General features: G+C 37.2%; 15 protein-coding genes and 1 long non-coding RNA gene across 19 annotated transcripts; 8 read left to right on the top strand and 8 right to left on the bottom strand.

The window, feature by feature from the left end:
• Positions 1-874: 874 nt before the first annotated feature.
• IFT57 (intraflagellar transport 57) lies at positions 875-2,605 on the bottom strand. Its single transcript, XM_036369341.2, has 5 exons — positions 2,210-2,605; positions 2,036-2,140; positions 1,569-1,946; positions 1,233-1,512; positions 875-1,152 (listed from the first exon to the last, which is right to left on the bottom strand). The coding sequence occupies exons 1-5, from the start codon at positions 2,504-2,506 to the stop codon at positions 980-982; spliced, it is 1,233 nt and encodes a 410-aa protein (XP_036225234.2). The 5' UTR covers positions 2,507-2,605; the 3' UTR covers positions 875-979.
• Positions 2,606-2,992: 387 nt separating this feature from the next.
• Positions 2,993-5,941, bottom strand: LOC118682161 (uncharacterized). 2 transcript variants are annotated; one of them, XR_004977834.2, is made up of 2 exons: positions 3,507-5,941; positions 2,993-3,298 (listed from the first exon to the last, which is right to left on the bottom strand). XR_004977834.2 is itself a non-coding variant. In XM_036369342.2 (2 exons), exon 1 carries the CDS (start codon positions 5,722-5,724, stop codon positions 3,751-3,753), a length of 1,974 nt encoding a protein of 657 aa, XP_036225235.2. In that variant the 5' UTR covers positions 5,725-5,938; the 3' UTR covers positions 2,993-3,298; positions 3,744-3,750. The 2 variants fall into 2 exon arrangements, 1 of the variants encoding a protein (XP_036225235.2); XM_036369342.2 differs by having other exon boundaries at positions 3,744-5,938.
• A 1,522-nt stretch (positions 5,942-7,463) lies between these two features.
• On the bottom strand, positions 7,464-9,815 carry LOC106622298 (myosin heavy chain, clone 203). Its single transcript, XM_014241436.3, has 2 exons — positions 9,707-9,815; positions 7,464-9,622 (listed from the first exon to the last, which is right to left on the bottom strand). The coding sequence occupies exon 2, from the start codon at positions 9,591-9,593 to the stop codon at positions 7,842-7,844; it is 1,752 nt and encodes a 583-aa protein (XP_014096911.2). The 5' UTR covers positions 9,594-9,622; positions 9,707-9,815; the 3' UTR covers positions 7,464-7,841.
• A 485-nt stretch (positions 9,816-10,300) lies between these two features.
• Positions 10,301-13,447, top strand: LOC106622301 (lamin-B1). Its single transcript, XM_036369343.2, has 2 exons — positions 10,301-11,536; positions 11,604-13,447. Exons 1-2 carry the CDS (start codon positions 10,434-10,436, stop codon positions 12,478-12,480), a joined length of 1,980 nt encoding a protein of 659 aa, XP_036225236.2. The 5' UTR covers positions 10,301-10,433; the 3' UTR covers positions 12,481-13,447.
• On the bottom strand, positions 12,520-14,440 carry LOC106622300 (PAT complex subunit CCDC47). The gene is made up of 5 exons (XM_036369344.2): positions 14,022-14,440; positions 13,791-13,948; positions 13,441-13,724; positions 13,000-13,347; positions 12,520-12,930 (listed from the first exon to the last, which is right to left on the bottom strand). The coding sequence occupies exons 1-5, from the start codon at positions 14,438-14,440 to the stop codon at positions 12,691-12,693; spliced, it is 1,449 nt and encodes a 482-aa protein (XP_036225237.2). The 3' UTR covers positions 12,520-12,690.
• Positions 14,441-15,035: 595 nt separating this feature from the next.
• Positions 15,036-15,898, top strand: Bka (FCF1 rRNA-processing protein Bka). Its single transcript, XM_014245707.3, has 2 exons — positions 15,036-15,117; positions 15,176-15,898. Exons 1-2 carry the CDS (start codon positions 15,115-15,117, stop codon positions 15,773-15,775), a joined length of 603 nt encoding a protein of 200 aa, XP_014101182.3. The 5' UTR covers positions 15,036-15,114; the 3' UTR covers positions 15,776-15,898.
• Positions 15,899-24,432: 8,534 nt separating this feature from the next.
• On the top strand, positions 24,433-26,710 carry LOC106622302 (uncharacterized). Its single transcript, XR_001330945.3, has 3 exons — positions 24,433-24,772; positions 26,238-26,320; positions 26,374-26,710. It is a non-coding gene; the product is annotated as an uncharacterized lncRNA (long non-coding RNA).
• A 350-nt stretch (positions 26,711-27,060) lies between these two features.
• chm (lysine acetyltransferase chameau) lies at positions 27,061-39,314 on the bottom strand. Its single transcript, XM_036369346.2, has 7 exons — positions 39,179-39,314; positions 37,453-39,125; positions 37,007-37,379; positions 33,667-33,754; positions 28,056-28,213; positions 27,857-27,952; positions 27,061-27,724 (listed from the first exon to the last, which is right to left on the bottom strand). The coding sequence occupies exons 1-7, from the start codon at positions 39,197-39,199 to the stop codon at positions 27,608-27,610; spliced, it is 2,526 nt and encodes an 841-aa protein (XP_036225239.2). The 5' UTR covers positions 39,200-39,314; the 3' UTR covers positions 27,061-27,607.
• Positions 39,315-39,620: 306 nt separating this feature from the next.
• On the top strand, positions 39,621-42,361 carry LOC106622308 (probable ATP-dependent RNA helicase DDX23). The gene is made up of 2 exons (XM_014241447.3): positions 39,621-41,496; positions 41,574-42,361. Exons 1-2 carry the CDS (start codon positions 39,728-39,730, stop codon positions 42,235-42,237), a joined length of 2,433 nt encoding a protein of 810 aa, XP_014096922.2. The 5' UTR covers positions 39,621-39,727; the 3' UTR covers positions 42,238-42,361.
• On the bottom strand, positions 42,347-45,552 carry Atac2 (Ada2a-containing complex component 2). Its single transcript, XM_014241449.3, has 10 exons — positions 45,064-45,552; positions 44,837-44,988; positions 44,621-44,777; positions 44,159-44,557; positions 43,666-44,100; positions 43,358-43,604; positions 43,124-43,276; positions 42,921-43,056; positions 42,669-42,850; positions 42,347-42,601 (listed from the first exon to the last, which is right to left on the bottom strand). Exons 1-10 carry the CDS (start codon positions 45,444-45,446, stop codon positions 42,425-42,427), a joined length of 2,421 nt encoding a protein of 806 aa, XP_014096924.2. The 5' UTR covers positions 45,447-45,552; the 3' UTR covers positions 42,347-42,424.
• A 219-nt stretch (positions 45,553-45,771) lies between these two features.
• Positions 45,772-46,577, top strand: LOC106622296 (cytidine deaminase). Its single transcript, XM_014241434.3, has 2 exons — positions 45,772-45,974; positions 46,043-46,577. The coding sequence occupies exons 1-2, from the start codon at positions 45,911-45,913 to the stop codon at positions 46,453-46,455; spliced, it is 477 nt and encodes a 158-aa protein (XP_014096909.1). The 5' UTR covers positions 45,772-45,910; the 3' UTR covers positions 46,456-46,577.
• A 581-nt stretch (positions 46,578-47,158) lies between these two features.
• LOC106622307 (cytidine deaminase) lies at positions 47,159-48,790 on the top strand. The gene is made up of 2 exons (XM_014241446.3): positions 47,159-47,388; positions 47,531-48,790. Exons 1-2 carry the CDS (start codon positions 47,316-47,318, stop codon positions 47,953-47,955), a joined length of 498 nt encoding a protein of 165 aa, XP_014096921.1. The 5' UTR covers positions 47,159-47,315; the 3' UTR covers positions 47,956-48,790.
• A 531-nt stretch (positions 48,791-49,321) lies between these two features.
• On the bottom strand, positions 49,322-50,652 carry LOC106622306 (uncharacterized). The gene is made up of 2 exons (XM_014241445.3): positions 50,142-50,652; positions 49,322-50,057 (listed from the first exon to the last, which is right to left on the bottom strand). Exons 1-2 carry the CDS (start codon positions 50,352-50,354, stop codon positions 49,404-49,406), a joined length of 867 nt encoding a protein of 288 aa, XP_014096920.2. The 5' UTR covers positions 50,355-50,652; the 3' UTR covers positions 49,322-49,403.
• A 113-nt stretch (positions 50,653-50,765) lies between these two features.
• Snx6 (sorting nexin 6) lies at positions 50,766-54,560 on the bottom strand. Of its 3 annotated transcripts, none has more exons than XM_014241444.3 (8): positions 54,341-54,560; positions 52,950-53,366; positions 52,773-52,894; positions 52,264-52,708; positions 51,999-52,181; positions 51,642-51,659; positions 51,255-51,364; positions 50,766-51,193 (listed from the first exon to the last, which is right to left on the bottom strand). In XM_014241444.3, exons 1-8 carry the CDS (start codon positions 54,485-54,487, stop codon positions 51,100-51,102), a joined length of 1,536 nt encoding a protein of 511 aa, XP_014096919.1. In that variant the 5' UTR covers positions 54,488-54,560; the 3' UTR covers positions 50,766-51,099. The 3 variants fall into 3 exon arrangements, with proteins under 3 accessions (XP_014096919.1, XP_014096917.1, XP_036225241.1); XM_014241442.3 differs by lacking the exon at positions 54,341-54,560 and adding an exon at positions 53,628-53,787; XM_036369348.2 differs by lacking the exon at positions 51,642-51,659 and having other exon boundaries at positions 54,341-54,559.
• Positions 54,561-55,221: 661 nt separating this feature from the next.
• Positions 55,222-58,904, top strand: Vha68-1 (Vacuolar H[+] ATPase 68kD subunit 1). The gene is made up of 5 exons (XM_014241440.3): positions 55,222-55,304; positions 55,924-56,011; positions 56,168-56,865; positions 56,926-57,903; positions 57,986-58,904. The coding sequence occupies exons 2-5, from the start codon at positions 55,936-55,938 to the stop codon at positions 58,076-58,078; spliced, it is 1,845 nt and encodes a 614-aa protein (XP_014096915.1). The 5' UTR covers positions 55,222-55,304; positions 55,924-55,935; the 3' UTR covers positions 58,079-58,904.
• A 468-nt stretch (positions 58,905-59,372) lies between these two features.
• Yip1d1 (Yip1 domain-containing 1) lies at positions 59,373-66,734 on the top strand. Its single transcript, XM_036369349.2, has 7 exons — positions 59,373-59,534; positions 59,654-59,757; positions 59,812-60,005; positions 60,062-60,096; positions 63,097-63,207; positions 63,719-63,903; positions 66,348-66,734. Exons 2-7 carry the CDS (start codon positions 59,660-59,662, stop codon positions 66,508-66,510), a joined length of 786 nt encoding a protein of 261 aa, XP_036225242.2. The 5' UTR covers positions 59,373-59,534; positions 59,654-59,659; the 3' UTR covers positions 66,511-66,734.
• The last annotated feature ends 469 nt before the right edge of the window (positions 66,735-67,203 follow it).

Raw genomic sequence — 67,203 nt, 5'->3', positions numbered from 1 at the left:
GCGACTTAATAGCCGCTGTCGCTTATCGCAATTACGCTGGTGGTCGCCAACGGTATCGGTGTTGGCTTGATTTGCGCGCCAGTGGCCTTTGTGTGAAACATGGGAAAATCAAACCTCAATACATACATATATAATATATATAAATGAGCGCAATCGTATACAGTTTTGTTGGCAACTTGCTCTGCAGGACATCGTTATTGCTTATCAATGAATGCCACTAAAAACAGTAAACAAACAAATACCTATTGGCCATGACTGCCATGGCCCAGAACACCAGCGATGCCAAACTAAGCGGTTAGAAGTAATTAAGGCGCAATGAGGCATAACACGAAGGCAGCAAAGACATATCTAACAACTCAAGATTTCCGTTGCCACACATTTCCATTGAAACACATATTTAGTTGGGGTTCAATGCTGAGATAAATAATTTTCACTTTTCCCAGAAGCAAGAAATTTGTCTTCTATCAATTAACTGTTTCACAGTGAACCCCGAACTAACTGTGTATTTATGCTTCGCTGGCCAAAATTTAAGAGTTTAATTTTGTTTTATTACACATTTTACGGAGACACGGAATTAAGCAGAACCGGCTGCCAGTAGCATTTATGTAGAAATAGCAGGGCAACGCTTTTGAAATCACGCTTTGAATATGTGACATCGAAGAAAACTTATGATTTTTAACCAATAGACGGGGTGTATATATTATATAATATGTATATGCTTCAACAACAACAACATACTTATGTAATCTAATGCCAATTTTGCTTGTAATAAAGCCCTAAAGCAGGCTTTCTCCGTGAAAAAAAAGTTGTCATAACATTTGCATTTGATCAAAATATACATATATTGATAATAACGTATTTGACTTTATATTAAATTCGTATTTAAACAGTACTTACATATGTATGTATATAAAAAATGTTTTCCAATATATCCAAAATCCAAAATATTGTATTAGTTAATTAATATTAAATATCTCCACTAAAAAGTCTTGACAGTTGCCGATTCATAGCCGGAATCCGTCTCAGTGAAACTCCCTGCCTGACGCATAATGTCCTGGTCGATGCCATGCACCAAAAGTGCCACCTCCAAATTTAAGTGCGCCGTATCCTCTTTAAGCTTATTTATCGCCTTCTTGATATTTACTACAGAACCTGTAAGAAATTTAATTTAAAAACAGATTTTTTTCATTCAATATAAGCATACTAAACGCTCATTATGAGCATGTACTCACTGCCATCGGACATGGATTGACCGCGTCGCTCCATTTCACTCTTCTTGATGTCATTCTCTTGTATAACGGTATTCAATTGCGTCATAAGCGCCTCGGTGTCAGTCTGCACTTGCGTTTGGGCATGCTGAACATTGGACAACTCAATGGAGATTTCCTTAAATTGCCGTATGAATGACTGCAGCTCATTATTCAAATGCTTCTCCCGACTTTCGATCTTCTCCAGACTGAAGGTGAATTCACTGTGCAGCTTTTTCAATTGCAATTGTGTGTCCTCAGAGCACTTGAAAGAAAAGCTGACTTTAGCGCACACACACATAATATGAATAAATATGTTACCTCATCTATGCCGGCTTTCAATGTCTCAATTTGACTGAAATGTGTGCGCCAATCGCGTGCATCAGCTTTCACGTAAACTTTTAATTGCGGCAGCACACGCTCGAACTCCTGCCGCCATTGCTGCTGATCAGTAAAACGTTCCGTGGCTGCATTATCGGCAGGCAAATCGATGTTGTGATTGCGATCTGCGCGCCGTGTGCGATTTATCCAGTTGAGATTTTTGAATCCACCACCACCATTCACTTCCATATCACTATCATCACTCAAAGCGGCATTTTGTTCATCTTCCAGCTTTTCCAATATGATTTCCGCATTATCCTCCAAGTAGTCTGTCGCAACCTCATCCTCCTGTGCTATGTGTGGCCGATTGTAGGCTATCTGTTTTAATTATTTAGCATTTGCAATTAAACGCTTCCACATATATATGTATGTATATATGTACTTATATACACCCACTCAAAACTAACCTGTGCCACTTTGTTGGCTTGAGTGGCGAGGATATCCAAGACGGTCAAGCAAATAGGGCCTGCACCGCGTATAAGCTTGTTGGGTGGGAAATCCACTTGTACATCCTACATGAGTTCAATAACGGTTGAAATAAAGTCAGAGACAGCACACTTTTATTGTAGCGTCAGCCTTACCATTTCGTCCAGTATTTGCACTATTTTGGCAATCACTGTGTTGGGGTCATCGAATTCCTGCGGCCGGTCCATTTCTTTGCCCAGCTTTCGGCATAGCCACCAGCAAATTAGCGTGAACATGAAAAACTGTTCACCAGGATTAAAAGATTTGACAAAGTAGAAACGCGAGAGGGGTTTCATTTTGTATTCATTCAATAGTTGCTTCTCGTAACTCAGCATTTTTAGCTTTTCCAACAGATCATCCGACTGGAATGTTGTCACTGGCAAATTACTTAACTCCTGAGAATCTCCTTGCATTTTTTTCGATTTTATTTTACTTGCTTTGACAAAGTGATGTATTTTTTTATAACCAAAAGGAAACCGAGCTAATTGTAAAAGAAGAAGAAGAATAGTAGGCGTTGTCAAAGTAACGGTTATGCCATAACAAAAGCTTTGCGAATGCAACTCATGTAGGGTGTATCTAGTGTTATAGATTAATATTTTAAAATAAAGTGGCAAATATAAAAATTCAAAATATTATAATTTTATATATATAATTAGTTTAACAAAAATTTGGCCAAATTACATATTACAAAAATATTTGTTTAAAGAAGAAAGCCAACAACTAGATGGCGCAGGTTATACTCGATTATATTCTTTTTATACCACCCTGTTCATCGCTGTTAATTTAACCCTAGTATGAATCATAGATGTCGCTGTTAACTCTTGTAATGAAAATGCAAAATAATTATTCGACCAGAGAATGTAAATGAATATTTTTTATCAATCATTTACATTCTCTGATTCGACTTCAATCAGTTTAATTTAATATATATTATATTTCCACAAATTGTTTAATTAGCACCATTTATTTACACTTTCATTACATAATTTTAGTTATACAAACTGCGTAAATATAATTGTCAAAAAAATATCAAAATAATACATCGACCAATAAGAACTACTATAAATATATAATATTATATATACATAAACATATACATGCGTAAGTACAAATCTCTGCTTCATACGTACAGAAGTGTGTCCGTTAATGGAAACGATGGGTAATCAGCTGTTGTATGTACATATGTACATATGTATGTATGTAATCTGTAAAAAAAAAATTTGATATGCAGAGGTATGTACAATATCCTTCAAATGAAAAAATAATATAATATAATAATAACGCACTGCAACAAATATGTTGTCGGATCAACGATTATGTATATAGTTTTCTTAAATTTATGTGTGCACACATGTGTTTTATGGTTTGATCGCAAAAAATATGAAATATAAAATAGTATATATGTGTACATACCTTGCTTCGTGCAGCCAGACACTCATAAATCTAATAATTATCTTTTTCGCCACATCAAGAATTTATAAAAATGTAGAATATTTCTTTGCTTCATAGTTTATTCCAACTGTTTGCATGCCAATAGTTTCTTCACAATACTAGCGCTACACAATCCACGGCTTTAACACGCTCAATCGCACATATGCACATACATACATACATATGTAAATATGTAAATATGTGTATTTACACATTTACCTCCGTTTCATGTGGAATCGGTGACATCGCTTTTGGTCGGATGCGTAAACGAAAGGTGATCGTAAAAAGGTTGCGCATACGTCTCGGTGTCTGTGTCATCGCCAATTATCTCCTCGTAGATTTTATAAGGCCGTTCCGTTGGTAATTCTTCGTAGGTGATGTGATGAGGTTTGTTGCATTTCTCATTGGCGTATGTTGCCACGCCAATATTATTGCAGTTGCACACAGAGCCGATGCCATTCAAAGGCGTCTCGTAGTCTTCGTTATTGTTAGTGTTGTCATTCAAGGCATTCGGGGTCGGCGGCAGCTGGCGCACCACATCGAAACGCTCCGCGCTCGTAAAACGCCTGCCGATATTGCGTTGCGGCCAACTAAAGGAACGATAGTACGACAAGTGAAACACCTTCTGACAATTGATCCACATATAGAGTAAAAGAAATAGTAGTGCCACGCCCACCGGCAGCATAAACACAATTATTAGCGCCTCGGCGCGTTGACTGCGTTTATATTCCCACGGACCGCCGTAGATTAGCTTGTAGGTGGAGGCGTTCACCACACCCATATTCCGTCCATGAATTTGAATACCTCTCACCATTGTCGGGGCTAGTGTTGTTGTTGTTTCATTCACAGGTGGCTCACTTTCCGTCACATTGTCCGCTAAAGCAGGCACTTCCACCGGCACGCATTGCAAACCGTTCACATTAATTTGCGAAATGTATTTGGCGTATTGGAAGGCACGGAACTTTTCGGGGTGTGTGTGCGCAAAGTCGAGCAACCACAGGCAAAGCCATGGATTACGGTCGATTTGTATACGCACTTGCTCCCAACTCAAGACGGTCACGGCTGCTGCATCGTGTAATGACGTCAGCTCATTGTCGCGCAAATCCAATGACTTTAGCGTCGGTGTGGCGGACATCAACTCCGTTAATGAGAGAATCTTCAGCTGATTTCCGCGTAGCAGTAAATGGCGCAGCTTTCTCAATTCACTCAGCCATAACAACGGCAATTGCGTCAAACGATTTTCGCTCAAATCAAGCGTTTCCACGGCCACAATCGATGTGTTGCTGCCATCGCTGAGAAAATCCACACGAAATTCATTCAAAGCATTGCCACTCAAGTTGATGTAACGCACGCTAGTTGTTTGCGCGGACTCGAGCAGCGTGAACGATTTCAAGGTGCAGCCGTTGATTGATATATTGCGCAGCAGCTGAGGGTTACTCACCACAACGGTGTCGTCATCGAAAGTGGTGCGTGTGACGACTAATTGACGCAGCGTCTCAGGCAGATGGCCAAATAGGTCGGACGTGATGTGTTTCAACTGTATCAGCTGTAGATCAGCAACGCCGGTGCGTTCAAACAAATCGCCGTCCTTCAGCGCCAACAAGGGCTCGTGCGCAATATAAATGCGCTCCACGACGCGTAGCGTATCAAACGCTGATCGCGCTATGTGGCGCAGCGTATTGCGTACGAAGTACAGTTCTCGCAAACGCGGCAGATTCGCGAACGCGCCTGTGCCTACTGTGGCCAATTCATTATTATGATAGCGCAGAATCTCCACCTCCAGAGCGCTGTTGTTCGCACCTGGACAACTGAATGGCTGCAGCGTATCTGCATGGAAGCGCTCCATATAGACTTGCGGCACTGTGCCGCAGTAGGGCAGATACTCCATGCCGTACGTTACCACGTCCAGCGGCGTGTGACAGCCATCGAGCAGCAAACTTTCCATTGGTCGAAATAGATAAGCGGGCGCGCGATTGTTTTCACCAGCTGTGTTTGTTTGGCAATCGATTTGCACCACCAAACCCGTGGATTGCGGTGGTTCGTCCACCCGATGCAGCGTTGCTTGTATGAGACATGCTTCACTGTCATTCCAACAGCTCTCAGCATCCACTATGGCGATAGCTGGTGAAATTCGCACCGCACACACAAGCAGCAGTGCCACGCTCCATCGGCTCACAGCTGCAACGACACGGCGACGCATACGAAGATTTAGACTTTATACTCAATTCCGCAAATCCGATCATCCGCTCCACGGCACGTCAAATGCAAATTCCGATATCGAACTGACTGAGCAACATGTCGAGCAAATTCACAAAAAACGCTCGCACTAAATTGTACTCCTTCAGCCGCCCGCTGCTGTGGCTCGCCAGTTGCGACGGTGGCTGCTGATTTTAATTTGAATTTTGAAACAAAACATTCAGTCAAAAGACAGCAGCGCAGCACCCCAACGTCCCCGACACCGCCAATGCCACAACCCACTACACATTTAATGAGCAAACGCTCCGTGTCGCCGCCAGCGACCGCCTGGCAAATACCGTGCACTCAAACACACTCGTCCATACATACATATGTATATACCAACGTCTAAGTGATTTTGTATATATTTGTGCGACGCACACACACACATATACACAGCTGCACTGGCTGCGTGGAGCGGCGCTACGTTTGCGGATTGTCTAATTTTAGCCGTTCCTCTGGCATATTCGTACTATTCGTGCTATATTCATCCAAGCGCGAGCATATGCTCTTCTCTGCGCGTTGACTTTGAGAAATCACCCCATTCGGAGCACTGAAATTGCGTCGATGGAAATCCGCCAGTCGAAACGCCAAGAGTCAAAGTCTATAAACACTCGGGAAGCATGGACACGTACCGATTAATGGCCAATATTTATTCGCATTTGCATTTGCAAATCAAAGCTAAACAGTGTGAACGAGTCTACAAGGCATCGGTACATATTTATATATGTATGTAAGTAGTGTGTACTTAATAATTATGTAGTAAAGTTTCAAATGTAATTCGTGAATACCTTTTGAGTGCTTGACTGTTTCGCTTTTACGTTTTTCGAATATAAATTTCGTGTGGTACTTTTTTTAACATTTGCGGTCGTCTATACGATGTGTAGAAATATTACGAAAAATTCTGAAAACATTACATATGTATGGTACAAATGTACATATGTGTGTGTATAGGTATATCCATAAAGAAATGTGTTGACAAACAATTTACGATTTTGTTTTGATTGCCCTCGTAAGTGTTCGCAACGCTCGGAACTGAAATGAAATAAGGTATGATATATACCTTATATGAGAAAAGCGAACGCGCTGCTTTATGATTTCATTTGGTGTCGATCAGGTACCAATATTATTTAGATATCTTCTTAAATGTGACGAAGTTTACTTAGATAAATTAGAGAAAAATAAAACTAACTTAAAGTAAGGGTCTAAACTTAGGTGCCCATATTTGCTCCGGCAACAACCGGAACGGTTTATTTAAGTCAAGGAACCTTTTGATATTATAATTCACTGAAAATCGCGACATATAATAGGTGAGAGAGCAATACAATTTTATTCAATTCACTCTTTGATTTAATTTCTAAGCCCGGGACGGCCGTGACGCTTAACTCGGAATCCGGTCAAACCGGGACGAATGGTCAGCTAAGTCTAAACTGCGTTGATAAGCTATTTTCGTGTCGACACATAGAAAAGTTTTTCTATTCAAAAATCTTAGAAGCGCATACATTTTCGAAATATTGAAGTCGGTTTGCAGTTGTCCGACGACTAAATATTTTTTAGCAACGAAAGGTAAAGGGTGTAAAAAGTAACAGTAACTGACTTTTATTTTATATAAGACTGAAGAGATTACGACTGACTCGTTCCATTACTTATTTTAAAGCGTATTTTACAAAATGTGCACGAAGCGAAAAATACAAATTTTGAACATTATTTTTTAAAAATTTATTAAAAATTTGCATACAAAAAAGAAAATTTCCCTTGCTATGTTCTGACTTTACTATAAATTTAAAACAGTATACCTACGTTATCAAACGAAGCAATTATTCGCGTTACCCCAAAGGTTTCTGTTCTCCAACGATTGCCGACAACAGGGTGAAGCACATAGTGAAAGACATTAGCGAAGCGCTGTCGGGCACTATATGTTCCAAAAAGCTTTGAGCGATCGTTATCAAAAGCTGCACTGCGCTTGTACGTACAAGGAACTCGTTGTAAGCCAAAGCAGCAATATTGATCGTTTAGATTTTGGTTAACGGATAGACGCGAAATATTGGAAATGTTGCACTGTTCACCTATACAGTTAACATCTTACATATTCTCACTCAACAAATTCGGACAACGCACATTGCCGCCGGACATGGAGTAGATATGCCGTCGCAGCACGCGAATGTGTTTCTGCGATACTTCGAAGTTGTGCACCAGCGTATTCAGCTGTGTTTGTAACTCGGCAATTAAACTGTCTCGCTCTTGAATTAAGCTCGTCGTTGAATTTTGACTACGACTCAGCTTCAATTCAAGCTCGAAGACACGTTTCTGCAAGTCACGTCGTTGCTTCTCCGTTTGCTCACGCTGGCGCGCCATGGTACGTTTGCTGGCATTCTGCACACTATCCAATTGCTCCTTCAGCTTCTGCATCTCCTCAGCCAATTTACGTTTCTCATGTTTCAAGGATGTGTTGTAATTCTTGAAGATTTTCAAATCACGTTCGGCCGCTTTGAGCCGATTAATGGTCATCACCTTACGACGTGCCAGCTCATCCATTTTCAATTTCAACTGATTCGCCTCGCTCTGCAGATTACGCACCCGCTCTGTGAGCATGTTGTTCTCTTTGTGCACCTTCTCGTATTTGGACTGCTCCTCGCGCACTATTTGTGGCAAGTGCGATACGTCGCGCAACTTGGAGTCGATCTTCTGACGCAGCTGATCGATGCCAGTGCTGATTTCGGTCTCGAGTTGGTGGTTGTTTGAGTTGAGCTTCTCTATTTCTATTTGCTGGGTTTGCATTATATGCTGCGCCTTGATACAACGCGTATGGTAGTCCTGTAAGCAGTTTTGCTGCTGTTGAATAATGTTACGGAATTGTGACTGCTCACACTGAAGGTTCGAAATAATCGACTGTAGCTCCTTTAGATCTGCAGTCTTACTCAGACCATGCGTTTTTTGATTGTTATCTAATACATTCTTAAGCACTTTATAGATGTCTTTTAGACCGGCCGCATGTCCGCGTGTATTGAATTTGTCCACATCGTGTGGCAGCTCGTTCTCTTTGTTCTCGGACTTGCGTTTACTGTGACGTTTCTGTGACATTTGGCCATTTTGTTGTCGTAAGTTTGAGTATTCGGATGTCGATGAGAGTTTGCGTTTCCTACGACCGACCGACACATCCTGTTCCGGCATATGATATTCAGTTTCCAAATTCTCATTTGAGGTGGTGCAACCAGGTGGCAGCATGGTCATAAAACTGCTACCGCGATGGAATATTTGTGTGTACTTGCGCTTCAATGAAAACTCGGATCCAGTGCTGCTGCTGCTGTCCGAATAAGCGTCCGTGCCTTTGGAGCACTTGCGATTGGCCACAAAACGATCGTGCTTCTGCTGCATTTCATTCAATTCAAAATTTATCTTCATATACTTCTCTTCCAAATCTTTGGTGGTGTTGTTGTACTCCTTTAGTTCCTTCTTGTACTTGGATAGTTCAGCTTTCAATTTCGAACCAACCTCACAATGTTTTGATTTACGCTTGACGGTGGCATGGTATGAGGGCCTCATATCTATGGAATTGCTCAAATCGCTAGGTGTTGCCTTAATAGCTTGCGCATCAACATTTTGTATGGCATCTTCGAATTGTTCCTCCGACTGATCACTTTTGAAACTTAAATTTTGGTAACTAGAATTCTTTGAATTGCAATGTAAGCCATCGGATGTGGTTAACATGTCACCGCCGGAGGCGCACGTTTGCCGTGATAATGTGAAATATGGATGGGAACGCCTCTCCAGACATTCTTCTGATTTCGCACTCAACTTTTGTGTAAACTCCAAATTTTGACTTTTTCGGTCCATTTGCGTCCTTTCTGAAAGGGGTTGGCTTTCTACAAAGAGGCGCACAAGATGGTTACTGTTACGCTTGTCTGTGCAAATTTCAATTTTTATTTTAAAATTGGGACTCTATTTACCAACAGAAAATTTTTCAAAACTCTTTTCATTCAAAATCCAAAAAATAATTTGATACGACAACAAACTTTGAAGGATGTGATCAAAATAAAGCGATTGCTTATACTTTGCGTTCAAGTATTTTTACACCAGGAGCAAATCTACAAATCGATGTAAGAATGTGTGCTCATATTAAGAGTTGATCGCAGAGTCGCTTCATGTATAAACACCCACCCTAATATGCCGTTTATAATGGTCAACTAACCCGTTAGCAGTTCACTCATTTTGTAAATAAATATTTCTCTAAATGCAAAATAAAGCAGTCCAGTTCCATTGCAGGCAATAGATTCGGTATAAAGAGAGGCAGACTCTTTGCAGAAAACTGGAAGCGTCTAAGGCACAAACAATCTTAAGATGTTAAAAAAATATTATCTAGGGTTAGTTATAATTGGCTCCTTTCATTGTTTGCTGTATTTATTAGATAGGTTATTCAATAGTCCGCAAAAGTCCATACTGAGTTAACAGTTTTTGGTTCCAACCCTGCTAGGCACCTGCCGAATCACTTAGATGAGCAGCATTTTCGAAAAACTATATTTAGGTAAGCAAAGTGTGAAACTTCATTATACGACATAAAGAAAAAAATTAGGAAAAATTAACTCAAAGAAAACACATATAATACAAATTAACATAATTCTTTCTAAATTCTAAGTATTTTCTATTGAAAAGCAGTTGTCAAATTCTAAATAAAAAATGACCAGTGAACAAGACCCCGAGAAAAATTTAGCTTCGGAAAATTTAGATGAAGGAGAGTATGAGTTTATTTATGGCACAGAAGATGGTGTCTACTCTCAGAGCGAGACCACCCATATGGGTGAAGAGGCCGAAGAGGCGACCGACGATATATTCTCTCATCTCGGTGAGTCATCGGATGATCCAGAGCAAAAACGTTGTTATATGGAATACTTGAGCCTAATCAAGGAAATCGAGTGCCAAAACCAAATGGTCGATGATATTAAAGCGCAAATTGTGGAACTTTGCGCCAAGCCTTGTAAGACCAAATGCGAACTGAAGGATATCAAAAGACTACGAGTATGCATGGAGCAGGAGATACTAAAGTTGGGTTGCTTGAAAAGCAAAGCTATGGAATTGCAGAACTTCGGTTCTAGACGACGTTACCATGAGATACCGCTTGCCACAACCATAGATGAAGATAACATGACACCATATGCGGGGTGTACTCAACAGCCGCAAACAACTTGGAAGGGTGGCGAGAGTAGTGAAACGGATAGATGTCCCTCTGCCGAGCCAAAGGAATGTAGAGATGAGAAGGCCTTGCGTTGTTTATGCAAAGCGCTGGGTAAAATGAAGATCTGTTGTCCAGAAGACAAAAAACTTATACAAGAAATCGCCGGTGTGCTGATGGGACACAAGAAGAAGAAAAGCGCACCGCCCTGTCCTCAACCATGCCCACCTTCGCTGCCACCTTGTCGGGGCCCATGTCCACCGTTCGCAAAGCCTTCGAAGAAAAGTAAAAAATGCAATCAACCCTGTTCGTCTGATTCCATGCCTGGAGCGGATTCTTTGGAGAGACTCAAGCAGAAAATCACATGTATGCAATCATCGGTTTGCCAGTTGAAGCAGGAAATATATCGACGCGAGCGCGAGAAACAGCAAGTGTGTGAGGCGGAAGAAGAGAAGGAAGATGTGTGTTCGGAGGAACCCGATCCCATACAATTTTGCTTAAGCAAACGAACCACAAAAGCCGATGAAATGGCTAAATTGAGAGAAAACTACTTGCACTTATTGGCAGAATTTTCGAAAAAAGATTGCCAACTAAAAGAAATGGAGAAGCGGTAGGTATCCTTCTAAAATATTTACTTAATATGTAATAATGCTACTATTTGATAATGTCTGTTGTAGCCTCAAAGGATTTTGCGGCAGCTGCAACCACAATAATGGTCAAGGCGAAGGTCAAAATACTGACCAGTCCGAATTAATTGTTCTCAGGCAACGTGTTGCTGACTTGAAGGAAGAGCAAACAGAATTCAAGTGTCTAATGAAGGAGCAGTCACAGCAACTGGAGGATTATCGCAATAAATACTTAGTGGCGCAACAGAAAGTTGAAGAACAAAGTGTGACGCTTGACAAATTGAACATGAACAATAAAAGAATAGAGAAACAAATCAATACGGAAGTAAAAGAAATACGTGCCAAATTTCAGGAGAAACTCAACGAATTACTCCACTTCCCTAAGCTGCTGGAAAACGAGCAATTGAAGTTGGCGCAAGCCTGCAAGGAAAAGGAAGATTTACAGGGAAAGTTGATGCTTATTTGCAAAGAATTAAAGGCACTAAAGGCGCAGACAGAGTCTCCGAAGGACGAGACGGATTGTCGACCACAATTGATGAAATGTCAACTAGAATTGGAGCAATGTAAGGCGCGTCTGGAGGAAATGGAAAGACAACGGGATCTCTTCTGTGAAAAACTCAAAGCCACACAAGACGACCTCGACACATTACGTTCGGAATCGGCCAAAATCATCGCACGCACAAAGGAACGAGCCGAGGCAATGAAGTGTCAAATGCAGGAACAAATAGATCGCCTGGAAAAGGAACTGGCGCAGTGTCGTGCCACCGCCTGTCTATCTGTTAGTGATCGTGAAGCTGTTATACGCGAGATGCAAGGGCAACTCAACACACTTTCCTACAGCTTTGATGCCGCACAGAAGCAAATCAAAACTCTACGCAATCACATCGCTTATGTCTCCAATGAAAATTGTTTTCCTGTTAAATGCTGATCACTTAATTTAACATAATTATGCGTAAATGAAATCACGTTGTTGGTATAGCTATGGCTTTATAGACATGCTCAATTACATGTTTATTGCTATATCTTATATATTTTGGGAGAACATCTCCAGGATACAACGGAAGCCGTAATCAAAATAACACCAAATACTGTCAGATGGAGCGGCCAACGCGATTAGACTATTGCTAGCATATTAATCTTATAAAGATTTTACAGCCAAACGCTTCATTTTGGGAGCCTTTTTCTTTGCTTGGCGCTTCTGCTCCTTGAGTTCCCAGCGGCGCTGCTTCTCGGGGTCGTCCTCGGCAAGCACGCGTTCTTTCTCTTGTTTGCGCTTGTCTTCACGACGCTGAGCAGCAGCCTCTGCGCGTGCTGCGTGTGTACTCTTCAAGAATTCTTCCTCCACACGCAAGCGATTCTTTTCCGCTTTGTTTTTGCCCTGCAAAAGCATGAAGACATGCATTTTTGAATACATTATTTTTTCCACAATGATTCTAGTTCATGTTACCTCTTTAGACATGCGATACACTTTTAAACGTTCCATTAAATAGAAAATAAGTATGAGCAATGGCTTGATAGATTCCATATCCACACCTTTGGGCATGTTAAATCCTGCCATCAGCATACACTTTGTTTCTGGTTGTTTCAAATTATTGGCATCTTCTTGTTGAATGGGACCACTAAATTGATCAGAAATATGAATATAGTCGATGTAACGCTGATATTTGTTCAGTGCAGTAATGACGCGAGCCTCCAATATTGCTGACGTAGCTTCAGGTATTTCGGAGAGCACACTAAATCCTGCAGGTACTTTGTAGCGATCCTCTGGCTTACTGACTAGACTGCAATATTTGTTCTGCATAGAAACGTGGAAAGTGCAATTATTACATATAATTTGTAAAATATATAAATATGCATGTATATATTTATATTTAATAAAAAGACTCACCAAATCAGCGAACTCTTTGAAAACTTTGGTTATAGTTTTCCGCAGACCCACGCAAAATACAAATGCATCCATTACGCCTCGCGTCATTTCTACTTTTATGTGTACTTGGTCCTGTTGAGGCCGTATCAATCCGGATATTAACGCTACCAAATCTTGGCGTTTAATCATTTTAAGTTCAACAAGCATCCCTTCACAGCAAGTGCGACCGGAACACCACAATGTGTATAAACTTTCACTTTCCTTCATTAATCCAGGATTTTCGTTTTCTTGCTTGCCATCATCACCTTAAAGAATAAAATATCGCAGTGTTAAAGGAAACATAAATAAGTTTCTCGACTTTTTTCACCTACCGACTAGCACAAAATTGTCATCTAATAGGCCCTTATGTGTACTATACCATAACTGTGCCAATCTCGCATTCTTCGTTTTTCCGGCAAAGAAATTAGCGAAATAGGCTAACAAACCAGCCAGCATAAGCATTTCCATCCAATATGAGTCCCAGTGAGTACTACAAAACATTAGGAATATACACGTATGTAGATATATTTCCAAGAAAAGATATTTAATCAAGAAACTCTTACCGGAAGTGCATTGGAATCTTAGCTACCGTCAGTTTCGGCTCAGCGGTCTTTGAATCTACGGGTAAGTCTTTGCTTTCACCTGCATCAAAACCTTCAAACTCTTCTTCGTCTTGAAAATGCTCAAATTCGTTGTCATCATCTTCAACGATTCCGTCATCGTCGTCTGTTTTAAAGTCATCTGACTTGCCAGTTACTGTCTCTACAATTTTCGGTTTCTCGGGTATTTGTGCTTGTTGTGCAGATTTGTCATCTCCAGTTTGCGGTGCCAATGTAGACACAGGCTCAACAAAATCATCGTCCGTGTCGAAGTCATCGAAATCAGCAAAGTCACTATCTTCGACATGAGCAAATACCGAGGTCATACCAGTTAGCACCAGGCACCCTAGTGCCAAAAGTGTCACCACCTGTCTTACCTGCATATCTCTTCTTTCACTACTCTAATAAATAAATTTTACTAATTATTAAACAACATAACCATTGGTATTGATAAAAGCATTGAGGTTAAATGCAAGTTAAATGGGTTATAAAGTAAAGAAAATGGAAACAGACTCACTCAAATTAATACTCATTTCAGTGAAAGGGATAGGGTTAAACTACCATTCACCATAGTGTGTGTAGTGATGATATTTTTATGAACTTATGTTAGTTTTTATGTTTATTTTGTAATCTAGTTCTGTAAAGCTTTTGCGACTGAATTTCGAAAAGTAAATGTACATTAATAGAAAAATTCACTGTTTTATTGTCAAATTTTTATGTTTTGAGTAATACACAGAACACAATACAAAAAAATCCCCCTCAAAAAATATAATAATCATATAACCTGCGTTTCATCTATACGGTCTAAAAGTATTTAATACTGCAAAAGTTGAGATTAAATAAAAGAGTGCGTAAAATCTTCTCAAGGATTTAAGTATTTATCAGATTTATTTTCTAATTACGCGAACAGAGCTTTTACCATCTATGATAAAATAAAATCTTTTTCAAAAATACGGCAACTATAAAAATGTAAATAATAACAATTTTACTGTCAGCCAAGTGTCAAATGTACATGTGGGATCCTTTTAACTTTGGATTTATTATTTGTTAAAAAAAAATGGTAAATAAATATAATGAATTAAAAAACGTACAATTATAATAGTTTATGCAATTTGCAGGGCAAACAAAAGAAAACACGCAAAATACAAAAACAACGTACATCAAAACTGAAACGTTTATTAAAGCCTACTGATCAACGGATCAAAGAAGGGATACGCAAGACACGTAAAAAGCCTATAGATCCACACGCTTTGAAAGTACACAATGTCCAACAACAAAGTTCCGCACTGTTCTTCCAATATAATACGCAACTGGGACCACCATATCACATTATACTCGATACAAATTTCATCAACTTCAGCATCAAAAACAAACTGGATATCATTCAAGGCATGATGGATTGCTTATACGCCAAATGTATCCCCTATATATCTGATTGTGTTCGTGCCGAGTTAGAAAAGCTAGGAAGTCGTTATAAATTAGCGTTACGCATAATTTCGGATCCACGCTTTGAACGTTTACCATGTCTACATAAGGGCACATATGCGGATGACTGTTTAGTAGAGCGAGTTCGCCAACATAAATGCTATATAGTAGCAACCAATGACAAGGATTTGAAAAATCGTATACGCAAAATTCCAGGTGTACCTATTATGTATGTAGCAGCGCACAAATACGCCATAGAACGTATGCCGGAAGCGTATGGCGTGAAAGCGTAATATTTATTAATTTTTAAGTAGTAATTAGTTAGGTTAAATTGCAGTTTTATATGAAAACTATATGCTGTATGTAATTATCTAAATCTAATAAATAATATAAGAAAGAAACACAAAAAACACACTTATCAACGTTTATATTTATTGTGTAATATTATGTATGTATGCAGATATATCCTACACAATTATGGACAAATTTTGATATACTTTGTCCAATACTAACCGGCATTTTTTCCTGTTATGTACTTTAAAATGCATAAAAGATTTTGTTTCTCATAATATTTTTCCATGAAATCGGCTGGCCAACTCTTGGTTATGAATAAACTGGTGTGTGGGAAACCCTTCCATATAATTTATAAAATAAATAAACAAGATTCTTTATTTTATATTTATATTTTTCATCCAGAATTATCTTACAATACTACTAAAATTGACTCATCTAATAGTGTTTTCTGAAAATTAGATATTATTTTGTACATATGTATGTATATCATACTGATGTATGAGTACTGTTATGCCATCTTATCAGTACTAATCCGATGAGTCTTTTTAAAAAAGTTACAAATAGATTTTTTCCGTACTTTTCGTCTCATTTAGTTTTATTTAAGACAGTATATTAAACACATAAAAAGTAAAAATCTTGAGTAGTATTTTAATTTTTAATTATTAAAAGAGACAATTAATTTTTTTATTATCCATTTATTACAATATACACAAAACATATGTAAACTTATATAATAAGTAAACAAAACATAAAAAATCACATACAATAAGCTTATAGGTTATACACATATGAGAGTTTTGCGCCTTTTTGTAGGCAATAAATAAAAATTTTCAATTGGCACACTTCCGTTATATTAGTATTTGATGTTGATCGAAAGGTCACTTCGTTTTTAAAACGGTCTGCTTTTGTAACTTTTTACTTTTAAACAAAGTCCTTGATTTCTTAGTCAACTGCCAATTAAAAGCAAAACTAATTTACTTTACCGGGTGCCCTTTTGTATCATAAGCCGTTGTCCTTTGCAGGGAAATATCAGATCCTTATGGCCAATTCACATAGAACTTTTGCAGCGCTTTGCGTCAGGCATTTGTTTTGACAAAAAAGTGCGATGTACGCTTTTGTATGAGTGCATTCACATAAAAAGTTTTCGACGCGAAACCAAGCAAAATGTTGGCAACTCTCATCTTTTTACGCTTTGCCAAGCAACCGTCGCCCATTTTTTTACTAGAGAAAAATACAGAAAGCAATTGCGGCATACCCTTTGTTTTCTTCACTTTGTTGTTTCAGCATGAACTGTCACGCAAAGCGTGGAATGTTGTGTGCGAATAGGTCTTTACAGATCTGAAGATGAAGACTTCTCTCTCATTAGGTCGATGAAAATATGCTGTAAATGATATTCAAATATAATAACGCCAAAAGCTTTGCACTTTATTATTTAACATTGCTGAAAAACCTATTATTTGAAACTGTTTTGCACTCTTTTTAAGCCTACGATGTCCTATCTTTAACGCTGATATTCTACTTACCTTATTTTCCTTATTCATTCAAATTAATATCGATAAGTATTGCATATACAAATATGTAATGACTATCTATTAGAGAAATTAAAGTTTTATAGAAGTATTGATTATCTCTCAATTTTCCAGTTAAGTTAAATTGCTTAGTCAAATACTATAAATAAGTGCTAATACCTTCCATTTTAAGGTGTAAGTTTCTTCTATTGATGTAATACATTGCCTTTTTTATTTATTTGCTTAAAGTGATTAATTACCCATGTATGTATGTATGTTTGTATGTATACGCTTACCTCACATCTTTTATGCTGTGCTAATGAAGTCATTGCCATTTATACAAAAATTAAGTGAAATACACCTATATATGTATGTATATATGTAAGTTGTCCAAATTTACTGCGTCCACGCTTTGTTTTACATTTTCAAGATTTTCAACTACTTTTAGTTAATTATACAGTAGGACTTAGTCGCATATTGAATGTACTTCAACATGTGCCGGGTAACCCGAACACCAGAGCACCTGATGAAGTACAATAGACATGGGACATTCGTTGAATTATGACGAATTAAATCACTTAGTCACTTTAGTTATCAGGTGTGTGAAAATCGTTCCTGCAACTTCATAGTATTTTAAATGTTGAGTTTGACAGGCACTTCGCGCGCTACTTCAGGTACCTGACTGCCTTTGATTGCAACCCAGCCCCGGTCACTGATTAGCGCGCAAAGTACTTGACTTCACAGTTGAAAGCGTCGATTGCCAAAATGTTAATTACCAAAACAAAAAAAATAATAAATGGAATATGAATAAAAAAAATATGCACGGAAGTCTCCATAGCATTAAACATGCGATCTCACTCACTTGCGCTGCAGCTGCAATTGCAGTTAGCAACAGCAGTTGCACTTGGCTGCACGATTACTCAGCGTGACTCCGAATGACTACATGTACATACATACATATTGATCATATGTACGTGCTTCTGCTCGTTTATTCGTACCTACCCACTCATCTGCCCAACGCGTAACCGTGGCACAACCTGGTGTCGGCTCGACCGCAGTTGATCATCCAAAGGAAACGACCTTGTGGTCTCTCCATGAGAAACTTTAAGGTTAACGATCTGTTGTTCAACTTCGTTAGCGCCCCATGAATGGTCTCTGGATGACTTCATACACATGTACACACCATAATGCCCAAATGTGTGCATATATTCTCTTTTCCCAGCACATACCTTTCGTCGAGGCATGCTCTCTTTGCTGTCTCACATCAGTTCGCGAATTGTGTGCAAAAACTCAGCAAACAACTACTCACCAGTCGACCGACCAGTGCTCATCACATCCGGCAAAACTACCAGCTGACAGACTGGCAAGTTAATTGGGTATCACTAACTCACGTCCACTGATCGCTCTTTATTTATAACCTTGTTCCAAGCTCTCACATTCAAAGAGCTTAGCACACAGCATTTAACTTTTGCGTTTGTGTGCGGGTCTCTTTGTGTGCCAGTTATCGTCATCTGCTCTCCCCTTGTCATTTTTATGATTGTGTGCGAGAGTTTCTACAAATTTCGTTAACTTATTTCTGCACATAATCAACGAAGCTTGGATTTGGAATTCGCTTCGTTATCAAGATGACTTGCTTCGTGTTGAACCTGATCGACGAATTGAAAAGAAAAACGACAAAAAATTGTAGGTACCAAACTTCATTTGGAATTTTAAATTAGTCATGCCATTATTTTCACCTAAGAGCGCACTGCACTCACACATAAACAAACATTTGCAGCATTGCTTTGCGAAAGTACACAGCCATATTATCACCTCCCCAGCAGCTGTCAGCTGTGGTAAGTTGTACTGCTCGCCTCTCTTCAGCAATTCGTGTTTGTAAAAATTGATGTATGTATGTGTATACGTTTTGCTTCCCTCAACACCTGACTACTAAGTATTGGCTTGCGTTTGCTGCCCACTATGCCTCTGTCTCCGAGTGCAGAGCACGAAATTATGCAAATGGCCTTTCTTGACTAGCTGGCACGATAAATTACTTGTTGAATGGTTTCGCACGCACACACACACACACGTATAAATATATATATCAAGTACGATGATGTATGCACGCAGACTTCACATTTTCAAACATACACACAACCTATGTACATACATACATACCAAAGTACGAAGATATTGGCAAAACGTTCACACAGCCACTGTCTCATGACATCATCTGGTTGGCATTTCCGTGAACCAGCTACTCGTTCGCTCACTTAACACTGAATTCAACTTCCGCTAATTAAGTAACGAAGTTTATCCTGCAGAGTTACCGTGTGTATTTCCCATGCTGGCTGTTCGTCTCCAATACACTTGCACTGCCAGAAGACATAGCGGCCCTGATATTCTAAATTTGAATTGCTCTCATCTGTCGCAGATGCCGATCTCGCAGTTGCTGGCCACATAGTTTCCCACTTTTTCAACGACCAGCTGTTCGACCGTACGCCCAACCGAAGGCACCACAACAATGACGATGTTCGGAGGAGGTATTGGCCGTCCGGGCTCAAAGCTGTTACTAAGCAATCGATGTCGTTGGTCGTGCTCGCGCACAAATTCGCACATTGTCGCTACGAATCGGTGTGAGTGACAAAAAACCAGAAAAAAAGCTGAAAAAGAACAAAATTAAAACAATTTTTTATTTTACTCACAAATACACGGACATAAATGCGATCGCTGTATGCTACGACGTTGCTAGCCGACTGCTATTGGTGTTGTCTGTTCCGATGAGAGTAGCTTTTTGATTTCAAGCACAGTGTGCTGCAACTATTCATTTATAACCGAGCGCACACACATATTCATACAGATGAGGTCTTGCTCGTTCTCCAGAGTGCACAAAGGCAAGAATCAAATAAAAAATTTTAATGAGTATCTACGAACGACACGTGCCCCACTACAAACGCACCTTCGGGATTTATATGTATGTGTATGTAAGTATGTTTGTTGGTTAAATTTTTTCGGTGGTTATGATGCGGATGTAGATACATAGGTAATTGCCGACGCACACATTACAGTAGCGCTTGAGCTTCAATTTCAGCTTTTCGCTCACGTATCTATTTATGTTTGCATTCTCTTCGTTCAGCTGAACTACTTCGTATTCAATTTTGTCTTCGTATTCATCTTCATTTTGCTTCGGTAAATCGCCTATGTATGTATAAGTGTTCGTGTTCAGCTGTTTCCGCCGCCACGAAGACGGCACACACTTCATCAACTGCTGGCAGACATTTTTGCACTGTGCCGACTTCACCGGCTGCCATATTGCTATTACTTGAAAATTTTGCAAAGTTTCAGATCACGCTTCACGAGTTGTGTGCTCACTACGATCCGCGTGCTTTGCGAATTCCGAATTGCAAATTTTTATTACCCCCCTTTACGCTGCTTACAACTACAAGCACATACACGTACTTGTATACAGGCATGCAAATATGTACATATATTAAGTTTTTGTGTATTGTATAAATTTCGCATTTTTCATTTTGCCAAAAATTTGTTTTACGCTTGAAAGCGCTCGGCAGATCGGCGACAGCTGTTGGTTGGCTACACACTGCCAACCGATCAGCAGCGTCACGATACTCTTGTTGGAGCCCGAACGATACCAGTCGAAGCCTGGCCACCTCTCCACTTGGCAATCGTCTGTTGAGCAGCTGAAAGCAAGACGGTGAGGCGAGTGCTGCTAGCGACCACTAACATGTGAACACGTTCGAAGCTTCACGACATAAAGGCAAATATGTACATATGTATGTAAGAAGCAGATTTGTATGGATGTGTTTGCTGTTTGAAGCCTTGAATTTCGACAAATTCTTGGTGGAACGTGTGAATATTTCAAAGTTTCAATGGCATTGTAAAGAAGTCGTGGTTGCAAATTAAATCGTTGCTTGATTGTGGTGGCCGCCACGCTTCATTTTACCTCCAACACCAACCGTGAATACGTAAGCAGCGTTTAGTTAGACACAAAGCCAGGCAAGCATTGCCGAAAATTCTTGGCTGCTAGGAAGCGAGATATTGCCACACACATTGTATGTTGTTCATATTTTATTTTCAATTTGATTTGCACTTTTTTTCACAAAGACATTAGTCGGCTGAATTTTGGCTTACGTATTTACATATGCAAGTATGTATGTGTGTATATATGTATTGGCGCAGTCGGTGACCTAAGTGAAAACCGAGCCACTTGGTTCGGACATCGGCTGTATGGTTGGAATGGCGACAGTTCGCGATTGCGCTGAGTACTCTAATGAGTAATTGCCAATATTTTGAATGTCGCGCAAACGTATACCCACAAGTAGATACATACATACAATGTATATATATAGTTTACCCCACAATGCTGACTACAATACATCCAAGGTTCTTTGGCTTAAGCCGAATATGCTTTGGTGAAATGTTTCGAGTTTCGGAAATGTTTGGCAAACAACAGACGAGCGGAGGTTATTTCATGCAAATGTGAATATCTCAAATATACGTATATAAATAAATTTATATTCGTACTAACGAAAGGATAAATATGTATGTATGTATGTATGTATGCACGTTTTTTCATTTACTTGGGTGGGGCACAAGCGCAATAATCTTTTTAGCTGGAGTTTGCACGACTGCCGGCAGGGCGTAGCAAGCGCACATACACATTTATATATGCATGTCTACCACTACGGGTATGTAGAATTGTAAGAAGTCGTTTCATGCCGGCAACAATAACGAAGTCATTTATAATGGCGATGATGATGATGATGTTGCAGACGATGATGCATCGGGATGTTCATGGTCTGCATGCAATGGACCCACCATAATTTACAACAAAAACATTACAAATTGCACACATACACACGAAATCAATGTGACACTCTCTGTCTCTCTTATTCTCAGCTTTTCTCTCTCAGCCCAACGCGGTTTGTCGCTCGCATGAGCTTTTTAAACACGCTGGCTCTTATTCATGTCCACTGTATATTGTATGCGAAATGTATTTTAATGTATAAATAAATGTAAATATATGTAAATCATACCAGTGCATATACACATTTACAACAAATGAAGGGAGTTAGTGTAGAAAAATTATAAGTCATATTAAACGAACTTACCGGTAAAGTGACGAATCAGCAGTGAATGCCACGCATAAGCGCACAAGCACAAGTACGTACATATACATAAGTATATATATATATGTATATATGTACATATATGTAAATATATCCAAATATATACCTATAAATGGTATATAAGTGAATTTGTTTGTATGTATGTGTGCGTATGCGCCATGCACACTCCGACACAGCTACAGCTGTTCGCAGTCAACTTCGCCGAAACTTTCAGACCGGTCACTGTGCCGTTGTCTGCCTCCATTGTCTTCCATCTGGTTCGGTCTTCGGTCTCTTTGGGTTTGTATTTGCGTTTGCGTGCATATTTAATGCGTACAAGTATGGGTGGCACTTTGCGCCGCATGGTGAAGAATCAGAGGTAGCAGCAAAAGAACAAAAGACTGTTTCTAACGTCAATTTTAAGTACACGGACAGACATGCGGATATACGAATATATATATAATATATATTCGTATACACATATACACAATATATATAGTACATATATTTGAACCTACACTTGAGCGGATAAACTGTGTAATCTTTCTATGCGCACGAACTTCTCTTCAATAAGTTAAATCTATAATGACGAGATTTCTCAGTGCAATTTACGTTTTTAGCAACGAAAAGCAGACATTCATTCACTCCGTTTACTACTTTGCATATACATATACGTTTATGTGGCACTAACTATTCTAACATTGAGCAAAAAAGTTGAAATTAAAGTTCCACTCCTTCGACAGTATTTCGCACTTTAACTCACATATTCGCATGCTCCATTACTCAAGAATTTTGCATTTCGCTCTGTATTTTCGTCACTTATGCCATTCTCTATGGTTCGGTTTCTGCTTTTGTTTTTTGGTTTTGGTGCTGTCTTTACCTCGAACGACCGCATTCCTACAAGTATTTCGCATATGCCACCACTTTTCGTATGAAATCACGATCTGTGCACGACTTTTCAAACTTTTTACTGTCTCTTCTAGCAATCTACAATCTAAAATTAATTTTTCAGATACATGTCGTTCAAACATGTGAGTTGCGCTGTCCTCCTCCTGGCCATTTTCTACATAATACTCGTATGATATCGCTCAGCCGGCACCTCGTCCATCCCTCTGCAATATTCTTCTGGCAAAATATGAGCAATAAGACGTCGCTGCACATATGTTCTACATTCCTCTGCATATCTCTATTTTGTCGCACACACGCACAACTTATGCATATAAATAAATTATTTATTGCTCGTATCTCACGTATGTATGTATGTATGTTTATTTATTTATCGACTATTTAGCTGCTTAATCGGATGCGTGTTTATCACCGAAACTTTGCTATTTTACTCTTGAATATGCCGGTGCTGCGGCGTTTGTCATTGTGCCACCAGTTTTCACTTATTCACTGGTATATTTTGTGCCAGCTTAGCGTGTGTGTGGCACCCGGCACCCTCCGGCACCTTATACACTCGCGTCAGCGTCGTTGTAGTCACCACTGGGTCCAATACAAAGTACCAAAGCAAAGCTGATATCATATAGATCGACTAATAATAATCAGCTACCAGGATTTTCTAGACAAATACGTGGTGGAGTGTTTGCTTACTGATCGGGAAATTTCCATCGTCACAAGCAACAAAATTCGAACCGATTTTCCACCGCTTATGTCCCACAGCGTGCACGTCCGATGTGTGTCGCACTGTGAAGTGCATTACCACGGCCGAAGCTGGGGGCCATGCTCGTTGAATTTCACAATTCCTTTGCTTTTTCCGGTCGAAGTGCACTTCCGATTGAATTGTCTTCACTTTTCTATCTTGTTGGCCGTTCCTTCATTGGCTCACGTATACGCGCACCAACACAAGTGTATTTAGCGAGAATACGAACACATTCAGACTGACGTCGCCGCCTATATACACATAAGTCCATACAAAATACATACTACGCACTACATATGTACATACATGCAGACGAATATATAATACATGTGCACAAACACTGAACCGCAGTGCACAATGCCCATTTTTCGTTTGCCGCAATGCCGCCCGTCATATGACGATGACGATAATAACAGTGCAAACAAGTACACACGGCAACAATAGAAATACTGTCAATATTTAAATAATGCCAAAAAATATCCGATAAGTCTGCGTTTTTTTTCTTTTTTTTCAAACTCATTTACGAAACGTGTAAACAACGCCCACAGCACTTCCAACTGATCCTTAGCAAATGTGCAGTTCTTACTATAGCGTTACTCCCCTCCATGTCTACTAGTTGGAAAATCAGCTGTCTGCCATCGGCGTTTGCATTCGGCGATGACCTTAAATAACTGCTTGGCCATCTGGTGTACTGTTGTGACTGACTAACTCTTGATGTCTGCTTCCAGTTTGAATGCTTTGGTAAGTCAATTTCTTTCTATGTGTGTGAATACCACTGCGTGCTAATTGACATCGAGCGACTAGTTTTAAGACGAACCGTTCAGACCGGCTGTGTCTGATCAAATGAGTGTTACTCGGTGCCGCTGTTCAATCAAAAGCAACCAGAGCCAGCTATTTGCCATAAAATTTCTTTCGGTTCGCGTTTACAAGTAAGCTTCGTGGTGTCTCTACTTGCACACTGAATGTAAATATGTATAGTGAATATATGTGTATATATGTATACATGTTTGTGTTGTTGCTTCGTCTGTGTTTGCGTCCAGAGAGCTAGCTACCCAATTCTAAATCAAGTGTGTAGATACTGTCAGTGCCAGAGTGTCGGAGACCGAGCGAGTATTTCTCCCACCGTCGTTTGCCAATGCCGGTAATCGCGTACGAATGCGCCGTTTTTTTTTCATATTTTCTATATACCTTTTGTATGTACCCCTGCACATACATACAAACATGGACACACACACATATTTTTACTCATTTAGTTGCCGCTTGTAGCGAGAATGTTGGAGAAACCCGTCGTACGTCTCCTGTCTGGCAGATACTTCTTGTTGAACAACAAATGCCATCGGCATTGCCACTGCCACTGGTAACGCCGCTGCGTCTGTCTACTTCTGCGACAGCGACTCCATTGCAGCCACTAAGTCATCGTCATCGCCACCATAACCATAACCATCACGACCGGTGTTATGACCATATTCTTGGGGTATTTAAGTTTACTCTTTCTGATTCTGTTGCTCTTGCTCCTGCTCTTGCTGCCGCTTTGTTTGACAATGGTAGTGAGTAAGCGCCGAAACCCGATTATGCACGAATGTTTACATGCGTACGGCGTATGCGAGGTTTTCTCACTTGCAACGGTTGCACATGCACGTCTGTGCTTTAAGTGCAATACTAGTGAGGGGGAGTCACAAAGTTTCGACAACACAAGGAAGTTGACGTTGAAGCCAGCACTATGGCATGGAAGGATCCCAACCAAAATCAACAGCTGATCTTAATGAGCACAGCTTAAAAATCTGTTCAGTGTAAAAAGATATTACAATACATTATAATTATTAATTAATTAAATACATAATTGTTAATTATGTATACATTGAAGTACAGTATTTACTGAAAGTTTTTTTTCCCCAAATTTAGCATAAGAATGTGAAAAGTACGTAATATAGACACAATGAAAATTATAAGTAATAATAATAAAACAGTCGAACTTGCGAACTTTTATCATTCCCCAACTGGTTAATCATTTGTCTGTTGTGAATCATTGCTTAATCCTTTCTTAATTTTTTAAAAAACAAAAAAATTCTACACAAACCGTTATTAAAGTATCAAAATATCTATTTTTTTTTATATATAGATATCTTACCTGCATATACATATATATAATTCGATATAATTTTGAGCTTTCAAATATTTAAAAATTATTGCAACTGTTTCTATACAGTACTTATAGGTGTACAAGTTTGGGTCAGTTTTGAAGCAGATCATTAATGGAATCAGCAGGCTAACGCAGCATGCTGTAACTGGGTATATAGACGTTGACCAATTCAAATACCACTATATGACTTGCACTATTTCAGGAGCGGCCGTGGGCGCATCTCGTTAATAAATTACAATCGAAAACTATTTAAGGCTTCTACGAACTTAATCAGATTACGAATACCGCGAAAACTACAGGATTTTCCGAGCAAAATTAGTGAATGTTAGAAGCTGATAGTTTTGCTAACAAATAGAAATTTTGATCACATCAAACATGCCAAAATTAAGTATTTTACAAAGTATAAATTGAAATTATGGTATAATAAACAAATATTTATGGAAGATCAACATCTGTTCGGGAGTCTTTGATCAGATGATGAAGAAATATATTATTATGCGTAGAGTATAAATAAATGGTAATAGTACTGCATTGTGAAACACCCTTCATGGGTAGCGTCATTTAATATTCGGAAAATATTACGTTATTTATAGCTTACTTGCAGACAGCTGCAAGTGCTTCGTTCTAATGTTTCAATATCTTCAATTCGATAGCTAAAAATCTAAATGTATACCAATCCGAGCGAGCTAAACACGTTTTTTAATCAAAATTAAGTCCGCCTAAGAAATTTACGAGTCTGAATAAATACCTATGATATATTCACACAAATACACGTATTTATTCAAATATACGTATATTTAATAATCTGATAAATTTTTTATAAAGAAATATAAAAATAAAAATGCAATTCGTTTATTTATTTTGTAAAAAGATCTATTATTATACTTTAAACTAACTTTCCATTATATCTACATATTTCAATATTTACACATTATATATGTTTACTATTAATATTTTAAATTTAACAATATCAATTTTGTTTGTTGAAAATTGTGAATGAATTGGTGAGTGGAGCAGCTCCCAACAATAATTATCTAAATATTTGGTTTAATAATATACTATATACAATGTTTGTGCAATTGTTTTGAACGCCAGTCATATTTGATATAAGCAATAAATTTAAAGAGAGTTCAGAGCTTATAAGGAAAACAAAAAAAAAAAAACAAAAAACAACAGTGATTGTGGAGATCACCATTTCCACTTGAGTGGGTTGCACTATGACTCTCTATGAGAGTGAGTTGACACGATAAATATTGGTGCAATATTTAAAAGCCGCAGCTTAATATATTCACTGTTGCCAAATCACGGTGTAATTATAAAATTATATTCATTAACTATGTACACTGTGTCTAAGCACATCACTTATTGGCTATATATTATAATCAATGCACGTAGATGATGACTATCGCCTCCGTACGGGAAGTTAGAACCTACTATTATGGGGAGTTATTAGTTTGGGTTGGCACAAACGGACTCCAGCGTAGACAACTGTCGTCGATTTTTGGAAAATTGCCCCGTTGCTTAACACGTTTCTCATATTCGTCGAGTACATCCTAAGATTACAAGAAAAAATATTTTAAGAAAATTAGTGTTAATTTTTTTAAAGGCTCATTAAGCTAATTTAGTAAATTTTGAAAGATAAAAAGAGTAACTTTTTTTTTTCATTTATGTAGGTTTGTACTCACTTGCTTTTTAAGTACGATATGCTTGCCTTTCCAATACTTCATCATGCCTAAGGCTTGCAATGTGCTCACGATATCGTATGAATATATTGCCGTTTCCTGCACGATATAAAAGAAATAAAGCAGAATAAATGATTCGTGAGCAGAGGACAATTCGTATGGACCACACTTTTGTAAGGAATTTTCACGCTTCGAATATTACCTGCGATACATCTTTAATGCTCAAGGTGTTTCCGGTTCGCGTGCACAGATAATCCAGCAACACATCTTTCCAATAAGACCGATAGGATATCAAACCCAAGTCCGACAGTGGTTTTTCCGGCGATCCAATTTTGCCCTCCACTCTAGTCAGTAGGTAACCTATGTAGGTGTGAATAAATAAGAAGTGATAAAAATTTGTTCAAATACAATTTCGTACATTCCTTGTCATTTGTATAACTAGTGAGAGTACAGGGTCATCGTGTGAACGCCTTCAAGTTCTTTGGCATCACGTGTCTACCCTCAAACTCAATGAATAATCTTTTTTGCCTGTCTGCTGCACTGCTCAACCCCACGTTTTGACCAACTTTGTCATTCCCCGTAATAAAACGCCATCCACATGCGTCTAGACAGACCAAACTTAAGGATGAGTACTTCAAATGTCGATATACAAATACTTTTATTTATATACTACACCGCTTTAACGGGCAAAACCCTGGACGAGCGGACGAATGTTGCAGGAACAGTACAATTCTATTCCGTCATTCAACTTTTGCAAAAGCTTTTGCGACAGCGCCAGCAAGCGTCCATTCAACCCACGCACCTTATATACCGTCAGTGTGTTTGTATGTATGCTCAGTTGTGCAGCTCAGCTTATAATATTGCACCCTTTGTGACATACACATACATACATACAAAGAGTTGTACATTGTCAGCAGAATTACATTTGCCACCGCAGCATATGGGGTAGTGCTTAGTAGGGTTTGTGTTGTAGCAATTTATGCTTTTGGCGGTTGGCGTCTGAAGTTCTACGGAACCCCAACTCACCTTAACACGAAACTTGCTGTGGCAGTCTCAAACGGTAAACGGGGTTGAATTCTTTCTGTGCGTTGCACCGCACAACAACACAAGCCATGTCTACTGCAGCACCACGGCTGCAGCGCTTGCTCTGCTCTGCCACACCCTGTCCTGCATTTTGCGGCAGACGTACGCTCACCCACATACCCCAAAGGCGGTAGCACACCCGCATGGCACACCCCGAGTGCGAGTAATACTACGTAAGGCAACGAAACCAAGGCTGCTTTGATTTTTCTTTCCAGCACAAGCACAGCAGTCTGTACATACACACGCACGTGCATGCATACATACAAACAAAACAGCACTTGCACGCGTACAGGCGCGGTATGGGCATGGTGAATGACGAGACGACTTTATCGATCCATGTGCAAGCGTAGCCAAAAGTGTTATTGTGCCGAAGTCAAGAACCGACTACTTAGATAAACCGACTGATAGGTGACTGCAGAAGAAACAGCTAACATGTACACTGCGTATTAAACGCCTGGAATTATGCTTCAAAAACTCGTGTTAGCAAATTGACGCCAAGAAATATGCAAAAAATGCCTTTGAAGGTACTAAAGCGCGAGTAATCGTGCTCGCTACCGATTGTGCCGTTCACAGTTTCTATGCTAATCTTTCAAATTTTGCCAATTTAACGTTTGCTATGCACTATGTGTGCGTGAAATGCCACTACGCAGCTAAGTTCACAAGTAACCGGTACTCAGCGAATCATTTGCTGCCTGTACCATAACAAGGACGACGCCCTTTCATTGTGACCTGTCCTGACCTTTGTTGTCTGCTCAACACTATGTACTTCGCCGTCATCAGCAACGTCGCCACCATCGCCGCCGCCGCTGTTGTCGCCGCCACTGTCAACACAAACAAAATGACAATTACGCAAATCAATAAAATAAGAACGCAATAACGCATTGTAGATTTATTAATAAACGCGAGTTTTGCCAAATTTGCATTGCTCCGCTACAACAAAGAAATAACTTTTCGTCAATGAGTATACACACTTCAACAAACATGAAAAAATGCAATTTTGTACGCACTTAGCCGTTTGGTTCGCCTGAATGTAAAATAAAACTCTATTTAGCTCGAAAGAACAACATTCGTTCGGAGAGTAGCGGATTCAAACCCTGATCATGACAACGGCTGCTAATAAAGCAAACTTTTTAAGAGGCTTTCGTCTTTCGCGGAAGATTATCGAACGCGGTGGAGCATTTTCGACAGGCAAAACAAGTAGCGCTTTCAGATAGTCATACAACATACATACATACATACATACATACATACATACATATGTATTTATATACGTCCATTGAAACTTTGCTGGTCGAAAATATGTATTAATTTTTTTTGTGGCTCGGCTTAGATAGAGCTTAAACACAAAATCTTAACGTTCGTTCAGCACAAACGAGAATTTAAGCCAAAAAACGTTTTAAACTTTGCCGGACCATAAATATCTTAAAGATCTTGAAATCTGCTGATCTTGAATTTCATGAAATATTGCTGACTCACGCACGGGACACAGAAACAAAAATGTGTGTACAGTACAGTAATTATTTTTTTTTTATGTTCTCGCTCACTCTTAGATTCACTTTTCCTGTGTTTTTTTTTGTTTATTTGAAACTCCTGACAACCTAACAACAACTATTTAACGCATTTTTTCAAAAAAATTCTTTTACTTTTACTGGTAGATATTTGGAGAAATACTTTCGGATAACCCTTTTTAATTAATGACCCTTTTTTCCATTAAGCGAACGGTTTGAAGCCAAGTCCATGATTTTAAAATGTTTTTTTGAAATTTGATTGGTGACCACTTTAGCCAAGCGCGCCGGGAAGCAGTTTTTCGAACGTGAGAAAACAATTCTTCGGACCAAATCAAAAGTGGTGCGACGAATTGTATGCTGAAAAATTGAAATAAAGCAAGTGTATAAAAAGAAAAAAGGCTAAGTAAACACATTTCGACACTTTCTCCATTGAAACACTTTTAATGTCATATCAACAGTTAACTGGGTGAATTGACTGGAATCGAAATTAGGCGCCTCAGCGCTTTGACAATACATGAGGGTGTCTTGCTGCATTCCTAGAAGTTATTGGCATCCTTAATAACGGGTGTTTCAATTGTCCAAGTAGTAGTCACATGATCTTGAAATCTCTTCCGAAGCCTAATACACCAAGCTAACTTAAGTACAATGGACATACAAATATGTATGGTATATCAATAACTACGTGTGCTTAACTGCATTGGTTTTTTTCCAGAGTTTTTTAGCGAATTTTCATGAAACCCGAACATTCAGCGTTTTACCGTTATGCAAATAAATATTTTCACCAGCTACAAATTTTGAGTAAAATAAACGGCGCTTGGCAGACCAGTGGCAGTATCACTTTGTACTAGGTGCGTATACGCACATATCAATCAGTGTACGAGTATGTGTGAATATGTGTATGTGTGTATCAAATACTTTTCTGCAATTTATGAAGACTTTTTTTAAGGATTCTCCTTCCGCATTTGAGAATTTAAAAAGACCCTGCCTGGGCCCGGGAAATGATTGAATTTGTATGTATCGGCTGTCTGAGCTGGCGCATAACAACAACAAAAGGCCAGTAAGTGCAGACCACACGACAGAGTGAATCTAAACGCCACGAACGGCCAGATATGGCGCTACAACTGATATCTGACTTTTTCTGCATGCTTATCTACACATATGTACATATATATTAGTATATATATGTGTGTGTGTATAAATATATATATATTACCTTTGCATGCATACATATGTATGTACACATATTCGTGCAGTGCATATATTAAATTAGTATCTCGCAATGGCACATAAGCCCAAACACGAGAATATCAGCAATGTGAAGTGGTGTAAGGTCAATGTCGCTTGAAACGAAACGAAACTCTGTACGTCTCTGCCGCAGACGTATGCCCAGTCTGTGTGTGGCGAGGCAACAACAAGCGCCAACAAACGGCCGCCACCATATACATGCATATGTATGTATGTATGTGCATAGCTACTGTGTACATACATATGTACATGCAAGGCAAGCACGTTACACCCAGTCGGCGGCTCACGGTAACAAGGAAAAGCGACGAGGCGACAAGTCGGCAAATTGGCAAGCCGGCAAGGCAAGGTATGCCGGTGCTTTCGCCTTTGTTCTTGTTGTTACAGCTGGTGATTGTCAGGCGTTGCATTGACGGTGCACTGTGATTCACATGCATTCAATAAGAGGGAATGGGCAACGGTTAAAGACCGACTATATATGCGGCGATACAGCAATATGTAAGATTATACACGTATGTACGTCGGCGTTGGTTTGCCCTGCTGGAAAAACAAGCACTCAGGCGTGAAGGAAGTTGTTATATTTTATCAAAAATCCCACATAGTTTTAAAAATATTGGATATGTGGTTGCTGAAGTAAGAAACATTCAGGAATAGGTTTGAGAAATACTCGTCGTGCTCATAAATAGTTTCGGTTGCGTGGGCTCGATTACCAAAGGATATCGATATCGATTGCTGTAAAAATCAAACAAAATATCTGAGAAACTATTATTTGAGCTGTAGTTTTCTAACATGCAAATTCAATTTAATTACAAAAAGTTACGTTTTAGTTTGATTATATTGAAGGGATTTGTCTAGAGGCTCTACAAAATTTTCTTTTGAGGCATTACAGCGGACGTGTATATAGACTAGAATTTTACTCATAATATAATATATAGGTAGCTATGTATGTATGTATGCATGAGTGCTTGTATTATACTGCATTTCTATCTTTGATGGTGTTCTTGCAGACACTTTGTGTGAATAGTCGAACAAGATCTCCATCAAAGAGCCAAAAACCGAAGCAGTTGCAATGACAGCAGTAGGTGTGGCATAGCAATGAATTTTCAAAGCATAAAACCAAAATTTTATTAATAATGAATAAAAAATATATGTATATGTACGTACCTATGTTGGTAGCAATAATTTACGAAAATGTCTGCAAACGAATAGCTGAGCATCACGCTTTTTATTGAATTGCATTACTGACTCATCAACTTATTTATTGGTTTTTTTTTTTTTAATGTAATGAATGAAGTGACTAATCACAGTACATAATATCGTGTATTTAGCGTGGAGAAAACAATTTTTGGAGTTTGTAATGCTATATTCCTTGCAATACAGTATTTGTAAAACTATAGGATGCTTGAACCAATAGCAGCCAACTGGTGCAAGGTACAATGCATCGGTTCCCACAAAAGTCGAGTTTACGAAACCGGACGAAGCCGATTTAATATCTGATGAAGCATTGGCAGCACGGCCGTATTACTCAATATTAATTAACATACAAAAAAACAAGAGGCTTATAGTATGGGTCTCAAGCGAAGACATTTTGGCTGTTGTGATTGAAGTTTAGTGAAAGATCGTAATAACGCAAACTACTAATCCTATATAAGAAGACACATATGTATTTCAGTCTTACTCTTGTGAGGCTATAAAAAAATATAACGGAACTGGTAGAAATTTAAAACTAAAATATAAAATACTTATATTAAATTATATAACTAATTTGGTGGTTTTAAAACCTAAAATATATACACTAAATTTATATTGTATTTAAATATCTCGCGAGCCGTACAGACATATGTAGGTAATTCGTCAAATAAAGTGGAATTAAGCCGCCACCACAACAACATTTAATATACATTTAAATTAAAATTGATACACATAATTCATAATCAACATTTATGTACGTAGATATGTATGTACATATATTATACTCACTAAAGTCAATCAGTAGGCGTCCGTAGCCCTTCCGTTGATATGGTGGGAGAGTTAAAATGCACGAAACGTTGTAAAATGAATTCTTTTCCTGAAAAAATACAAACAATTATTTAATCAAAAATGTGCAGCCATTAATGCAAATTCAAATTAGTTTGAAAAAAATTGAAAATGTCAAAAGTTACTAACAGCTTGTTTGCTAACATGAAAAATTCAGATTAAACAAAAACAAAAAAAGAACACAGAAAGGAATTTAAAAAAATTAATAAGCTAACAATTTTTTTTTGAATATTTCCGTTTTGTGTATGGAGTAACAGCTCGAGCTGTTTATACTGCCGCTCGATATATATTCTGTTTACTTAATACCTTAAATTTAATTTAGAAATTCTGTAACCTCTTGAAAAACGCCTTTACTGCCTTTATTAAAGTGCTATTTATTAAAGTTCTATTTGTACATATGTATGTAAAACAAGACAAAAATAGCATATATTTTTTTACAACAAATTTAAACAAGGAACAGCATTTTGAATAGTCACACAAAAGTTTGCATTTTCGGGGTTCATTGACCACAACATATCGATAGTAGACACTTAAGTGGTGTGTAAAGTGAAGGGCGCCGCCGTTGCGGCTAGAGCGCGCTATCTATGTGTGTATGTGCCATGAACGTATGTATGTACATAAATTTAGGTTGTGTCTGGGCGTATACGTACCCTGGCCCATACCAGCACTCAAACGCGGTTGCGAAAAAAAGCAACCACCATGTTGTTCAGACTGTCGGCGGAGACAATGTCAGCATCCTTTAAGTGGGGCGAATGAAGTCTCACACCGTTCGACATGCCGGTATCCATGCCATTGCACTCGAAAACTCCAAAGCCAGACAGAAATATCCATGCAACAACAAAACAAACAAACAAATAGAAAAATACACACGCTCCAAAAATAACCGAAAAAAAAACAAACCGAAAATTTGACGCGTATGTAGTAATAGCAAGAAATGGAGTAAGTTGCAGCTGCTACATTTGCTGCATCCTTTGTGATGCTGCCCAAACGTCCAGGGCAGCGCAACCGTTTTCCCCGGCTTATAAACTCCAGCTTGCCAATAGATATGGCGATTTGCCATTGTTCGTTACGTATGCACATACATACATATGTACATAGGTGCTCCCTCAAAAGTACGAAAAGGTTCACGACCTCATTACGTTGCACCCAGTCGCAGAGAGCAACTGTGCGCGCACAACCCCTGCTCCCCACTCAGGTTGCATGCCGCTCGTCGTTCATTGGCTGCAAACCGAAGCTTCCGATTTCGCGTCTGCGCTGGCAACGACGACGTAAATTACTTACTTACATATTGCATATGCATGTGTGTATGTGCATAAACATAGACTTGCATGTCGAACGGGCCATAGGGAGAGGCAGTGGTTGAGACCGAATTCGAGACTATTATTGTCGATACTGACTACGACGCGTTCACTTGTCTGCTCTCTTCCCAATCGTCTGCGATTTGTCTACCGTTTGTTGTTATTTTCATTGTTATTATTGTTGTCGTTACTGTTGGCATAGCAAACGAGTGCCGTCTGCCTTTAATGTCTGCCAGCTATGGCTTAACAGCGTGGAGCGGGTGCTTCTGGTTTGAGTGGTTCGCTTGCTGAATGAGAATTTTGTTGTTTGTAACAGTGGAGTCTCATTCCTAGGGGAATACCCACTGAAAAACGTCCATATGTATGTGTGGGAATGTTGCTACTTATATATATATATATATATATATATATATAATGAATGTGCATAAATATGTATTTATATAAATGCTTTCAACTCCAACTCATATTCATGCATTTGGCTGCTACTCAACCTCTGTATTCAAGCGAATTTCGTCAACGATTCGGCAACCAATAGAATGCAAAGCTTTGAACCTACCACAAAAGCATAGCCGAAACAGTAACACTCCGAAACCCTCTTTTGCATTGTGCACACGCATCCTTACAACTACACCAAATCACACATTCATCACAGCTCACATCCCGACCTACTCTACTCGCCAACCTGCTCTTAGTTCGTAAACCAATACGAACAAATCTAGTGGATGTGAGTATCCATAAACGTTTGAAAATACTGCATAGTAGAAAACTACGCTGTTTTCTTTTATTCGAAAGGAGGTAATCAGACATATGCAGATGCGCGTAGACCTGAATGCACTATGTACTGTGTATGTAAGACCCTATGCACCCATAACTCAAATAGAAGAGATGGATTTCATTTTTTAAGTAGTAACTCGATAGAATTTGACAGACTCTTCCAAACTTTGATCACCCGGTACAAAATTCCCACGACAGTTCGGTCTATATAACCGATACGGGCCCGGGTATTTATCCTGTCGAGGACTGTCAACTCCACAGCATTCCACAAAATTATTTGGAGAATATTCCCTATCGCTACAACAACAACACAGTGGTGCCTCAATAGTCACTGTCAACCACAGTAAGACCGCGACATGCGCAATTTGTAACACAAACCCAGTCTGCTGTTGTTCTCTCGAGTCGTTATATGCATTCCCGGCTACTACTGCACCACTGCAATACAAAAAAAATCAATGATATTTTGTCGTGCCGGTCAGCACCTCCTCCTGCCACATGCCAGTCGCTGTTCATGCAATTTGTTCTCACACCAATGGCATGACCCAGACATGCGCGTACATCAGAAGCTCCGGCAAACAGCCACGAATTGTAGTCGGGGCAGGTCGAGGAACTGAGGAGCAAATTGTGTGCATATTTTACGATTACAGTTACAATATTTTTGGGTATGGTCAAGAACAAAGTGCATACTACTATGGTTGTATAGTATTATGGGTGTGAAAAAATCCACATACATTTACAGTTACTATTTTTGTAACCAAAATGAAAATTAATTGTATGTGCATATGTATGCATGTATGTATACAAAGTATCTTATGATTTGAAACTTAAAAACCACTTTTTGAAGCAACAAAATCAGCTGTATTCAAAGTAATTTTGTCCAATTGGACTTCTTATTGGAATTTTGATTAACGTAATGAATATTCATTTACGTTCTCTGGTAAAATTACAAAAACTACAGTATTCCTGCACTTAAATTTAATTTATATAAGCATATACATATTTACATATATAAAAAATCAGTCTATAAGTGTTAACAGAATAAAAGTAAGGTGTTAGTATTTTTTAATAATCATATACATACTATGTATGTACATATATACCATACAAATGTATATATGAAATATCATTATATCAAGTTTTCTTATGAAATGTAATTCGAAATCGAAAAGTTACATTTCATGATAATTCTATTTAGCTTGAACTTAACTTACCTTACTGAAGTATCCAACCGTGTGACAGCCATCGACATCTGCCAAGGTCATTATGTAAAAAAGGAATGGCTCCACATCATAGTACAGGGTTTTATGGTCCAAAAAGAATTTCGCCAGGAGGCACAAATGTTGACAGTATTGCTTGTGTCGTTTACCGTCTACTTGCCACACTTGCAGCTTGCCTTTTCGATATATTTCATCACCTGGCGGATGGCGCCATACACATTTCTCGGCATGCCGCTTAATACCAGTTTCAGATTTTTGATATCTTAAACAAAACTCACATATATACATCTGAGGTAGACGCGCAGCATCGTCGGGGTAGGGAGATTGATACCAAACTTTCATCTTGTATTTGCCCATTGTTATATATCTGAAAATGAATTTGCATAAATTTACTTTTTATAGTAATTTTTTTATTATTTTATTATTATTTATTGACTTACTTAATGCCTTTTCCCACAGGCAGATCTTTCAATTCATCTTCAACTCTTTCGGATGCGATTGCCTGGGCATCGCGAAACAATTGTAGATCGTAGTCGGGTACTAAGCCGATTAGGCTAGGTTCCCGATCTTCATCAGTGCAATCCTTTTCAAGTTTGACCTTCTCTGTATTTATGGCTGCAGCTATTGGACGAAATCTGGTTCGTGACTCACGAATCTTCGTCAAAAAGTCGGTTTGTTCAGGAGTGCGCTGTTTCTGATTGCTTCCATCAGCATTAGTTGCATTGCAATCATTAGTAAGTATGCGCCGTTCATTTCGTAATTTTCTCTCATTAGCACGTTCCTTACATTCGGATGCCGACATGTTATGGTAAATTGGACAGGCTTCTGGTAAAAAATGTCTGTCTAAATTTCCGCTCAAATGTCCCGAAGAATCACATCCTTCTATGGGACACTTTTTTTCTAAATGTTGTGGCGGTGACAGTGAACATGGTTTGGCCGAGTTTGTACCAAACACTCCAGTCTCTTTCTTTACCTTGCATTTACTACCGCCACTAGAGGAAACACAACGTTTTGCGGGGCTTTTGGATAGAGAATGCTTTTCCATATCTAAGTCGGCATCAGATTCACTCTCTGTCCCGCCCCCGACGCCAGCAGACGATTTTTGTTGTTGCCTGGAACGCCGAGTGCTAAGCGAACGAGTAAGTTTACGAGGAGCCTCATCATCCGAATCAGAATTCGTAACTTTTACCGCGGTAGGCGCTCGTTTTCCTTTAACTGATTTCACTGGTTGAGTATCGTAGGAGTTACTGCTCTCAGTTGCTTCTGACTCACTTGAAGTAGTGGATTTTCCACTTTCTGACTCAGAATCTTCTTCATCGTCTTCTTCCGAACTTTTATTCTTACTTTTTGCAACCACATTACGCTTAGGCTGCACTTTAGATTTCGATTGTTTTGGTCGATTGTCCGAGTTATTACCAACTGCCGCAGTACCAGCCTGTGCAGAGAGTTTTACTTGGCCTTTACGTTCAGACTTGTTGCGACTAGATGGAAATACTTCTCGATCTGATTCATCTGATCGTTGCGGTGATTTAGCAGTCGAATTTTTCTTCCCATCTAAGCCCGTATCGGCATTGGCAGGAACGTTTTGTGACTTCGGGTTATTGCCAGAGTTTTTAGTTGCCTGCGTATTTAATCTTCCAGAATTGATTTGTGGCGCTTTACCACCCGTCGCACGTTGATTACCTTGACTTTGAGTTGCAGATACACTTGATGCCGAAAGTTTACGCTTTTGTGTGGTATTGTTTGTTCCAGATGGTCTTGTCGACTTTTTACTGAGTGGAAGTTCTTCATCACTTGATGGGTTGCTTACACGAGTTTGTCGCAAAGTTGTTGTGTTACTGTTATTTGGTCGTGTTTTAGAAGAGACTGGTTGATTAGAAGAAACTTTATCGGAATTGTCTGTTTTCGCAGTGGTTTTTAATTCCGAACTCTTACGACGAGTATTTGCTTGGCTTTTAGTTGTAGAAGGTACTTCTTCACCGCCACTTTTCTCATCAACGGAACTACTTGATTCAGTGTCGGAAGAACTACTGCCAGAATTAGAGCAGCTAGTACTGCCACTGGAAGAACTGCCGGATGAAGAACTCGAACTGCTTTCTGTTGTGCTAGTGCTCTAAATGAAATTTATTACCAATTTAGTTGTACTAAAGAATATATTTTTAGTACCTTTTTCCGGAAAGACGACATTTTGTTATGTTCTTTACGCTACACAATGGTGAAGGAACAAATTAAATAAGTTCAACTTTTAGTAAAAATTTATTTTGTTTATATGAACCATTGAGATGTGAAAATTGTAAACGAATGCTACTTCTTACATTACTAGCATTCACAATACAATATGAACAGATTAAGCTATGTAAAAATTCTTACACAAGCTTTGTCAAAATACGTATTTCAAGATTTTCTAGTGTCTGTATGAATACCACCCTTTATAGGAAAATATAAATTGAGAAGCATAAAAGTTTTTTAAATATTTCAACGCAATGTAGGAAATTGAAAAAAAGCTTGTCAATGATTCTTGATATACACATTAGGAAGCTAGCGTGTCAAAATATTACGATTTTGTTTTATTGTGAATCACAGAGGTAAAGGAAGATGAATTCAAATGTCAAATATTTGTCAGCGAAACAGCAGTGTAGTTTAATAAACGTTTTCATTCATTTTCATATTATCAACTCCGTGTTTTTATAGGAAATAAGATTTGGGCAGGAAAATATGGTTAACGATAAAAGACGCCGTTCACATTCAAGGGAACGTCGAGATAGAGACCGAGAGAGAGAACGTGAACGTGACCGTGATAGGGATTATGAGCGGGAGCGTGACCGAGATCGAGGCCGCGACCGGGAACGGGAAAAGGAACGTAATAGACCCCGTTCAAGGTCTCGAGGAAGAGATCGAGATAAGGTCGCCGACAAACGTCGTTTGGAAGAAAAGATGAAAGATGAAAAAGAGGAGAAAAAGCTTAACATCAAGGAAGATTTGGAAATGGAAGATGTCAAATTGCATGACGAGAAAAACAAATCGACTAAAAAGGAACCGCTTTCACTAGAGGAACTACTTGAAAAGAAGAAAAAAGAAGAGGAAACAAGAAGCAAGCCTGTGTTCTTGACCAAAGAACAAAGAGCAGCGGAGGCCTTGAAACGGCGTCAGGAAGAAGTGGCTGCCATGCGTAGTGCTCAAAGTGCTGCAACGGCTGCTGCAATCGCTGGCACTGATACTGCCAATAATGGGATGTCATTCACACAACTTAAAAATGAAAGAATAGATCGGAAAGACCGCGAACGAGATTATGATCGTCGTGATCGTGAAAAAGGAAGAGACCGGGACAGGGATCGAGACAGGGAACGTGAGAGAGATAGAGACAAGGATAGGGATAGAGATAGTAAACGCGCAGAAGACCTTTCTCACAAGGATAAAGAAAAGGAGTTGGAAGCGATACGTGAACGCTATTTGGGTATTATAAAGAAAAAGCGACGTGTACGTAGACTTAATGATCGGAAATTTGTGTTCGATTGGGATGCTGGAGAAGACACCTCTATAGATTATAACAACTTATATAAAGAACGACATCACGTACAATTTTTCGGTCGTGGTAATGTTGCAGGAATCGATATCAAAGAACAAAAGCGTACACAGAGTAAGTTTTATGGAGATCTATTGGAGAAACGACGTACAGAAGCCGAGAAGGAGCAAGAAAAGGTGAGGCTAAAGAAGGTAAAACGTAAAGAAGACAAGCAGAAATGGGATGATCGACATTGGTCTGAAAAAGCTCATGATGAGATGACTGAACGCGATTGGCGTATTTTCAGAGAAGATTACAATATTACTATTAAAGGTGGTAAGATTCCGAATCCAATACGTAGTTGGGCGGAATCAGGTTTTCCAAAGGAAATAATAGAAATTATTGATAAAGTGGGTTATAAAGAACCTACACCTATTCAAAGGCAAGCAATACCAATTGGTTTGCAAAATCGCGACATCATTGGTGTTGCAGAAACTGGTTCGGGTAAAACTCTAGCATTTCTTATACCTCTGTTATCATGGATTCAATCACTACCAAAAATAGAACGACTTGAAGATGCGGATCAAGGACCGTACGCTATCATAATGGCACCAACACGCGAATTGGCACAACAAATAGAAGAAGAAACTATTAAATTTGGCCAACCACTGGGTATCCGAACGGTGGTTGTGGTAGGTGGTTTATCACGAGAAGAGCAAGGCTTCCGCCTCCGATTGGGCTGTGAAATTGTTATTGCAACACCCGGTCGATTAATCGATGTTTTGGAGAACCGATACCTAGTTTTGAGCCAATGTACATATATAGTATTGGACGAAGCAGATCGTATGATTGATATGGGTTTTGAACCCGATGTTCAAAAGATTCTTGAATACATGCCGGTAACAAACTTAAAACCCGATAGTGAGGAAGCTGAAGATGCGAGTAAATTGATGGAAAACTTCTACTCTAAAAAGAAGTATAGGTTAGTGTTTGACATTATTTAACGTTATTCTTAATTATTAAAATCATTTTTTTTGTTTGTTTATTTTTTATTTTTAGACAAACTGTAATGTTTACCGCTACTATGCCTCCAGCTGTGGAACGATTGGCAAGATCGTATTTGCGGCGACCAGCGACTGTGTACATTGGTTCAGTAGGCAAGCCAACTGAACGTACAGAGCAAATCGTATTCATGATGGGCGAACACGACAAGCGTAAGAAATTGATGGAAATACTTTCCAAGGGAATCGAACCACCCGTCATTATTTTCGTCAATCAAAAGAAGGGCGCCGATGTTTTGGCCAAAGGTTTGGAAAAATTGGGCTACAATTCATGTACGCTTCACGGTGGAAAAGGGCAAGAACAACGTGAATATGCACTTGCAGCACTTAAGTCCGGTGCCAAAGACATGCTCGTCGCGACAGATGTCGCTGGTCGTGGTATTGATATCAAAGATGTTTCTCTAGTCATCAATTATGATATGGCGAAAACAATTGAAGATTACACACATCGTATCGGTCGTACGGGACGTGCAGGCAAGAATGGTGTAGCGATATCATTTGTTACCAAAGATGACAGTGCTCTATTCTATGACCTTAAACAATGTGTAATGGCTAGCCCGGTTTCGATTTGTCCACCAGAGCTCATGAATCATCCAGATGCACAGCATAAGCCGGGCACAGTGGTCACTAAGAAGAGACGAGAGGAGAAAATATTTGCTTAAGTTAAGACAACTCCTGTAAGCTGTAGTGTTTTCTAAACGTTTTGTCATCCGGTTTTAAATAAATTAAGGTACATTTAACTATGTTTAATGCAAGACATTTAACGCACCGATTACAAAAATATTATATCTTATTTTTTTTTATTAAATTTATATAAGTTATAATGCCAATTTCATACATAACGCAATGCTATGATCTTAAAAGCCTTAAAAAGAAAGCAGTTCGACTTTGCTTAGAATTAATGGGTAAATATTTCTCATAAAAATCCAGTATGATTTCCTCCATTTTAAAGCCGAATTTTTGGTATAGCACAATGGCGGGATTAGACGCGGATACATGCAACGTTATATCCTTTGACATACAAGTCTAAAAATACAAAATTTAATATACTTATGTTTAAATGACTCATATGAAATTTCAAGAAATAAGTTACCTGTATGAGATGATATAACATAAATGTACCTATGCCGCAACGTTGCCAATTAGGTCGAACGGCCATGAAGGAAATGTATGCCTCATTGAAACCGACATCAGGTACCAGAAAACCACAACCGACTACCAACTTTTTGTAGAGTGCTACCACACTGTAATCCGGATAGCTAAGGCATTCAGACACTAAGCAATCATAAAATAATTATGTGTTAAGTGTGTGGACTTGAGTTAATTGAAGTCACTTTTGTCTTACTGTCGATCCCAGGCCAAAAGGTTGTTTGTAGTAAAGCATTTACTGCGGCAATGTGATTAGGACGCACATAACAAAAATCAACTGTTGAGCGAAACGGATACCGTTTATTAACAGTAAATTGGAGCTCGCACATTAGCTGCAAAGTAGAAGTACAAATTTTATTTATGTATATCCAAAGCTAAAAAACAGTAGCAAAAGTATACCTTCAACCAAGGAGGAGCTATTTCTTTGTCTCTGTAGATGAACGGATGTAAAATGCGGCGAGAATATGGCGATTCAAACATTTCGTAGTCAAAAGATCCAGTGATTCGGGCATAAAATGATTTGCGTTTGTTTTCCGAAGTTAGTGTTATAAGCTGCAAAAATTTTAAGTAAGCGAGGCTTAATCGTTTATTACTGCACTTCTACTCATCATTTCTTATCAATATTCAACATACCTGATATCTATCAAGGATTTGTGCTTTGGCTTCGTGTGCTAGTAAATCGGTGTTCTTGCCATTTATTTTATCGTCTAAGTTGAAAAGTGGCTTGCCATGTTCACGTTTCCATTCACGGACACAAAGTTTTCTGTAGAATCGCCGTACATATGCCGGAATATCAATTTGGCATTTTTCTTCCATCGCAAATATTTTACGTAGCTTTAATAAAAGTTCGGTTTCTTCGTATTCACTCATCATTGTTAAACTGTAATGATCATTATGACTTTAAAAACATTTAAATCTTTATTTTTTATTATAGCATTTACCTTTCATTTTCCTCAAATTGCTTCTTTTCAATGGTTTGGTTGTCTATATGATCTTCAGATACCTCATCTTCTTCTATCAACCACGGCCAGTTCCGCCGTGGTATTTTTGTGAATAGACTAGGTTTACAAACACCCATAACGGTCGTATTTTCCTCAGCCTCATTATCCGATTCAAGATTCTGAACTGTTTCCTTAGCTTTGCAAGCGACATCTTCGTTTTCTGATTGTTCTGCCTCAGATTTTATCTCTTTTTTGATTGTGTGATCTAATTGAGATAACAATGATTGTTCGCCTACCGAACTGCTCAGCTCTTTTCTTGGAGATTGGTTGAGCTGTTGAAAATTGGTTACTTGCACTATGCGCGGTTGATATTCATCGTCGTCATCTGGATCATTACTGTACTCAGATGGCGTTTGCATAGAATCGTCCTGACAGCTGCAAAGAATTTGATATAATATGGGCAATAAGGTTTTATAATAATTTACAAACTTACAGTTGTTCAGATGCTCCCAATGAGGACAACATTTGTTGGTGTTGATCGTCTGAATTGTAAAAGCTTTTAAATTTATCAGCTATCGGCTTCTCGGGACTTGTATTAGTGACATCTAAATTAATTTTGCTTTTTGCTTCTAATGAATTACAATTATTTATATTATCATTGTGAGTTTCAAGTAGAGGAAGAAAATCAGTTTTTTCATCTCCACCACCGAGAGTGTCTGTGGTAATATTCGGCAATGAATTGAATAAATCGTAGTTCGCTAAATTTTCTGCCAAAAAGTCCATTAAACTTGATTGAACAGTGTTAAGTGGTTGTTGTTGTTGTAAGTTTTTAATGTCATCATCAACTATATTAAGCTGCTTGGCCATTTTTGGTGTGCGACCCATATATGGTCTAGAGAGAAAAATTTATAATTATTTAATAAAAAGTTTAGAATATTCAAATTTTAAAAAATACATGGTACGGCTGCATCCATCAGGTATGGGTGTCAAGTCATCATCGGAATCATTACGGCGGCTGCGCTTATTTTCCTGTTGGTCATCAGCGCTATCAATATCCTCATGCATTTTTTTATCATTGCGCATTTGTGAACGCTTCTGACTAAATTCTTCATCTGCAATATTGTATAAACATGATTACTTCAGTAGGAAACCTTTTTTTCGGCATACTTACATTTTTTGTGAATAGCTTGCGGAGTTAAATTAGACTGAGCTAGACGCCACCAACCTGATTTTTGAATCGTTTCTTGGCCGGATAAAAAAAACTCGGGGCTGTAATGTGATAAGTTACCAGAGATTGAACCGAACCAATTTTTGCGTCGTCGTCTAAATGCGAGACATTTAATCATATATTTAACTTTAAACATAATAGATATATAATAGGTTTTGATGATTACTTACGTTCCGGGCTCCATTAAAAAGTCCCAATTCTTATTGATAAAACTCACGATATGCGAACGCCAATGGAAGAAGCCATGATGGCTAAGTCCTTTTGATTTAACGGATAAGTTGTATAATGTCAAAACCACAATCATGAACCATGACAAACGCTGACGCACGAAATTTTCGCGTGGAGCTGCGGTTTTAGCCGACATGGACGTAGAAGGCGCATCATTTTGCAAATACATGCACGCCGCACAGGTGAAATCAAAGAACACATCACCTAATAAATCACCTGGCCGACACGTGCGTAGGCACTTTGAGTGTACCACAGAATCACATTCTATGCACTCAAGACAATCCTCGTCCTCAGCAAGAGCCCGCTTACAATAAGAACAATGCATTAACGATAACGAAAATTGCAAAAGAAAATTGTAACGTTTTTTTAAACAAATAATCACTATTTTGTTTAGAAGATCAGAAAGGGGTAAACGAATAAAACATCGCGGAGTACACTGAAAGCAAGAAAAACAAAAATAGTTGCAGGGTTGCCGAATCTATAATTTTTAGGAATACAAATATGTATGCAATGAAAATTTTATAATTATATCTTAATTAAACTTATCACACATTTACTATATGTGCTCGTAATATTTTAATAATACACACTTGTTTGATTTAAAGCACAAAAAAAACGAAAATTCGTTGAAAAACAAAAAAAAAAAATTTTTTTAACAGTCCATCAAAGTTTGATATTATTGTTTCAATAATTTTTTTATAAACTTAAAACACATACAATCTAAAAGATACGTGAATTCAACAAATAAGTTTCGTATAGATTATTTAAATCTGTGTTATTGTTGAAATAATGCCACGCGTCATTGTATATAATACCAACGCAGATAAGCAAGTGCGAGATTTCAAGGAGTTAGGTACAGACATTCGAATAACTACTAACTCCGAGTGACGGTCTATAATTTTTTGTATCTGCTTATTTCAGCTCCGGACGCTCAAGAACTAATAAGAGCAGCTATAGAGGCACGGCGACTGGCTTATTGTCCATACAGCAAGTTTCAAGTAGGCGCGGCTATACAAACGGGTGATGGATCAATTTATACAGGTTGCAACATAGAAAACGGTGCATATCCGGCGGGAATTTGCGCTGAACGTACTGCTGCTTGCAAGGCGGTTAGCGAAGGGAAGCGCGATTTCGTTGCCTGCGCAGTTGTGGCACAGCAAGAGAGCGGATTTACCACTCCCTGTGGAGTATGTCGGCAATTCCTAGCTGAATTTGCTATGCAAAGAGATTTCCCTCTATATTGTGCCAAACCAGCTTGTCCGCCGCTACATGTGCTTGTCACAAGTATTCGAGATCTGTTGCCTCGCAGCTTTTCTTTTCTGGGAAATAAATAAATTAATATATATAATTTTAAAGAGCACATATTGGTTAACAGCTACCTTTGGATGAACTATTATAACGAATGTACTATATTTTTTAATATATCAATAAATTTTTTACCTTTTGAAAACGTTTATTATATGCATTTTAATGGCATCAGCTTTCAATTATTATTTAAATCCTTTATTTGCTTTTCTGATTGAATCCGAATGAGGCTACGATCGAACGGAAATGTAGTAGATCTGCCTTTAAACCGGAAATTCGAACTGTGAATTCAATTTCCATGCATTGACTTTGAACGAATTTAATTATGGATGTATGACATATTTACATATATGTATGAATTGTGTGGTATTATGAATGTAATTGGTAAGATAAAAGCGTCTTCAGAATTTTAGAAGCGAAACGAAACATGAACAATGAAATCACTCATTATTCTTGCCACACAGCATTTATTTACATGTTCGTATAAGACACACACACCTACATCTAAACGCATAGTTGGCTGTTATCTTGATTTTCCACCGCTTTTGGTGGTGGCTCAATTGCACTCTCCGAACTTTCTCAGCAAATACACGGCCACAAATGTATTTAATGTCTTCCGTTTATCTGTATTTGTTTATAGAGAAAGTATTGATAAGAAGAGACAAGAACGTTTGAAGAAGAAAGAAACTACAAATAGCTTTATATACTAATTAGTTTGTTGGCCAGAAAGGTGACTGCGAAACAAAATACAAATTATTCAGTTGGTGATCATACTTTGAGGAGAATATACGCAACGCGCACTAGCCTTGTTGATTTGCAAAGTTCGTACGAAATTGTGCTCTTGAAATTTTAAAATAGATATTGAATAACATATCAAGTTTTCCATAAAATGGACATATACCAGGTGACGGGTTTGAAGAAACCAGAATTGGTTGAACACATCGAAAAGTACGGTGATTTGGGTGAGTGAATGCCATCCAGCTATGTAACAGTTGTTAATTGAATGCTTGAAGTTTGAACATTTGCTTTTAAAACATTTTGTTATTTATTTAGGTATGTATGTATGTGTATTTGTAGAGTAAATCCATATATGTTCATTTACAGATGAACCTACCAAAGAACTGATACAGGCAGCGATTGCAGTCCAGAAGCACGCCTATGTACAATATAGTAACTTCTATGTTGGTTCTGCTTTCCGCACGAAAGACAATCGCATCTTTGCGGGTTGTAATATTGAAAACGCCAGTTTCACACCTACATCGTGTGCGGAACGCACCGCCATTAGCAAAGCCGTTTCTGAGGGATATCTTGAGTTTGTTGCAGGTGCAGTGGTCGCTTATCAAGAGGACGCCTTTACAACGCCGTGTGGCGTGTGTCGACAATTTATAATGGAGTTTGCGCCTAACGATATACCACTATTCATTACAAAATCGCAAGTCAATGTTGAGAAGTCGAACGAAGATCTGGTGCTGTCGACATCCATTTATAATCTGCTGCCTCATGGATTTCGCACGTATAAAAAGAATTGATTAATTACATAACGGAAAGACAAATATTTTAATCGATAGTTACTCTTTAATCATATCAAACTATGGACCTCACTTATACCGTTATTGTTGGCAATAATAATGGTTTATTGTATATTTAATTAGAAACTGGCAATAGCAAATAGTTTAGGTGAAGTGTAATTTTGTACAAATCATAAATACACATAAATATTTAATTTAATTTTAAATTTGGCAAACAATTTTGCGCAAATTATGACGCTTTTGTATTTTTTAGAAACATTCTCCCATCAATATCTCCCAATTTCGACGAAGAGCGTTAAAGAGCAAAACAATTTAATTCTTAAGAGGTATGTCTTACTTCTCTTGAATTCAATTCGTTTTATCTCTGATAAAAGGCGATAAGCCTTGCAAATTTATTAACTTGTAAACCTTGAACTTCAACGGTTTTTAGTTTCGTAATCTTTACTTCGAAAATAAGCTTGGTGCCCAATTAAAGCAATTTTGCACAGAAGTGCATTATGCTCTCCTACATGTTCATATACTATATTGAGTAAGCTCTCAATTTTTCGCTTATAAATGCCATAGACAATTTGCAACTAAAACTATTATATAATCTATTTGTTCATAACTGAAAAAAATTCAGTAATATCAATATTTTACTTAAGTTATAAAAAAAAACAAAACATCTTACTAAAATTGTATTAGAGCCAATTGAGATAAAGACTAATTTCAGTTCAATCGAATATTCATAGGTTCATGTTATCGGGGATGACCTGTGCATTAATTATAATGTTATCATTTAGAGTCATTAATTTATTAAATTATTACTTCAGCGCAGAATAACTGAGATATCAAAGCTATTGTGTTTGTTATGATTAAGGGGCACACCTAGTGTGACAGCCTAAAAAAACGTCGATTTTTTGGATTTAAATAAAAACTACTATATAGACTACTATAAGCATAGTGAAATTAAAAAAAAAAAGATAAATATTTTTGTAGTTATACGAGATCTTCGACGGCGCTAAAAAAAAGTGCTTCACTGCTGTAGTGATGCCGGCCTTTTCCGTGAATGAAACCTGTTTAAAAATAAACTCATGGAGCTGAACAGAGCGACTATACTTTAGAACTACTTTAACACAAAAGCTATTCGAGATATCGATTTGAAATTTTGTATGTTATTTTTAAAGGTATAAGCTATCGATATGAAATCGATTTTTTTCTTTCAAAATATCACACTAGTTGTGCCCGCACCCTTTTTAATTTTTTTACTAGCTTAAATTTGTGAATATAAATTTTCAGCATAGCATATTCAGGTTATTATATAATTAGATGGACGTACATCACTAAAATACATATGTTGCTAAAAGTAACACAGATAAACAATAAATTTATATATAAATGCAAAACCATACGATTTATTCTGAAAAAAGGGTACTTTGATATAAGTATTTGAACAGGAGTTAGATTTTTTAGACATATTTCAGTGTTCGCTCGCCGGAACCGTACACTTTGTATTCGGTTTCTTTCGATAACGGTGTTACTGGATCGTATACCAAACGATTGTGTATATGCGCAGTTTCAAAGTCTATGGTACGTTTAATTGGCTCAATATAATTGGCACGTACCTCCGTTGTCATTCCAGAGTTGGGCACATGTTGTACCAAGCTGGGGAACTCACAATGGCGTTTTGGGCATTCTCTTGCAGCCTTGTCATCACATTGGGTATCATCGCGTCCGGGGAAAACACGCTTTATTTGTGTATTATATTTCTGCCAATTCCAAAATGTTATATTGTCATGTCGAGCCACGCTACCCATCAACTCGGCCGGCGTGTAATGGACAAAGGATAGGCGTGAAGTGGTTGCTGCTGGATCGAGTAATTTTGAGAAACTCGCTTTAGCACGATTAATGACCACTTTAGAAGCCGCCACAGGGGAGGGTAGGGCTGTTGGCGTAGGTGGTGCAGGTGCTGTTTGAGGATTCCAAAGGAAATCTTGGTGCATTGTGCTGCTGGCTGGTCGCATTGGACGACTAATGAAACGTAGACGTCGATCTTCGAAATTTTTCATTAGTTGCACTTTTGGGCCAAGCGAGGGATTAATCATTTTATTTGGGTCATCATACTGTAATTCAATAAATAGTAAACAACTCATTACATGCATTGTCAAATAATCACAATTTGCCGCAGAAACACAATTCTTACTTACTTTCCATGTATAATTGACTTTGTAGTCGCTTGTGCGTAATTTCTCTAAGGTTGGGTCTGTACTATACGGTTTTGGTTCTTTGAATTTAGCATGCATATTTTTCCCCATCATCGTGTCAGTCATATAAACATGACTCCGATATGTGGAGGTGCGCATATCGTCCTTACACTCATCACTTGGTTTTTTGTAATCGATGAATCCAAAGTCATTCATTTTCAAAAGTCAACTATGCTTACAACAAAAATGCAATACAAAATGTTTACAAGACGTTATAATACGATAAAATTAGAAAAATATACGAATTTTGCTTGTTTCTGACGTATAAAGTGCGTAAATCAAATAATTCTTTAGATATGAAATATTGCTGTTCTGGTTGCTAGGGTTCATTGTACCAAATATTGAAATGTATGTACATATGTGCACACGTTGCCAATTAACTATGTACCATATACATATAGTATGAAAAGAGGTAAAGTGCCTCTTTATTTTGAAATTGAATGTTTCCAGGAACATTGATTAGATACCTACGATAAAATTTAATATTATTACATACTCGTTTTTATTTCATTTGAGTATTTGTCTACTAACTACTTGCCGACTTTTTTGAGGAGTAATTTACAAGCGTTTTAATTCACAATATACTGTAAATACTTTTATTTGAAATCAAATAAATCAAGCACTTTGGAATGATCTTCGAATACAGAACAGTATCAAATAATTTTCGAAAATCGTAATTAATTTTTTCTCACGTTATTTCGTTATACAAAAATCAATACGTAAATTTAGTTTAGAACAATAATACAATTTTAGAAATACTTCTGCTTTATACATAACATATTACATATTGTATATAAGCTAATATTCGTAATTATGTGGATTTAATATATTTTGCGTGGCGTATATATGTATAAATGTATATAGGATGTTGAGAAGAATATAACAAGTACAAGTCAACAGTTCAGGCAATTTCTTTTAGCGCCAGAAGAGATTGGCGTAAATATTCATATTGAGTGCGTGCGTGTTTGATCTCCAGTTCAGCTAGCTCAACCAGCCTGTAATTAAAAATAATTGCAATAAGTGTATATATTTATTTGACAAATGTAAATATTGTACCCTTTCTTGAAGGCGGCTACGCGGCGATTGCGAAATCCAACTAATTCTTCCTTTCCACATGCGGACATCGATTCGAATTTCTCACAGGCCTCTGCTTGTGCTGCTTCTGCCTATTTTCACAAGCAATGAAAGAAATATAAATATATGTATAATTTTTTTTTTTTATCAGATAAAATCAGATGTTTTGAACTCTTTCAAGCATGCGTAGTGTTAATTATTTGTATCTGAGTAGTGGATAATTTTGTGGTCTTTGGTGCGATTTAGTTTTTGAATAATGGATGTTATAATTAATAGGGATTGGCAATGCAAAACAAAATTACATTAGAATATAATATAATATGAAAACAGTTATATATAATATGAGTAAAAAAATAATACACCAAGTACCTCTTGAACATCCAAAGGCTGCATATGAATTCGTTGAAAGCAGTTTGTTTGGTATTTGTATAGTTTGCATTTAAAAAGTGTGAATAGAAAGTTTTAATTTAAATATTGAACTAGTACAAAAAGTTATAAATAATTAAAACCGTGAATAAATCAAATAATTGCGCGAATAATACAATGACAAAACACACAATAGTACTGCACAAAATATAGGTGTATATATAAATATATATATGTAAATATATAGGTAAACAGTGGAGGAGACTATAAAAATGCAGACTATGTATAATCAATTAACATTATAATAGCATAGGCGAGTGAAGAGAAATTTATGGAATTAATATTGGCGAAATTTCTTACAGCATGTACGTCCTTATTTTTGGCACGTGCTTTCTCTAAATTACGATTAGCCGCCTCATATGCGGCTAAACAACGTAAACGACGAATTAAGAGTGCTTTCGCTGCATCGCTGTCGCGCTGGTAGTAACGCAAAGTATCCCCGAGCTTCAAGTCCTGATCGCTAGAGACTCGTGCTTCCAAGTTCTTGAAAATTAGTAAGAAATTATATTTGAAATTTTACATTTTCTAATCATCTTTTTTTAATTTCAAACATTATAATTTCTACCTTAATTTTTTCAAAGATTTCGGCTGATTTAGCACAAAATGTTTCCATGCTTCCTTTTTCTGCGGTTGAAAGTTGCATCAACGCATTTGAGATTTTTTGGTGGCATTCGCTGACTTCCTTATGACGTTGCGTCATTTTCTCAGTTCGCACGGCAGCATCACGCAGATGTCCATGATATTCAATGAGAAATTGTAGCTCATTTTCAAAGAAATCATTTACGTCTCGAACTGTTGCACTCATTAATATTTCGTCGGTAGTCTTTCCTAATGACTTAACAAATCCACCGAATATAGCCATTTTTTTACGCGGCTTTGCACAGAGGTCCTGGTCATACTCTAGGAACACTTTTAAATGCTGATCCACACGAAATACCGGATGATTAGCGAGTCGACGCAAAAAAACTTCATGCATTGCTACTGTTTTCTTGAAGGTGGCCAAGTATTCGCTTTGGTAAAAAAAAAGCGTTTATTAAAATCAAAAAAAAATATTTTATTGACTATAACACTTACGCTTCGAGTTCGGATTTCATTTTCTTAAATTCTTCCTTTGTCATATTGCCTTCGCCTTCTCCAAGTCGCTGTAATTTTTCTCGTGAGGCATCGAAATCAGGGCGTGGCGGGCATGGTGGAATCTAATCGATTGAATTTAGTTGGTTCGTTTCAGCTCGATAATTATAAAAAACTTACAATATAACCGGCATATTCTTCATTTTCTTCGAAACGGTCGTGCAGCCAAACAAATTCCTCGTGTTGACGAACCACATTATTGTCTTGCTTAACAAAACCGGGCAAGGTTGTTCGCGTGTGCACGGTAAATTTAACTTTATCTTTTTCACTCAAAGCGTCGGATATTTCCACATGTAAAGTATTTTCCGCGAGAGCAGCAGGTGTGATTGCTGATGAAGACGACTCCGAGGTGACAGTACCACTGCCGTTATTTGTATTAGTTGTTAAAGGATTTCCGCCCTCGGTTTCCCGTTGTGTATTAGGATTAGAAACTTCCATTATTGTTGGATTATTGGTTGAGATGCTGTTTTCTATGCCTAAGGGCGAAGATATACTTTTGGACAGATTTTCAACTGTTGTTAAATCATCCGTTCCGTCCTGAAAAATCAGAGTTTGAGGAAAATTTTGTAATAATACATTTACGAATTATATTTTATTATAAAATTTCTTATCTTGTTTTGTGCTTGACAAAAAAATTGAACAAAAGATATTGATAAACGACTGTATATGCGTATGAAATTCAAAAAAGGGAGGATGTCTTTGACTCATGCAAGTGGTTACTGATATCAGAAAATGTATTTCAAAGAAAATACTGGAATACGATTTACAGCATATAAAATAAATCAACAATTGGCTTACCATCATTGTTCTGAATTTATTTCAATGTATTTTTCTATTTCAAATGTCCTTAAAACACAATAAACAAATATATTATCTGAAAACTTTGAACGTTGCAACTTTCTGTATTTTACTTTCTTCTACCTTCGCCTATAATTATTTGATTGCTTTTTTTTATTTTTTTAATAAATAAAGTCAAAAGGAATGGGTGAATATTTATTTGTTTGTGTCAGTTTTACCATCAGCTGTGCAACGACTCAGAGATGTCATTAATATTTTCAACATCAAACCCGGTTATTAGAAAGAAATGTACCCAGCAAATCATGACAACCGAAATTCCTTTGCTCATGGAGACCAACACATACACAGCGTACAACCCTTTGGATGAACAGCATATGCCCTTTGGATGAATGATCCCACGTACACAAAAGTTTCAGTTACTTCCATCAATTCACCCTTAAGAAACTCATAGAAAATTTAACGGAAATTTATGGTAGCCCTCTGGGGTAATCAACGTGCGATTTTACCGATAATTGACTTGCAGTGGAGCTTGTAAGAAATATGTTAAGTCTTGGTTAATGCCTTTTCATACTCATGGTTTATTATATTACTTTTATATCTGTCACATTAAGTATATGTATGTATACTATGTGTATTAGATATATAAAATTTTAATAACAAAGATTTTATTTATTATTACTAGAACTTTGCAAAAGTAATATGCACAAGCCTACCTGTATATTCACCAAAACACTTTGTATGTTTACACTTTCAATAGAGCCACAGTTTTTATACACCGAATATCTCTTGAAGCGCGTATTTGATGCTTTTGAATGGGGTTCTTGGGATTTATGAAGAATATTGCTATAAAAATTCAACATAATTTCGTTGTCTTAACAAAAAATAACAAAACTAAATATAACGATTACTACAAAACAATTATGCAAAACAACGTGTTACGACTGAAACCGGCACAAATTGCATTAGTGCCAAAGTCTTTGAAGCATTTCCAACAAATAACTGTAAATTGAGTAAGAAGGATAAGTTATATTAATTTGTTTTGGTATATAAATGTATAAACAATAAAAATACGTTGGGTATTCACAAAGCATTGCCAGTGATTAGCTACTAGCTATATTTATTTTTTATATATAATTTTTCTATTCTTATATTTTTATATTTATGTACTTTGTATCATATAGTTTCATAAATGATTTTATGTAACGACTCATTTTGTACATCGATTTTATCAAGTTCAGATTAACAATAAGTTAAATAGTTCCTTATGCAATAATATTTCTAATATCAGTAATATTGGAGCAACTCCAGTTCAGAATCTGATTATGTAATTAGAAAATATAAATTGTGTTATATATTGTGAAGAATTTTTTATTGGTTTTTAAAAATATCATAATCTACTTAAGGAAGTCATTTATTCATAAGTTTTTTTAAAGCTTTTAAAAATTTACCTAATATTGATTAAATATTTGTATAAAAATAAATAACGTCTAATTTCGGCGCCTAATATTTGTACTAAAAATGCTGTTTTGGCACACTTCGCCATCGATTTTTCACCCTTCTTTTAGCTAAATTTTCACTATACTCGAAAATATCGCTGCCATTCATATTCAGTTTAGTTCAGTCCAGTCCATCGTGTATTTTAGTCAGCGGAAAACTTTACGTATACATCATACGAAAGTAAGTGGTTTTTGAGTCCACATTTTCCTTATTTCCTATTAGTTTTGTAATAAATAAAACCCAAAAGAAGTAAATTTAATACTTGTTCTACAATTTTGTAATATTTTCGATTGAACAAGTGTATTATTTGCTGGTGAAAAGTAAAATTAAAATTTGGTAATTTCCAACAAGTGCAATGGGTGAAAAATTGCAAGTGCCAAATGGTGAAAAATCGAATTTTCTTTTACCCAATTGCGAAATTGAAGAGAGCAAAAGAGCGAGCTGTAGCAAAGTAATTATTGAGGAAGAGAGTGCGTGAACGATGAATGAGTACGCTGCGTATTCTTTCGCTGAATACATTTGTATACATGTGAGGGGAGAGGAGATAAATAAAATGCTTTGGCCTAATAATAATGCCATTTAAAAAATTTGAATATACAATTAAGAACTAGTATCTTTATTAATTTATGAATACAAACCTTCATTAGTACTTCAAGTGCTCGCCTAATAAAAAACTAACAAAACAAAAATGGCAAGCGATGTAGTTGTTCAAGGGGAAAAATCGATATTCAAATATTACTTAATACCTTAATGATATTTAAGGGTTTTCATGCCAATATTTTGGAATCATATTTTCCAGGATATATAAAATATGTCGACTTTGAAGTGTTATCAAGACGAGGAGCGAGAGTCTCAATATGGTCGCGTCTTCGCCGTTTCCGGTCCCGGTGAGTAATATATTATAAAATTATAACAGTATATGTATACTATGTGAAAGCGAGTATCATTGAAGTTAGAGGACTTTTGCAGTGTTTTATTAAGTTTACAGTTCAACCGTGAAAAGTATTTTGAAGAGAAATAATTGAAAATTTTATTTATTTTAGTTGTTACTGCGGAGCGTATGTCAGGATCGGCTATGTACGAATTGGTACGTGTGGGTTATTATGAATTGGTGGGGGAAATTATTCGACTGGAAGGCGATATGGCCACCATCCAAGTATACGAAGAAACTTCCGGCGTAACTGTTGGTGACCCGGTTTTGAGAACCGGTAAACCCCTATCGGTTGAATTGGGCCCTGGCATTTTGGGAAGTATTTTCGATGGTATACAACGTCCACTTAAGGATATTGGCGAGAGCAGCGGTTCCATTTATATACCAAAAGGTGTAAATATTCCTTCGCTTTCGCGCACCGAAGCTTGGGATTTCAATCCGACAAATGTGCGTGTCGGTTCTCACATTACCGGCGGTGATCTTTACGGAATTGTTCATGAGAATACGCTTGTAAAGCATCGTTTGATTGTTGGACCTCGTTGCAAGGGAACTGTTCGATATATGGCGCCAGCGGGTAATTACACAGTGGAAGATGTGATTCTGGAAACGGAATTCGATGGAGAAATCACCAAACACACTATGTTACAAGTATGGCCAGTGCGTCAGCCTCGTCCTGTCACTGAAAAACTGCCTGCAAACCACCCACTATTTACAGGACAACGTGTTTTGGATTCATTATTCCCTTGCGTGCAAGGTGGTACCACGGCAATACCTGGAGCTTTTGGTTGCGGTAAAACTGTAATTTCACAGGTAAGATTTTCAATTGGAGATTTGTAGTATCATATTATTTATACACTCGGCTATTTGCAGGCACTCTCTAAATACTCGAATTCTGATGTCATTATATACGTTGGTTGTGGTGAGCGTGGCAATGAAATGTCTGAAGTACTTCGTGATTTTCCCGAACTTACTTGTGAAATTGATGGAGTCGTTGAATCGATTATGAAACGTACTGCTTTGGTTGCGAACACCTCCAATATGCCTGTCGCAGCTCGTGAGGCCTCCATTTACACCGGTATCACACTTTCCGAATATTTCCGAGATATGGGCTACAATGTTGCTATGATGGCTGATTCGACTTCACGTTGGGCCGAAGCGCTTCGTGAAATTTCAGGTCGTTTGGCTGAAATGCCTGCCGATTCTGGTTACCCAGCCTATTTGGGTGCTCGTCTTGCTTCTTTCTACGAACGTGCTGGACGCGTCAAATGCTTAGGTAATCCCGAACGCGAAGGTTCCGTCTCCATTGTCGGTGCTGTATCGCCACCTGGTGGTGATTTCTCAGATCCTGTCACATCCGCCACTTTGGGTATCGTACAAGTGTTTTGGGGTTTGGATAAGAAATTGGCTCAACGTAAGCATTTCCCCTCGATCAATTGGTTGATTTCCTACTCGAAGTATATGCGCGCCTTGGATGAATATTACGATAAGAATTTCCCTGAATTTGTACCACTTCGTACAAAAGTTAAAGAAATCTTACAAGAGGAAGAAGATCTCTCTGAAATTGTACAACTGGTGGGTAAGGCATCTCTGGCCGAAACTGATAAAATTACATTGGAAGTGGCAAAATTAGTTAAAGATGACTTTTTACAACAAAACTCATACTCGCCATATGATCGTGTGTGTCCATTTTACAAAACAGTGGGTATGCTAAGAAATATGTTGGCCTTCTATGAGCTCGCTCGCCATGCTGTAGAATCCACTGCCCAATCAGACAACAAAATTACATGGAACGTTATACGTGATGCGATGGGAAATATCCTCTACCAGATGTCTTCAATGAAATTTAAGGTAATTTTGGTTTGATATTTATATTTAAGTCAGTAGATATATTATATATACCACTAATTTTCTAACAATGAATTGATCACAGGATCCAGTTAAGGATGGAGAGGCGAAAATCAAAGCGGACTATGAACAACTTCACGAAGACTTACAGCAAGCTTTTAGAAATCTAGAAGACTAAATCTCTGAAAACTAGGAGGGAAAGTTAAATACAAAAACTATATCCAAAGCCAAGTAATATAAAGTAAAGAATTTCGGTTTAAGCAAACCATCGAAATATTTCAGTTAATCCATTTAGCGTATAACTGACATATTTACAGCTAGTCATTTCAACTAGTCATTACGTGTTATCGTAATATTTGTGGAAATAAACTTAGGATCAGTTTAAACATAAATATACAAAATAGTATTCACCCTTAATTTACCTCTTAATGTCCTATAAGCAAGTGTTAATATATCTTAAACAGTATAATGGGAAGAATGGTGAGAACGGAAACGAATCACCTGTGAAAGACGAACAATAACTAGTGGCTAATAAATAACAAATGTATAAGCAAACGAACCAAAGAAACTTCAACTACAAAAAAAACTATTTACATATATATATGTATATTATGAGAAACTGTTACTACAAATAATACCTAAATTAAACAAACGAATATTTAAAAGTAATTGTTACATTTCGAAGAATTTGGCAAGAATTTAATTTTCCATAATTCTTATTTATATGTGCGTCTAATGGATTTATGTATCTTTAAAATGTTAAGACCAGTTAAATAATATTGAAAATTTAATTTTTTGCGTTGTTTGTTATATGTAAATATTAAGACCTAAAGGGCTAACAAATCGTCTTTAGCGTTTCTAAAAGCAAGCAATTCTATTTGCTTTCCGTTTGACTGTTCTAGGTTATTTATTTATTGTAAAATAAAACAGTTTACATAGAGATTAAAGCGAATGTTTATGCGTATGTATTATCCATGTTAAAAAATAAAAAACAATAACGCTTACCAGTTTTCTTCATTAATTTTAGGAAGGAGTTTAACGAAAGAATACCATAAAGTACACCTTTTTTATTCCGCCTTCCATTTAAAAAAGTTGAACAAAAGCAAAGTTTCCAGATCTATATACATATATGTTTATAGCTGACATAGAGTTACAAATACAACAAGAAATAGGATTTCTATGTTATTGCTGAACAATATATACATTTTTTTAATTTTGCGTTTTATATGTAATACATAATACTCAGTGTATCAAGAATAATATTTAATTTTCAATATTTTTGTTAGACCTAACATAAGTTTACTTAAAATACAATTTTTTTGCTTAGTAGAATATTTCATACAATTATAAATTAAAAGATCTCTAATACAGTTTTATTTTAATAAAAAAGGTACAGAAATGGGCTTATTGTATGACTGTGACTGTGCTTTATTTTAGAACATACACAACACCCTGTGACTCAGCTGTTCGCTAGTCTATTGACGTGTCTGAATTGACATTTACCAATTGAAATCCGGTTTTATATTTTAAAGATAATAATTGTTGAAATATAAATATAGTTATTTATATATACTCAAATACGTTGTGTAAATACAATCAACTAAGATTTATTTTATTCACTAATAATTCATAAAGTAAGTAAATACTCCAATAGAATTCGAATCAATGTTTTAGACATGCTTGACGCACTGATTTTTGCTTTTATTCTTTCATGCGATAAAAAACAATATTTGATAATTTCTTGTAATTAAAGCGAAAAATGTCATATACCAGTGGCACGGGTGCTCCCAATGATTACTATGCTAGCGCAGGTGATCAGGCGTATAATTTCGAAGTTCCAGAATTTGGTCAAGAATTGTATGTACATACATATATATTAAATATAATTTTCAAGCAACAACTTGCTTTTAGAAATTTTCAAACCTTTGACAATACCGAAGCCTCTGTACCACCCAATTACGATGCTAGTTATGGAGGTGCGAATCAAGGTCTTGGCGGTTTCTATGATCCTAATGCATACGTGAATCAATCTTACGACCAAGATTCTGGTTTCAAGCCTGGTGGTACGGGAAATGAGTTTGATGATGAGCCACCCTTGTTGGAAGGTAGTATGTGAAATATTTTGAATAACACAGTTTTTGATTAAAATTTGTATTTACAGAATTAGGAATAAATCCGCATCATATTTTTCTTAAAGTAAGTAATTCATCGTCAAATAAGTTTAAGAATAATTTGTTTTTCTACCAAAGCCCAATATTAAAATTCAAAGCCCAAGGAAGTAAAATTGTTCATTCATCTTGATTGAGCGAATATTAAATACGTTTTTATAAAAGTATTCTCATTTACGATAAATAAAAATATATAAAGTTGCTTCCAATTTTGAAAACTTGAAATTACATCATAACAAATTAAATGAACGATTTACTAGTATAACATTTTCCACAACTCCCAAATCGCATTTTGATCCGAATCGAAAACCGAACTGTATTTTGCAAAATATGGTATATTAATGAAATCACTTGCCATCTGGGCTGTTATTAACTTAATCGTATTATTCGTACAAAAACTGTCAACTCGGTAGCATTCCTGAAAATTATTTAGAGAATGTTTTTTGAATGTACAACAAAAAAGAAATGCTTCTATTTTGAGCTTTTGTAATAACAAATCGAATATTATTAATTTTTATGAATTTTCAACTTTAAAAATTATTATCTCTAACTATGCGAAGAAATATTTTTTTTTACAATTGAAATGAAACTTATTAAAATTGAAATTAAAATATTTTTCTATAATTAGTGAATTATTCATACATGCCTTTTATTTGAACTATTTGTTATACCCTACCGGGGATTAAAAAAAATTGCAGGATTTTTGAAAATAGTTGGCAATAAAGGCGCAATTTGGTGGTAACTACAGCCTTATGCCGACAAGCAAGTAATTGCATTCCTTAAATAGTTTTAATATAATATTAAATTTATTGCCTATTTGTATTGGCCTTGGAATAACATTCAGACTTTATTTTATGTAAATAAATTGAAACACGAATCAAATCAACTTCGTTAATAGAACGAAAACTTAATAAATATTTACCAAATTTTTCTAATGAACAAAAAATTTTTGAAATTCATTTCGCTATATTCAACTACAATACAATAGGCGTCAAATTAACGCAGTACTCACATTTATTTTACAACTAAATGAATAATATTTTTGAACTTAAAAAAGTATAACAAGTACTATATTGGCAATTCACAATTTTAACTCGCATATTTATTATTGTAGTATGCATATGTATGTGTGGCTATTGAAAATTTTTAGAAACAATAGTCAATAGTCATACATTCATATATTGGGCGCACGGTGTAAAATATTAAATTCGAATAAAAATTATATTGCATCTAACTATGCAAAGCAAACTACCTCGAGGGTAAAAATCTACGCCGAGCATAGATTAAATGCATAAAAATCCCAGGTTTCCAAGCCAAATATTAATAACTTATGTAAATAAAAAGCGCTGCAGCAAATAACAACAATAGTATGTACGAATTTGTCTGCATGTAAGTGTGCTGCATAATTGAAAATTTACTTCGTTAGTTGTACATTCATATTTGCTTTTGTCTGATCACTCTGATAAACTACCAACTAAAAGTTGCCATAGAAAAAAGCTAGTAAAACAAACCAGCATGAATAAAAACTAATACTTTTTTTATTGCTGTTATGCCTTTAAGTCTTTTTTGATGCCGCAACATAAATATCTATCTATGTATATGAATTCATATGTATTTGCACATTTATGTGCTACTGTTGCGGTGGCTGTTCACTGCCCCGCGCTCTTTCACTTGCCAACCGAGCAAACTACAATTTCCAATACACGTTGTTGACAGCTGTTGCCCGCACATAGCCGCCCGGCCAACATAGCCAGTGTCACAACTAATAATCCCAGTGTCATGTGTGAGCTGATTTCGGTGCACACTCTTTACATACACACACACACACACACACACACATACACACACTCAGCTACGGCTTGTGGCCGTCAGCAACACCATTTATCATCAATTTCCATTTTTCAAAGTTTGACTAAAAATTTTACAAATAAATTCACGCCACACATAACACTGTAACAATGGCAACAGTAAAATGCAGAGTGGGCCACCATCTCCAACAGCGTGGCGGCGCGCCCTTTGTACTGTGCAACGTGTTGTTTGGGCCAGCCCTTTGTGGCTACGCTTGTACTGTGCGTAATACTTTTCCGACATCAAGCATCGCGTTCTGTTGCTAAAGTTTTCGTGCTGTTGCACATTGCAACCATTTTATTTCGTTTACAACTTTTGTAACTCTCATTTTTGATGCACGGATGTAAAGTGTGGGAGATGCTGCATGCACTGTATTGTAGTAAAACGCCAAAGGGGCAGCGCGGTAGGCACCAATAGTTGGACGTATGCAGCGACGCGTGTAAATTCTTTGCTAAAGCATGCAAGTGGAAAAATTCAAGCTAGGGTAAATCGAATTGTCATTGTATTGCTATTAATTTTTTTGGTCTTGTAGAGCAAAACCAAAATATTTAAAAAAATAGAAATTTTTTTTTTGGCAAATTGTGAACCTTTGGCGTGTTGGCGTGAAAAATACATGTGCGAACTGTTTCACATTGGAGTGTTAAATTTACGTCGACTGCGCTACTGAAATGCAATATATGTGTAGTTTTTTCGGCTTAATTCAAAAAACGATAATTTGTAATTGCCACGTAAGACCGTTATATTGCTGATTCTGTTGTCAACATAAAATTTGCGGTTTTCAAAACTCTCTGGAAAACTGTGCTTACTAACACACACTTAAGCTCCAAAAGATTTTGAACACTGTCGCTAAAAATCTCGTAAAGCATTGCGCATTCAGAAAAAGTGTTTAAATTAGAAAAAATATCAAAACATTTCGGTTTTTACTGTTTTTGTATATACATACATATATTTATATTAGTAGAATTTTAAAAGTGCCATTTATGAAATATGCAAATATTAATGTTTCTAATTGTTTGCACTGAATTCTGCTTGCAATTTCCTACATTTACAATAAAAATTTTATGTTTGCTAAGTCTACCACTACATACATGAAAATTTGAAATAGAAATAAAAATAATTGAAGTTTTACTGCCCGAAAATTGTCTCACAATAACTGTAAATCGTTGCTTACTGCTTTTAGACACTGTCAGTGCTAAATCCATTGCGTGCCACCGAACAAACTATTCTGCAGGATACCGATATGGCCGGACCACTGGTATTCTGCTTAGCCTTGGGTGGTTTTCTCCTATTGGTAAGTACTTTTTTCGCATTTTCGTAAATTATATAACAACAAAAATATATTACTTGCTACTTACACAATTTAAACTCATTTAAATAAAAAAATAATAATACATACATATATGTATGCACCTACATATATTCGAAAGTAATATAAACTTAACAATATTACAATTGTAAATATTTAAATATTTGCTTGAAATTTTTAATTGAAAAACTTTTCAATATTCTTATTTCCGCTGATAACGTTGTGCTCCTCTCTTCAACTATGCATGAACCACAACAACAAAACCTCAACAATAATGATGATACTATCTGCACTACACCTGCAACAATCAACCGCATAACGAACTATTCGCCATCACCACTCTACCACGCCGCTGGCCACTCACCAATCGGTCACCATAACGCGAACCCGACCAACAAAACCAAACTGCCGCCTTCAAAACGAATGCACCGCTGTCCATCACTGCATTATGTGCGCGATTCTGGCGCTGTTTATATTGTTGATGCGATCCTTCCAGAGCGGCAAAGTAACATTCTCATACATTTATGGCATCGGTGTGATGGGCTGCATCGCCTTTTATTGTCTGCTGTCGCTGATGGCAACACAGGCGCAAGTAACCTTCGGCGCTGTGGTCTCTGTGCTCGGCTATTGTTTGCTACCCATGGTGGTGTTGTCCGGCATTAACGTTTTAATCACCATACAGTGAGTATACACACACATTCATACAAATACTATGTAAATAAATACATACATACACATGCATAAAATGTGCATTCGCGTCGGTAGGAGTCATACTTGGTGTTTCTTCTGCACGCTTCTTTGGTTTAATACAATGCAATAGTTTTTATAGCTTTCATCGGTCCACTTTACCATTGTGCTGTAATTGTTATTATTGGCATTTTTTGTATACATATTCATTTGTTTTCCATTGATTGCTGATGGTCAGTGAAACAATGCAAAAAATAATATATGGCATATATCACAAATATTGTATAAAATGCGCGCAACAGCGCAAACAGCAAATGCAATGCTTCTTCATCAACTTCCGTGGTTAATTGAAAAATTTCAGCGCATAAAATGCATACAAATGCATGTAGTTATGTATCATATACATATGTACATACATATATAGTGGTGTTGTTGTGCACCGCTGGCCACCGCACAAAGCCTGCTGCCAATTTGTGTGTGTGTCGTGCTGTTAATGTAATATAAACAGTTAAAAGCACGTGACTCATTTTTTAACTTTTAAAGTTGCTGTGGATTTACTCAAAATTCGTGGCAAATCGAAATTAGTCTATACTAGCAAAATTCTCAACATACATACGGATGTATACGCCATTAAAAAAACGCTACAAATTCTCGTCTGTGCGCGCTCTCAACAGAAAGTAAATAAAAACAGTTAGCTGCACATCTCTGTGTATACATATGTAAGTATGAATGTACCAGCTTATTGACTGCATTCAGTTAAAAATGCATTTTTGCATTTTTCCTTTAGCAATTTCTCCAATCAATTTCCATGTATGTAAATGTACGATTGGGCGCCAGTTGGTCTCAGTGCTTTTAAATTTCAACAGACGCGTTTAATTGATACAACATATGCGGCCAACTATGAGCAGTTCGGTATATTCGCTTTTTCTATTTTTTTTATTTTTCAATTTTTTTTTTTTTTGATTTTACTTTTTTCTATTTGCACATTTTTCGTGCGCTTTTTGCCGCTTTCGGCTTCAAACGTACTTTTAGGCATGCTGGCCAACTGTATATATATATACTTCCTTTGTTAGTTGCTGTTGTTGTTGTTGTTGCCGGTCAGAATGTGCCTCGGGTGTAAAGTCAATAAAATATTGTACACCCAGGAGAACTGGCGCGCTATGCGCTGCGTAATTTAGCTGTACACACGCAGCCGTTCACCCGCCGATCAGCACAGCCTCGTATAAACATTCAGCTGGTATCGGTTGCCCTGCACACCAGTGCTCTTTGAGATTTCTGCACACTAGCTTTATAGTTTTTATTGCTTCAGTTTTGTGTTTTTTTTTTTTTTTGTTTTGCAATTTTGTATTTTTTTTTGTTGCAAATTTTGCGCTTTTGCAATTTTATTAACTTCAGAAGCTGTTCAACGCAAAGCCAATCTCCAACACTGATTCGTGCAACCAATAGCAACATCAACACCATATCCATCGGTCCCATTGGCTTTGCAATGTTCTTTTCAACGATTTTGACTGCTGCACAGCTATGTGGTCTATTCTGGCTAGCATTTACACATTTGACTGTTTGTACTTGTTGTTGTTGCTGTTGCTAATGGTCATTCCTCGCTATATCCATTGTATTCAGCACTGAACGCTCATAATTTTGTTGTTCATGCGAATTAAAAAGTCTGCACCATTTTTTTACACACACAATTTCACGGAGGGTCACTTGTTTCCTTTTCAATTACAGTTTACTTCGACTTTGTGCGTTAATTTAGTGTGAAACGTTTTCATTATTCACGAGCATTGGACGTTTAGTCGGAGCATTGTTGAAAATATTAAAGTTGTCGGCAAATGTTGAAATTATTAAGCGCGTGCGAATTAGTTTCGCGTCGGCCGATTAAAGTAAATAAAAAAATAAAAAATAAAAAATAAAAAAGTTGCTCGTAAAATCCGAAATAACCTTTTATTATCAAATATTTTTCTCTCTCAAATTCGTGTTAAATAGCTACGTAAAGTAGTTGTCTGACGACGCAACTAGGCCTAAATGAGGCCCATTATGATACCACCGTGACCAAAGTCCCCTCACTCTATTGCCTCCTCTCTGAACCAACCCGTGCTTCTGATGACGTTCATCAGTAAAAATAGTTTTATGTGCGCAACTTCCGAGAGGTCGTCCAAGAACCCTCGACCGATAGTTACGACTCTTTTCCTATATAGCGCCTTACATTCGCATAGAAGATGTTTTGCAGTCTGCTCTTCTTCTACCTCCTGACAGCTTCTACAATAGTCATTGTAAGGTGCACCTAACCCGCTGGCATATCTATCAACTAGAAGTCATGTTATATTATTTGAAATTTAATTTGATTTAATAATTATATATTATATATTATAAAGTATTTTAAATTTTAAACCTTCTCATAGATATTTTTTTATCTGAAAATCTTTTCTGTTTTATCTTAGGGGTACATTGGGACTGATTGTTGCTGGTGTGGCGATACTCTGGTGCGCTATCTCCGCTTCGAAACTATTCGTTACGGCGTACTCCATGGACCATCAACAAGTGCTGATTGCGTATCCGTGCGCTCTCCTGTATGGCGTCTTTGCTTTGATTACGATTTTTTGAAGTACACACAATTAACAAATCTAACATAATACTAATAATAGTGGCCTAATAACCTCAATATAAGAAACTATATTAATAATATTAATGGCATTAGCAAAAATTGGCGAGCTAATAAGTAGGAAATGCTGAACGAAACAACATTTTGGAAATTGTTAAGCGAGAAAAACTACATATATTATTACTGAATTCATATTTTATAATAAAAGGAAATTGAAAAAATTAAATTACAGCACACTACATATACATATACATATGCAGCTATGTAAAACTAATATGGAAGTTGTCTAAAGTTTCACAGGTATGTTTAATATTTATTATTATATTTTACGCTGATTTATTTAATTTTTGTTATTGTAATTGTTAAAAAGTGTTCTTTAAGAACTCAAAGCTGGCTTACTGATCAATGCTGTACCCAACTGTACTTCGAGATTTCTTCAAGCAATTTGTTTTGCTAATATGCTCAGTCTTATAAGCCATTTGAGTGATGAATGCTGTTGCTGAAAATGAAATGCATTCATATTCTGTAATAATTCTCAGTACGCTCAATTATTTAGAAACTTTTTTGCAGCTCAAGTTTAAATTTTTTCCATTTCATTTAAATTTGCTGCTTTGTCGTTTATTGAGACGCAAAAAAGTGTAACCAGCGAACACGAAATAGTCATGAAAAAGAAAAGACTTAAACTCGTTGATTTA

This window comes from Bactrocera oleae, chromosome 3 (assembly GCF_042242935.1).
Source record: "Bactrocera oleae isolate idBacOlea1 chromosome 3, idBacOlea1, whole genome shotgun sequence".
Taxonomy (NCBI): Eukaryota; Metazoa; Arthropoda; class Insecta; order Diptera; family Tephritidae; genus Bactrocera; species Bactrocera oleae.
This window is presented reverse-complemented; position numbering and strand designations above follow the sequence as displayed.

What these genes read in the sequence shown, in the direction of transcription:
- IFT57 (XM_036369341.2), bottom strand. Translation starts at nt 2,506, where the DNA reads ATGCAAGGAGATTCTCAGGAGTTAAGTAATTTGCCAGTGACAACATTC. An exon ending in TGAAAGCCGGCATAGATGAG is followed by an intron (nt 1,513 to 1,568) that starts GTAACATATTTA and finishes TTTTCTTTCAAG; the next exon opens with TGCTCTGAGGACACACAATT. An exon ending in TCAATCCATGTCCGATGGCA is followed by an intron (nt 1,153 to 1,232) that starts GTGAGTACATGC and finishes AATTTCTTACAG; the next exon opens with GTTCTGTAGTAAATATCAAG.
- LOC118682161 (XM_036369342.2), bottom strand. Translation starts at nt 5,724, where the DNA reads ATGCGTCGCCGTGTCGTTGCAGCTGTGAGCCGATGGAGCGTGGCACTG.
- LOC106622298 (XM_014241436.3), bottom strand. Translation starts at nt 9,593, where the DNA reads ATGGACCGAAAAAGTCAAAATTTGGAGTTTACACAAAAGTTGAGTGCG.
- LOC106622301 (XM_036369343.2), top strand. Translation starts at nt 10,434, where the DNA reads ATGACCAGTGAACAAGACCCCGAGAAAAATTTAGCTTCGGAAAATTTA. An exon ending in CTAAAAGAAATGGAGAAGCG is followed by an intron (nt 11,537 to 11,603) that starts GTAGGTATCCTT and finishes TGTCTGTTGTAG; the next exon opens with CCTCAAAGGATTTTGCGGCA.
- LOC106622300 (XM_036369344.2), bottom strand. Translation starts at nt 14,440, where the DNA reads ATGCAGGTAAGACAGGTGGTGACACTTTTGGCACTAGGGTGCCTGGTG. An exon ending in TCAAAGAGTTCGCTGATTTG is followed by an intron (nt 13,348 to 13,440) that starts GTGAGTCTTTTT and finishes GTTTCTATGCAG; the next exon opens with AACAAATATTGCAGTCTAGT. An exon ending in TGTATCGCATGTCTAAAGAG is followed by an intron (nt 12,931 to 12,999) that starts GTAACATGAACT and finishes ATGCTTTTGCAG; the next exon opens with GGCAAAAACAAAGCGGAAAA.
- chm (XM_036369346.2), bottom strand. Translation starts at nt 39,199, where the DNA reads ATGTCGTCTTTCCGGAAAAAG. An exon ending in GCATTAAAGATGTATCGCAG is followed by an intron (nt 27,953 to 28,055) that starts GTAATATTCGAA and finishes TATATCGTGCAG; the next exon opens with GAAACGGCAATATATTCATA. An exon ending in ATATCGTACTTAAAAAGCAA is followed by an intron (nt 27,725 to 27,856) that starts GTGAGTACAAAC and finishes TTGTAATCTTAG; the next exon opens with GATGTACTCGACGAATATGA.
- LOC106622308 (XM_014241447.3), top strand. Translation starts at nt 39,728, where the DNA reads ATGGTTAACGATAAAAGACGCCGTTCACATTCAAGGGAACGTCGAGAT. An exon ending in TACTCTAAAAAGAAGTATAG is followed by an intron (nt 41,497 to 41,573) that starts GTTAGTGTTTGA and finishes TTTTATTTTTAG; the next exon opens with ACAAACTGTAATGTTTACCG.
- Atac2 (XM_014241449.3), bottom strand. Translation starts at nt 45,446, where the DNA reads ATGCATTGTTCTTATTGTAAGCGGGCTCTTGCTGAGGACGAGGATTGT. An exon ending in GATGGATGCAGCCGTACCAT is followed by an intron (nt 44,558 to 44,620) that starts GTATTTTTTAAA and finishes TTTTCTCTCTAG; the next exon opens with ACCATATATGGGTCGCACAC. An exon ending in CTTTTGGCCTGGGATCGACA is followed by an intron (nt 42,851 to 42,920) that starts GTAAGACAAAAG and finishes ATGATTGCTTAG; the next exon opens with TGTCTGAATGCCTTAGCTAT.
- LOC106622296 (XM_014241434.3), top strand. Translation starts at nt 45,911, where the DNA reads ATGCCACGCGTCATTGTATATAATACCAACGCAGATAAGCAAGTGCGA. An exon ending in GCGAGATTTCAAGGAGTTAG is followed by an intron (nt 45,975 to 46,042) that starts GTACAGACATTC and finishes TGCTTATTTCAG; the next exon opens with CTCCGGACGCTCAAGAACTA.
- LOC106622307 (XM_014241446.3), top strand. Translation starts at nt 47,316, where the DNA reads ATGGACATATACCAGGTGACGGGTTTGAAGAAACCAGAATTGGTTGAA. An exon ending in CGAAAAGTACGGTGATTTGG is followed by an intron (nt 47,389 to 47,530) that starts GTGAGTGAATGC and finishes GTTCATTTACAG; the next exon opens with ATGAACCTACCAAAGAACTG.
- LOC106622306 (XM_014241445.3), bottom strand. Translation starts at nt 50,354, where the DNA reads ATGAATGACTTTGGATTCATCGATTACAAAAAACCAAGTGATGAGTGT. An exon ending in AAGTCAATTATACATGGAAA is followed by an intron (nt 50,058 to 50,141) that starts GTAAGTAAGAAT and finishes ATTGAATTACAG; the next exon opens with TATGATGACCCAAATAAAAT.
- Snx6 (XM_014241444.3), bottom strand. Translation starts at nt 54,487, where the DNA reads ATGTTGAATTTTTATAGCAATATTCTTCATAAATCCCAAGAACCCCAT. An exon ending in ATGAAATCCGAACTCGAAGC is followed by an intron (nt 52,709 to 52,772) that starts GTAAGTGTTATA and finishes TTTTTACCAAAG; the next exon opens with CGAATACTTGGCCACCTTCA. An exon ending in AAATCTTTGAAAAAATTAAG is followed by an intron (nt 52,182 to 52,263) that starts GTAGAAATTATA and finishes CTAATTTTCAAG; the next exon opens with AACTTGGAAGCACGAGTCTC.
- Vha68-1 (XM_014241440.3), top strand. Translation starts at nt 55,936, where the DNA reads ATGTCGACTTTGAAGTGTTATCAAGACGAGGAGCGAGAGTCTCAATAT. An exon ending in CTTCGCCGTTTCCGGTCCCG is followed by an intron (nt 56,012 to 56,167) that starts GTGAGTAATATA and finishes TATTTATTTTAG; the next exon opens with TTGTTACTGCGGAGCGTATG. An exon ending in TGTCTTCAATGAAATTTAAG is followed by an intron (nt 57,904 to 57,985) that starts GTAATTTTGGTT and finishes AATTGATCACAG; the next exon opens with GATCCAGTTAAGGATGGAGA.
- Yip1d1 (XM_036369349.2), top strand. Translation starts at nt 59,660, where the DNA reads ATGTCATATACCAGTGGCACGGGTGCTCCCAATGATTACTATGCTAGC. An exon ending in CCAGAATTTGGTCAAGAATT is followed by an intron (nt 59,758 to 59,811) that starts GTATGTACATAC and finishes ACTTGCTTTTAG; the next exon opens with AAATTTTCAAACCTTTGACA. An exon ending in AACGTTTTAATCACCATACA is followed by an intron (nt 63,904 to 66,347) that starts GTGAGTATACAC and finishes GTTTTATCTTAG; the next exon opens with GGGTACATTGGGACTGATTG.